Source organism: Phaethon aethereus, assembly GCF_964289735.1.
Source record: "Phaethon aethereus genome assembly, chromosome: 17".
In the NCBI taxonomy this organism is placed as follows: Eukaryota; Metazoa; Chordata; class Aves; order Phaethontiformes; family Phaethontidae; genus Phaethon; species Phaethon aethereus.
This window is the reverse complement of record NC_138593.1, coordinates 11,659,094-11,730,622: the sequence shown is the minus strand read 5'-3', so window position 1 is coordinate 11,730,622 and position 71,529 is coordinate 11,659,094. Positions and strand designations below refer to the sequence as shown.

Genomic DNA, 71,529 nt, shown 5'->3' with positions numbered 1-71,529 from the left:
TTCAGACAGGTGTTAGCTGTACACACACTACAAGCGTTTTATCAGAGTTGCCTTTTAACAGCAGCACTAAGGCAACCATTAAACTAACACTGGTGAGTCTTCCATAAAGAGTGGACTGATGATGTCTGTTATATAGACAGTACCTTTTCTACAGATGTATTTGTTTTCATTAAGTAAGGTTGAGACATGATGAGCTCAAGCATAGGAGAATCTTAAGACACTAATCAGAATGTCCTCTGTGGTAGAGGATTCTGCCTTTTCATCATACAGGATCTTTTTTGGGGCAAGTACTTACAGTCTTCAAGTCCAGATATTAATCAGTTGGATTAGATATTCGCACAGGTCCACTTTCACAGTGGCAATTATTAGACTTCTCACATAGTATTAGAGTTCTGGGGCTTTCACAAACTTAACATGAAATCAACCATGTGATTTCTGAACTGAGAAAATCCCCACTTTTAGTTACTTTGGCTAGGGAAAAATGACCAAAGCACCTCCCTTATTTCCCCATCCAAGCAACCATATTCTAATTGTAAGCCTATATTTAATACCATGCTGCTGTATCCAGTCATTGCTCACACGTTATCAGAAGGGTCGTGTACGGGATTTCAGTTCGTAACTCATGTCTTGCACAGTTGAAAAGCCAGGTGTCTGCTACTTACGTTGACTTTGGGCTGTGAAGGTAGAGTTCCACTTGCCTTCATACTGCTGACTAGTTTGTTAAACGCAGTCATATCTCCATCTTTCTTGATGTGTCTGGAGCCAGTGACATTCAGTGCTTCCTCCATTTGCTCAGCCATAAATGGAGTAGCAATCTTCCCCTCCTGATCCACTTTCAGGCCCTTCAGCCCAGCTTCAACTTCTTCCACTGAAAGTACAACTCCTGAATGTGCTGAGAAACACAGAAGAAATACTGGTAAACCATGGTTCTCTGTTTACAAGTGAGCTAATAATTCTTGTGCAGGTGTTGAATACACATTGCCTGAAAACAAGGAACAGCCAAAAGCTTATCTTCTGATATTCATAGTAGCTGTCAAACCATGTCTGACCTGTGTTTAGACCAATATTCTAATATCCAGATTAGGAGTATTGCCATACGCAGCTACACGCATGCAAGACTCCACAAGAACCCGTTTAGGCTTAACGGGTAAGTTCCCACTAGCTTTCATTTATCCTGCAAGACATGTTGTACTACATTTTATGACTTCACCTGCTTTTAATAGAGAATATTCATCTGACAACCGAGTTTGTCCTTTTTCAATTAGGAAAGTTCCATTTATATTATACTCCAGGAGGCCAGATGGTCTTACACAGCCACAGTGTAATCGATGACAAATTGCCTGAAGCTATCATAAGTAGAGAGAATACATACCTGGAAAATTTAGATACTTCAGAGACTCAGTTACACACTTAGTTTGGTGTGCATAAAGTTTGAAGTATATTTTTTGCTCAGAAATTAAAGCCACTATAAAGATTTCACTGGCATTACCAGACTAAGGTACAAGTGTTATATTAAGCAGTACTTTTTTCCTGTGTATGCATCTATATCTATCGGTGCCTGACCTCAAGGCTAGACGTGCTTTATGGACCACCTAACACACATCACAAGGTATGACACCTGAAGACAAAAGGAAGAAGACAGGAGCATGCCATGGGTTGCTGTAGCAGATGTTGGCCCAAAGAAGTAAGAACTTACTGGAAAGTTGGGCAAGAAGGTAGAGAAAAACAATGATGCAGACAGGCAGTATGGAACATGAGGGAAAATATGATGTTGGTGGAAAGGAATTGACTTGAAAACTCCACAACGCTTGAAGAACTGTACAGTATTTTACGGGAATACAGAAGCCACATCAGGTACTTCTGAGTGAATGGAAGCTTCCCCACAATTTTTTGCTCCTTCATCCTTCGGTTTGTGAGGACCAAAGTTTAAAAAGCTTTTAGCTGAAAAGTCAGACTAAGCAGAAAACAGAAAAGACTAGTAATTCTATTTAAGTCAAATTAAGAAAAAGTTCTCTACACACTAGCTGACACTCCCTACTCCTAGACTGGATGTGTAAGAATTTTTGCAGTGTTTGGATGCTTTCCTTCCTAGCTACTTCAAACAAATCAGAGTAGCATTACTTTTTGTTCAGTCCAGTTTACATGGCAATACATGCTGCTTGCCAAAGCTAAACCAATTCGGAATTAGACCTTGAGATTTCAAAGAACACATGCATTTTGTACCCTCCAGGCATGCTATGGGCCCAAACATGCAAATCCCCAACTTGGAGGTGCCCTTGAACATTAAGTTTAAAGTCAGTCCTGAACTCCGTTTAGAACAGGTGATGCTAGCAAAAGTAAATTCCAACAGGCTAAGTTCCCTGGAATCCTGTGATTCTAGTCAAGTTAGCGTAACTAAGACAAATCTGTTCTTATGTTGTAGCTCTATGCTAATTATTTAATTAATACACTGAACAGCGAGCACAGACCACTGTGCTTCAAGCACTAGCAACAGTCTTGAGAAGTTCAAGTTTACAGTATGCACTTGAAAAAAATGACAACCTCAAGCCACTCTTCATCTTTTTAGATACTGATACTCAATGGATCAATGTGATCCATTATAGACGCTTGCAAGAATGACTTAAAGTGTAAGTTTTTGCTAAAGCCAGAGTTTACATGCCACAGAGTTTCAGAGCTGACATGACCAGTCTCCAGTATGACAAACTTAAGTAAATAAATATAGACAAAGCTGGAAACTCAGATCAAGACTTGCATCATCTTAACTTATGATTATTACTGTCCAGTAGAGCAGTCTGATAGAGTCCTGATGTCATCCTGTGATTAGGATGAAAAGAATCGGTGATGATATTGACCCAGCTAAGATCTGTGGAATATCAGGGCAAGCCTCTTGCCTTGAGATACTGCATCACAAGAACTCGACAATATCTGAAGAGGCACTTACTGCTCTCTCTAAGTTTTTCCTTGTTGGCTGAAAGACTTGAGAGAAGAGGTTTTAAGTCCACTTTGGCTTTCTGTAGCATTTCTAGGATGTCCACTTTGTTTTCAGAGTGGTCTTCCAATGGAATAGGAGCAAAGTAGTTTCCAGAGTTCTGGCCAGGGGAGAGAATGGCTTGCTCTAGACCTGAAACAGCAAAACCAGGAGCACTGCGACATCAGTTTACCAACCCAATGTCTCAAGATGAACATACACTGGTAACCAACTTCAATACGTCACTGAAAAGTTAACGCCTCGCACCCCTTTGCCCAAGATCAGCTGGAATGTCATCAGGAAGCATGACAAGAACATTTATTAAAAAAAGAACTTATAGCAGCTTACTCTAAGAGCTTCTGAAAGAATGTCAGGTGCTTAAACTGTGGGAGAATTCACGATCCTAAATCTTTATCTGCCATGTTCTTATTGAGTAGAACAAAATGGAGAAGGAGGCAATCTGACCCTGCATTATCCTACATTCTTACCTGCTAGCCTCTCCAGTTCCTCATGTGGTGTAGATCTCAAGCTGCTTGACCGACTTCCAGAACGACTAGGATTAGAAAACCACCTGCTGAACCTGCTGGCAGACACTGAACCTTCCCCCAGCACATCCTCTATCATCTAGATTACGAGGGGAAGAAAAAAAGAAGATAATCTTAACAGAAGCAAGATCAGCAACATCTTTGAGAAGCTCTACTATACAACGAAGATTCTCCTGCTACAGACAACTAGATGCTGCTCCCACAGTTTAGAAGCTTTGAACTGCTTTTTTCCTTCCAATATGGCAACATTCGTGTAGTCAGTTCACATAATCCATCATACATCTTTATAATTATACCAAGTATTTGTTCAGAGTAAAACTGTAACTGAAACAATATAACAAGAGCGTCCAAAGACCATTAACTACGCCATTTTGAAGTGGATGTGTCAAAAATTGAGAAGCATTTGCCATAAGAATTAAAACAAATTATAACTAGTAATTCTGACAGTCAGATGGCTCAAGGCTGGTCCCTATCACTGGACAGGAGTACTCTGATCTGTTGGATTTTCTGCAATCATGATTCACTTTAGCCCCAGTTCTGGCCAAGGACAGTGCCTGGTATGAACCACAAAGACCACTCCCTGACTTGCGAGCGTCCCACAACAGCTGGGAGAGAAAGCCAGAAGCTAAGGGCTACTTGCTTGCACCTCCCATGCTGAACCGTTCTGGGAATGAGGGGGTTGCATTCTTCAAGTCAACGGAGTTTGCATCATCAGCAGAGTACTGGCAGCTAGCACCTTCTCCCTCCAGGCAGGACTGAGGTCACTGCGCAGTACTTCATAGAGTTAGTCTGTCAGAAGTCACTACAGTTTATAGTGACTGTTTTTCTTTGCTAATCATTACAAGTATTTAGAAAACAGCGCATTATAAAATTTAACTCAAACTAAAGCTTCTCCTATCTTGCAAGACAGCATCCAGTTAAAAGCCTGCTCAGTAAGCACAGATGCCATTTCGCCATGCAGCATGATTACTTTCAGACAAAAGAATGAACAGCTTCCTTCTGACAGAGGAGCTGTTTTCCCCAAAACAAGGAGCACTCAACACTATTTACAACAGCAAAACCAAGATAGTATTTATCCATTTGGTTTTGATTGTTTGAATCTAGCATGTTACAAGAATTATGACAGTTATGTAAGGAAATGTACAAGTTACTGTAATACTTGTCACAGATGTATCACCAATACAGAGAAAGATTACTACAATATGCTCTGGCTAGTCTGAAACTCACTTTTTTGACAAATTATAACATCTGCCCCCTGAAGTTTCATCAGTGGATATTTTGCGACTTGGGAATTCCAAGGAGTCACCATCTTGCAGATATACTGAAAATCAGGCTGTCAAGTCTAAAGACGTATCATTTACATCTTTTATAGGGAGAACAAACTCTCCACTATGTACTTGTTGAATTACTGCCACTGTATGATGAACCTTTTCAATGCAAGCAGCTTTTCCACATTAAAGACTAGGTCAGGATTCTATTTTTTTCAACCTTAACATTTCTAAGCTGTTTATCAGGTCGTTTTTGGTTTGTTGTTTTTTTTTTTAAATTTGTATTCTGACAGTAAACACAATTTACCTTTCTACAACACTAAGCCTTTTTACTCAAATTCTATCTATAATCAGTTATACTATCTAGAACAGTCAATAGTAGCTTTTCTTCCTAGTAATGGAGGGGTCAGAATAGAAACATCATCAGTTTATGAATTAGGCCCATGCTTAGTCAGTACTTGCTGGACCTGCTTACCCCTTCTTGTGGTAAAGGGGAAAAAGCATGCCGAGATACAGATCGGTTACAGCTTTCAGACTAAAAACAGTGAACACCAACCATCTACTATTACCCTCTAGAGATCAGATGTTCAAGAACTGCACACTACCAACAGGACTACCAGAATCCCCATCAAATCATGGCTGGAGGTAAAAAAAAAAAATCCACTGTTGGAAGAAACTGGTGGTGCAAGTGCCAGTATTCTTCTTCATAGTCTTGTTACTAGCCCCTAGGTATCAGTGGCATCCCACATATGACTTGGGCTACACTGAGTATCTACCAGTCACATCAATAACGTTGTTAAACATGCTTTCTTTGACTGAATTAGTAGGCTATATTTGTTTTTCCAACTCAGTAGTAATAGTTCTAAATAGTGAATTAACCACTACACAGAGGTTTAAGTAATAAAGATTCAAACCCTTTCAGACATACATCCTTTCAGCTGTACTACCGGTATTGATAACAATGCAACTATATGTCAGAGACAGTGTTCATCAGGTGTCTCCAGGCTTACTGCCTTCCAGGAAGCTTGCACAAAACATCCATTTGCTGCAATTCCCAGACTTTGCTGCAAGAGGTTGTTTTCAGCTATGCTAAATTTGTACAGTGAATCTCCTCTAAACGTATCTGTAATAATTCCAAAGATGATCCTTTTAGGATGCTGATTTTGAGTCTTCAAGTAATGATCAAAAGAAAGGAACAATAATCAGCTGCTTTGCCTCATGCGTTTTCTTTGGAGATGGAGCCAGTCCCAGGGATAACACTTCAGAAGTAACATCCTAACACTCCAAAGCTAAATCTCTGCAAATTAATCTCAGACTTACACACTCCATAAAGCAACTTCCACAAAGCAAGAAGTTTTAGCTTTCACTCAATGCGGCAGCAGCAAAAAATGCTTCTCACCAATACAGCCAGTCTTAAAAAAACCAAGACAACAAAACCAACACCTCACCGAAGCCAGGCCAGGAACACTTTTATCCAAGTTAAAAAACTCATTGAAGTCAAACTCTCCTGGAGCTGGTTCTTGTAAAACGGCTTCCCTAGGAACTTCTTGATCTGCCGGAGTTTCATTGGCAAGGACAGTTTGCACTTCATCCTCTTCTGCCACTCCACCATTGCATTCTATCCCTTAAAAAGAAAAATCAAGGGATTGCTGAGTCACTGAACTTGATTCTTTCCTGTGGGAACAGTGCCTAACAGTTTTTCCTATACTTCTAATTCCTAACAGCATTTGCCTAGGAATTAGAAGTATAGGATCAAAGTAACCTACGCATCCATGTCATATTCCATCAGTTATATTGTGCTGGCTGCAGCCTGCCACAACAGGAACTAGCACCCACTAGAACTCATAGCACAGAGCTTCTAGTTTGTAATTAAGACTATCTCCTTCAAGAAAATATGAATTGCTATTGAATCATGCATGAACAACTGCATCCTGATCAAGCCAGGAAACACAAAGAACCTGTCAGACTTTGTCACACCAAACAGATACAGCCAATACAGCAAGTTAACAGCTGCTGCTTTCCCCCCTCGCCATCAAGAATCCTTTGGCAGCTCCTGTCTTCTTCCTAAGTGCCCCAGAGAGCAGACTCCCTGAAAGCTGGTACTTGACATGAGTTCTTAATACTGTCAACATACGACAAATATTGCTCCTACTCCTCCAGCAGGAGCAAAGCACGTGTCATTTTAAAGACTCAACAAGCTTGGATGGGTGCTGCAAAAAAAGCGGTAACATGACTACAAACCTAGTATACTTGGAACTGTCCTACATTTTAGTTAAGTGAATACACAACTAAAGCTGAACTCTTCGGGTTTGTTGCCCACTGCAGAATTTCTAGCATTAAGAAGTCATCTTTTCTCTTGCCTCAGAGAAGTTTATACAACAGTTTTTACAGTGGTAATAACAAACATAGACTTGAAGTCCAATGACTGCAGACAAATTCAGACAGGCTCCAAATTCAGCTTAAAACTATGTAACTGGCAGCTTTATGTCCAGCTCAGTGTTCCTAATGTTAGTATTACTTGAAGGAAAAAATATTTCAAGTACCTCAGAACATTAGCTTAATTTAAACCAAGCCCTTAGCACCAGATATGAATATGGTATGTAGATATGATACAGAAATGGACAAGACCCTTTTAATAGCCTACAGATTCCCAATGTCATTCAACCACCACACAAGGCTTTTCCCCCTAACCTCTCCATCCTGTCTTTCTTTTGACTGAATAGCATTTTATCACTTAAAAGGTATTTACAATCTGAAAGATCAATCACAGGCCTTACATCTTGTGCTTCAGGATAACCAAAAGCTACGCAAGTTTAAGATAAAGGTTGCTAAGCTGCATTACTCCTTACACTTGCCTGGATCTGTAACAATCACCTCTCTATCCAGCAATATGCCATACCAGCAGACAAGCAAAGCTTTTGTCAAATTTGCCATTACCTTCTTTTAGTGAGGCCGTGCGTCGCCTTGTGCGTTTTCTCCCTTTGTGATCTTCCTCCAAAATTTTATCATCAAAGCCTGTGAGCTCAATGGTTTCAGACTGACTTGTAGGACCAGCAGAGAACCACTCAGGTTCCTCTTCAGTGTAAGAGTCATTCCTTCTTCGCTCCCCAAAGACACGCTTGCTGTCACCAAATTCCCTCTGAAGTGGGATATTAGAAACATTAACCACAAAATGCTGTTTCATAAGATTCCTCCCTGACCTCCAAAGCAAATGACAACTTTTTCACACCAGTTCTGGGTGTTTTGTGGTTTTGTTTTTCTTTTTTAAGGTTTATATGCACACTCTGCATGCTCAGTAAGCTTTTAAACATCACAGTTGAATTGCTGCTTCATTACACTGCAGGCTATTGGTCTGCAAGTGCCTGTATAAACTCAGTTTTGTATCCTGAGAGTATGCTAGTGGTTCCTCCTTTTTTAAAAAAAATTTAAAATGCCTGAAAGCATGGAAAGCTTCCATCTGATGAGGTTAAAGACAATGCTCACAGACAACTGCTAGGTCAAGAACTACAAATGAACTATTAGATTTTTGAGTATCTTGCTATTAAGTCTACCACAGGCAAGGTTTGTAACATACACAGTTTTAGATGCATCCCAGTTGAGCTGTCCAAAGGATTGAAAACTAAGTTTTTGAAGCACTGAGTGCGCACCCTTTACACCATAAAGGTGCTTTTAAGAAGAAATGGCCTACTTGTGTGGAACACTTAACTGCTGTATGCAGTTAACCTGCCCCTATTGCTTTCAGCACAAAGCATCCAAAACCTCCAATTTAATACGCGATCAAGACAAGAAAGAACAAACCCTGAAGCGTTTATCTTTGTAGTCCCTCTCACGATCTCGGTCTCTTGCATCTCTAGAATCACGTAGGTCTTTTTCACCACCCCGGTGGTCTTTATCAAAGTTGCGAGAAGAGATAATTCTTCCGCTGCCAATCCTACGGCCACCAATAACACGGACACCATCATTCTCCTTTTCTAATGGGCTCCCTGCTCGACGTGAGCTAATAGCTGCAGTTACATGACAGCCGCCTCCAAAGCTTCGCCTTTGTGGACTTAAGACTACATCCAAGTCATCTTCTTTCACTCGTTCTCTTGGATCTACAAGTCAACGACCACACAAAAAGCATTGAATTTAATGTCTTAATACAAGCAGTTATCTGTATAATAGCCTTCTGTTCCATAGCCTTGCTGCTGTCTCAAGAGTTTGAGGGAAGACACTCATGATTTATTTTTGCGAAGCTAACCTAGATGAGACCGCAGGAAGTGTGAAGGAAAAAAATTAAGTTTTTTTTGGATATTGAGGAATCATTGTGGTCTCCTAGGAAGTACCTGCTTTCCCACGATAGACCTTTTAAGTACTCAGTCTTGAATTGCAGGGAAATTGTCCCCCGCACTTGCATTATTCCATATGTATTTACTCTTACATACCAAGAATAGTAGGATATGATAACTGACTGCTCCCTAAGTCTGTTCTTAGGTAAGTTACCAGAATACCAGAAACTAGACTATAGTCGGAGCAACCAAGAATTCCTTGATGCTTATTCCATGCAGTCAAACAATTTTCAGAGACTTTCTTTGGTCTCCTTTGTGTCATCCCAAAGGACAGGTTTTGCCAACAGCCTATGTTCAGTTTTGAGTCTTGTGCTATAAGAACACACTTACCTACTATCCTACGCATAAGAGAAGTCCTATCTGAATCCAAGTCTTTTTTAAAGCTTTCCACTGGTGAAGTTCTTCCTGAACTCGGATATAAAGATGCATGCCACTTCTCTGGATCCCAGACACCATCACTATGGAAATAAAATTGCAGGATTGTTTACTACTTGTAGTCTAATCAATAATTTATACTACTGCTGCTGAAAACCTAGGACTCACTGACAAGCAATCTGTACAAGTGAAATATCTTTCATACACAACTTCCGAATCTTTGCCTCCCTATACATTATTACCTCATACATGGTATTCTGGATCCCTTCTGCAACAGTGAGGAAGTATAATACCCAGCATCATATTATAAAAGGGACAACACATGGACATGTCCCACTAATTATTGCTGAAGTTTGCCTGATACACTGAAAAATAGCTCCAATAGATCATATGCTGCTATTCTCAAGCATTCAGAGAATTTTACCTCAGTCTCATACTTCTTTTACAATAAATTCATATGAATAGTAAAGGTACTTCTGTTTAGCAAAACTACAAGAATACTCTCGCCTTCATTTTCAAATGAGGTACACTGTCATCATGGGAGAGTAATCCATCAAGCAAGTCAGCTTGTTGCAACATGACCTAGTCAGTCTGTGCTATACAGCCATCTATATTCTTGGTAGTTTTTCCTGCAAGTCTGCTAGACTTCTGTTGTGTGAAGTTACTTTTCTGCTGGATCGCATGTTATAATCTTTGTTCAAAGCACAAAATTTCTAGCCAGAGCATTAAGCCTTTCCCAGCAGATTAGTACTTCTGAAAACACTGTCATACACTGAACTCTTGAGCATATAGATCTTGCATCAACATAAGTGCACTTCTTAGCTAAGAACTTTTGGCAATATAAACTTTTATTTTGAAAGAAATGTATATAGTTTTTGTATAATCAAGAAGATACCTGTCATATTTTTCAGAAAGACAAGAAGGTCTTTGCTTAGAGTAAGGACGCTCTTTAATATCCAGTAGTTCCTCCTAGAAAAAGCAAGAAGTTAGTTCCAACACTCACCCAGATGAGATTCAAGTGACCCAAAATATCTATTCCAGACTGCCTGTTCAATTTAGTGTTTTAATTTGACAACTCAAGTTTCCCAATATGTTGATTCATTTCCTGCGAAATACTGCAGTGAAAAGTTGACATTAGACAGCAAGTTTATTTTTTAGTTCTTCTACCAGCAGCCACTAAGCCAACACTTATTTGAAGCACTAAGCCTTACTAAGTCAGGTTCAGTCCTCATTAACACTTCAAAGGCTGTTCACATCATACATGTTTACCTATTCACTTCCCTGGACAGTTCAGTTTATAAGCAAGACAGGCATCTTTGATACTGCAGCTAGTGAGTGCTCAAGATGGAATCAAAATTGCTATGTTTAACACTATGTAAGATTCAGCAGGTAAAAAAAGCATTACCACAATACCAGTTACTAATGTACATCTGGAGATTCCAGACAAGCTTGCCATTTCTGACCACCACCAATTCCAAGATATCTAAATGTGCATTATACAATTATCCACTCCACCCAAGACCAAATCAACGCTGAATGATTCCTTCAGTTTTCCCACTTTCTACCAGCTTTCAAATAAAGTCCTTCATTTACTGTTATTGCACACCCCTGTGCAGTTAGTCATTTGAGGCAGACTAATAATCAATCTCATTGCAGTTCGCTACATTTAAAAAGCGTTATTAATGGTGTGATCATCAGTGCTTTGAATCATCATTAACTGGGCTGCAGTCAAGACGTACATTTCTAATTAAACTTACTCATTTTCCCTAGATTACCTTTATTCAATCTGCCTCATTCCCAACTGCACAAAAAAACAATCAGTGGGCAGCTGGAAGGATAAAGAAATCCTAACAGCAGACACTACACATCAGCCAAGCTGAAGGAAATCTCTTTACCTTTTTCCCCAGAATACAATCTCCTCTAGAGCTTTTACATCATTATCCCCATGTGATTAAAATCAGTTCATTAGCTATGTGAGCTTGATACTTGAAAGTTTCCAGATGGCAGCTTGATAGCTGGACAAAACCTTAATATGCACACACACATCCAAGCATCACCTTGTACTCATCTTCAGCAAAAAGAGTTCCATTAAAGGGAGGGAGACTGGCCTCTCTGCCCACAGCTTCCCAAAATAAATCTTGATCTATGGGGAACATCAGTGCTGTAACACTATCACAGCCTGATGCAGACCTCACAAGCATTAACAGCACTGCCCATCGCCAGCCTGGAAACTCACTGTTTTGCTGGCCACGAGAGGGAGTCCATAGACTCAGTCAGATGCTACTGCAATTCTTCCACTGAAGTGAGGAAAATTTGAATTGTTTCTTGGCTTTCGCTCATTAGCTGTGCCCCCTTGGACCAACAGCTTCCAGAGAACTAGAAAAGACACAGCTTGGACTATATAACACTCTCATAATAGATGAGATTGACACGGGCACTTCCAGTGTTTTCATTTTTTTAATTCACACACTAGTACTTTTCATTGGGGGGGCAGAAAGTATTTAGCTGTTATTAAACAGTTTTATTCAAACAGTTTAGAAGGATTCACAGTATGAGCCAATTGTTTTCCTACTGGTAGTAAATGAATATAAACTGTTAAAGGAAATCAGTCCCTTCTCCAAATCAGCAGCACATGTCCTGAAACAGTGTTCCTCCCATCCCCAATTAGTAGGATACTGGATCATGTGAAAATGCCTTATGATGTTGATTACACAAAAACCTTAAAACAGCTATACTTAAAGATGCTACTTGTAAAAAAACATACCCACACATTATGCAAGATATTTTAACACAGATTGGTTTCTGGCGTTTCGTGACTTCAGCCTCCTTGGAAACCAACAGATAAACAAGACTGGATGCATTCTGGTACTAGTTCTGCAATTTTGTCCTGATCAGAAACTATAGGTACCAAATTAACAAAACTTAAGCTACAAATGCATCAGTTCCAGCGTACAGCTACTACCAGCACTAGCTGAACACTGCCCCAGAAAAGCAAGCAGAATTTGAAGTTGCATTCAGTTACTACTCTTGAGAGGGAGCTGGGCAAGACTGAACCAATATAGATACCGCTTTTCCATCGGCAAAAGCTTAAAGACAGCTCCTCTCCCTCACTTTATAGTTAATTGAATAACAAGCTCTGAACAATAGTATACATCACATCTCAGAAGGTTAAGTGTACATCTTGCCTAAGAAGTTAGAATTAGAATGCCATACTACTCCCCTGTAAGGTTTGCCCATTCTGACATACTTGGTTTATTGTTGATGTCTAGCCCTACTATCTCAAGAGAACAGAGCCGCAGTGATAATTTTTCTTCTTTTACAAACAGCCTACTGGGAAGCTAACAGTTCAAAATTCCTCAAGTAAGATAACAGTCAGCAACAGTACACTGTCTCACCCTGTTCCACACTTCAGGCCATTTGTTGCAAAGTATCTTAATAGATTCCCACAAAGCAATGACCACCTGTTCCCACAGCTTTCAGCAATGGGAAAATCAGCCACCATTAAAGACTCTTTCTAAAAGCATGTTTCAGCAGTGGTACCAAAACCCTAAACAAGATCTGAACCTTAAAGCCCACAGCATATCACACTCACTTAGTACTAAAAGAATCTTTATTTGCAAAAATTTAGTTATTGCTCTTCCACCCATACATATATTTAGATATCACAGCAAAACAAAAGCACCTGTGTTAAAAGTTTTAACACTAAGCATTGGTTGGAGTCCTAAGTGCTTAGGCTTCCAGCAGCCAAATATGAGCTATTCCAAGATTACAAAAGGCATCTTAGTAAACACATTAAAGCTCCTGAGTAAGATCTGGTGTGCTCTATGTTTCAAGGAGGGGGCATCTGCTATAAGGAAACATTTTGGTCAGCTTCTTAAAGGAACATCGCTGAAAGCGGAACTAGAACTATGAAGTACAAGTGCTTGAGAAAGCTGGTAGAACAACATACTTCAGTCTCTACCATAATCTCTCCAGCACATGCTCCGGGGTGCTCAGATATTAAAATAAGGTGGTGGGAATCAGAAGTATATCATGGACAGGATTGCAATGCTACATCACATTTAGCAAGCTGCTCATTTTACACCATCTTGCAAATCCTAATCCAGGCAAAGGCTTTTCAGCCTCCACCTCCCACTCTCCCCCTGTGACCAAGAGCTCCACACACAACTTCAAGAACGGGGAGAGAGCTAACCTTCGTGTAACGATGCGGGTATTTTGTTGTAACTCTGCTCAGCTCCAGGAAAGCATCACCGTTCTCAGCTTCTGTTACGCCTCCTCTTTTATCCATGGTTACTTCAAAGCCTTTGACCGCGGACCTAATTAAACAAAACCAAGCCGTCAGATTTGGAGACGTGCATCTCTAGCGGGCGCGTTTTCCTTCCGGCCTCTGACTTACCAGTGCCGGGACACGAGAGAGAAGCAGCGCATTCCCTGGCAGCGCCTTTTCTTCTCTACTCGTAGCTGCCCCCACGCCGGCCAAGCCGCGCTCGCCGAAGCGCCCAGCCCGCTCCCGCGGCCCGGCGGGACGCGCCCCACGCCCCGGCACGGCAGCCCAGCGCCTAAGCAGCTTTAGCACAACAAAGATCCCTCCGTGGGCACGACCGGGACAAGAGCTGCCGGGCGTCAGGGCCGGGCCGGCGGCAGCGGGGCCGCCGGGACATCATCCCCCGCCCCGCCACCCTGCCTCACCCCCCACCGCCGCCGCGGCGCCCGGAGGGGACGGGTGCCACTCGCGTGGCGGCGGGGGCAGCGCGGCCCGCGGCGCGGCCGAGGCCCCGTCCCAAAGCACCGGAGCGGCGGCGGGGCAGGTGACTCAGCGGATCCTCACCTGCGCCGCCGCCTCCCTCCCCAGTCCTGCGCCCAGGCGGCCGGACTCACCGCGCCGGCGGCGGGGTCTCCCGACGGCACTCCGCTCCGCTGAAGGCCTTACCGCCGCCCGCGGCGTTTCCTCTCCCGGCCACCGGCTCCGCTTGGCCCCTGCCCGCCCCCCCCGGCGGCGCCCTGCGCCGCGCGCGCCCTTCTTGCGCGCCACACGCGCCCCGGGCCGGCGCCGTCCCCCGCCCGCCTCCGCTCGCGCGGCTCCGGCCCCCTCCGCGCTGGCTCGCGCGCCCGCTCCCTATTCGCCCGACTCTGTCTCTCCTCAGCCGCCGTAACCGGGGCCTTCCGCTGCCCACCCCGCACCCATTTAATGGCCCGCGCGCAGGCGCGGCGGCGGGGGCGCGCACCGGGGCTCCCCCGCGCGGCGCCTGACCGGGAAAGGCGGGCGGCGGCGGCGGGGCCGCGCTCGCCCCCCTCGCTGGCGGCGTGTGCCCGCCGCGGGTTAGCCCGCCGAGCCGTCGTCTCACCTTGCGAGCGCTGCGGTGGGTGAGGAAAGGCTCGGGGCGCCCCGAGGGCCCGCAGGCACTCTCGGCGGGCAGCCCTGCGGGGGAGGCGGCCGCCGGGAGCAGCGGCGGCGGGACGTGGTGCGCGCCATGTGCCGGGCGTGGGGCACCGGGCGGCAGCGGGGCCGGGGCCGACCCCGCGGCGGGCAGGGGCCGTGCCGCCGCAGGCCCGCGGCTGCGGCGAACGCGCGGGGTGAAAGAAGGGCGGGAAGCGGCGGGGCGAGCGCGGCCCCCCCAGCGCTTCGGGCCGAGCCGGACACCGGCGGCGATGGCGGGCGGCGCGGCTGACAGCTTCGTTAGCGCGTCCGTCGGGCTCTCCGCTTCCTCGTACCGCACGTTCGCTCGGAGTCATTTGCGGGCGCGGGGAAGTCTCCCCGTTTCTCCCGCGTTCCCGCCGTCAGCGGCCCGTCCCCCGCCGGCGGCTGAGGGGAGGTCTGACAGGGCCTTCCCCGCTGCCCGAGCCTGCCCTCGGCCCCTTCGCACGGCGGCAGCCGCGCTGCTGTTGCCGACGGGAACGAAAGCGTAAAACGGCGGTGCCCTACGCACACTGCCCTGTTTGAAAACAGCCTTTATTGGGCTCCTGTCAGAAATCAAACTTGGCGTTTCCATGGGACAGCAAGGAGGGAAATTGCTGTAGTGAGCAGAGTAGCTTATTCGGAGGCTCCCAGCAAACCTTTTAGTTGTTGCTAATAAGGAGCAGAAGTTGTTTTCAGCATCATTTTAAGGAATTTACTTAGTGAGCAACACGGCTTGCCCCGTTTGCCTGCAGAGCAAGTTGGGGAGTGGTGTCCCCGGCCCCTGCGTCCCTGCTACCACACAGAAACGTGGCGGAGGCCCTGGTTATCCAAAGTCCTTGGGCAGGGAGGTCTGTGTAGGAGCAAGGAAGTACATGTAGGATTGCATGAATAAAATGTTTTCTCTCTTGATCTCTAGTGAAGTTGAAGACCAGTATTATAAGCTGGTTACCTACGAAATGAAACATAAACATTTCACCGTGTGTTTTGTAAATGACAAAATGCTGTATTCTAAATGAGATGGCATTGTAGCTAGTACAAAGTTTCTCCTAGGGAGTTTGCTTTTCAAACAAATACACTGGGAGTCTCGACAGCAACCCGTGGGCTGCGAGCCTCTCGCCAAGCGGCTGTTGTGAGCTGCTGTAGGCACCGGCCTTGAGAGGGCCTGAACGGCGTTGTGTTTTGCTGTAGCTTTCGTAGACATCGCTATGGTGAGCTGAAATACTATTTTTTTCAGCTCCGAAAGGCATGTCTTTTGTAAGGCACAGGCTACTGGATACTTGCAACAGGAAAGCCCAATGGCACAGAAATGGCAAAATGCTGGTTTTCCTCTACTCACAGTGCAGCGTGAGCAGCAGTTCAGTGCCATGGCACACTTAGCCCCCTTCCCGCTGCTCGGGACTGCGGTTTATGCCCGAACTCGACGAACACTCGTCCTGGCGGTGGCTGCGTCCCCGCGCAGCCCGAGGGTTCGAGGGCAGCGCAGCCGCCGCCAGTGGCCCTTACCGGCGCGGAGGCAGTGCTGCCGCCAGGCCGCACCCCTCCCCGCCGCCAGGGGGCGCTGCGTCGGCGCCGCCGAGGGAGGCGGGCTGCACTTCTGCCCCTCTTCGTGGTGGTGCTGGGCGGAGCTTATCCCGCTCCCGCTGTGAGAGCGCGCGGGGAGCGCGCGAGCGAGGAGCCTGGGCCGTGCTGAGGCGCGGCGGGCCTGTCGTCGTCGTTCCCCCCCACCCCCCGCTCTGAACGCCTGTTGCCTCCCGCCGCCTCTCGCCTCTCCTGGTGGGGCTGCCGCTCGCCCCCCTTGCGGGCGGCTTGCGAAGGCAGACGGGGCTGTGCGGGAGCCTGCGGGAGCGGGGACGTCTCGGTTAGGGAGGGCAGAGCCGCCGGGTTCCCGCGGCTGCCTGCCGGTTTCTGTGAGGCGCTGCGGGGCCGCCCCGAGCATCCCGAGGAGCGGGGTGCCGGCGCCCCGCCCGGCGCTGCCTTCGCCCAGCCGTTACCGCAGCCGGCCGGTCCCCAGGGGGAGGCTGCGCCGCTTCGGCTGGGGGAACGTGGTACCTTCGGCGGCACGGGGTCGGGAGCGGCAGGAGCCGTTCGTGGGGTGGCCCGGGAGGCAGGCGCGGCGGCCATGGCCTCCAGCGCCGCCAGGCAGGCTTTTGGAGCAGCATCGTGTGGTCTCTGAGTGTTTGTCCATAAGCACAAAAAGCGTTCAGCTTGTAATTTTCCTCTGCCGAAAGGAATTTTGTGCAGGCAAACTCAGATTGACTGCAGTAAGTTGTTTGTTTTGTTTTCTGTCACACCTTAAAGCTTGCTTAGAGAGATGTCCGCTTTGGATCTCACAAGGAGATTGCTGGTCATAAGTCCAGGTGCTTTCACCTGGGTCTTATGCTCCCTGAGACCTTTGGCAGGTGGAAGGTTCTGTGCATACAGAAGTTGTCGCTGGAGCTGGGTGGAATTCACTGTTTTCTTCATTTCTATGTGCTTGTGAAGGGAGAGAAGCTTAGGGAAAAGGAGTCTGTTTGCTTTAGGTACTGATTTTGTCACCCTTGAGTATTAATTTATTTCTAAATAGGGGAACGTAACTTAAGGTCATCTTTCTAGCACAACTTTATTTAGGTAGGCACAGTTGCCATCTTAGGATCCAAATGGTTATGACTTGATTACCAACAGATTATGTCAGCACAGTATCATTCAGGTCAGCAAGGCTGTGAGTGTGCAGGCGCATGCTTTTCATGTTAAACATCTAGAATTGCATTATGTTATTTGTACGCAGGTCAAGTGAGTGGAATTCCTGTTACTCTTAAGATACAGACTGTATTTAGCATAGATCCATTTGATGGATTCATCACAAATAACAGGAACTAATCTATGCTTTGTCCAAAGCTGATACACAACTTCACAAGTGCAGAGAGTGTATTTGTTTACTGCAGACTTGGAACTAGAGCAAAATGGAGAAATCCAGAAGCAGGTAAGCAATAATAAGATGCTACCTCGTTAAAGACCGTAGCTGTATTTTTTTTTCATAATTATGGCATCTTATGCATTCCATGGGACAGAAGAAAGCTGAATTATTCTCATATGAGGTCTTACTGGTCTCTATGGAACATTATTAACCAGAAAGTGTTCCTTTTAAAAGCAAAACAAAACCCAACAAAGACACCACCCTCATCCCTAAACCCATCATGAAACACAACTTTATGTGGGTTTACATTATCATAACATTCAAAGATAAGAATTATGTTCTTGAGCTTGAGGTATTGGACTGGAACGTAAGCTATCTGGATATAGTTGTTGGCCCAGCCACAGACTTATTCTGTGGTATTAGTTGGTTCTCTTCCCATGCTTTTATTTTCTAACTTTACAAGGGAGAAATGATCCTTCTTTGACTCTTATTTTTCATGGCTATGTGACATAAATTCTCATGGTCAGGGGCCGTCATCACCACATATGTGTAGGATGCACAGTGTTTCAAATTTAGGAATAACCTGTTAAAAATTACATATATTGGAAAATCATTAAGTATTCATGTGCCTTAGACTTTAATACAAAACTTGTACATGTTCTACCGGAGTTTGATTTTTTTTGGACTACTTTGTGTTACATTGTAATTGCATATGGTCGGACCAGGTTTACCTTTGGAGCAGATTGGAGGGTTTTAAAGGGAGTTGGGCCTAATAGACGTTCACAAGAACTTGTGCTGAAAGCTGTTTTGCATAAATTTCAAAGTGCCTGAAACTCTTTTACTCAAAAGTGCATACAGTTGTCTTAACTGCACATCTTGACATGAACAGAATTATTTTGTCTGCTGGATGGCGCCCACCTCCTTCAGAAAACATTCAAATAATATTTTATAGGAGAACAAGAATTTAGCATGCTCTCACAAAATATAGGGCTTGTTTTCTTTCATTAGCTTTGTTTTAGCTCCTTGCAGCTTGCTAGAACAAGCCAAAAAATAACTGTATTTCTTTCTATGAGATTTGTGTGTGTGTGCTGGTTTTGTTGTTCCCTCCCTCCCATGATTTCTTGTTAGTACTGTGAGCAGTTACTTAGCTCAACTCCTGAAACTTAATAGCAGAGATTGTTCCAATAACTTCGTGGAACCAGCATTTTTTTTTCCCTGGCTGCAGCCATGTTTTTCCTAGCTCAGTTCAGGTGACTGTTAGGGTGAGACTTCAGACTATCCTCTTCTGTTGCCTGTTTCGGAGTTCAAGAATGTGTTTGTGGTTCTAATGTGCAAATTTTCAGGGTGGTGGCAGTATTTGTTTTGGGAAAGAAGCTTCGATACAACTGGTTCAGCAAGTTTTATCTGGTTAGATTTTTTTTATAATTCTTGTTTTCAGAAAATTACTGAGACAAAATACTGAGAATGCATAAAAACATACCTGTTATTTTTCAGATCAGAACTACATGTGAAAGTAAACTGTATCACAGAAAAATATGCCTAATTTTGTTTTTTAATGATAAATATGTAAAAACAGGAAAGGCTATTTAGGTTTTTTTTAAGGAAGAAACACATGTAGTTAAAATATGAGCAAAACTAGGAAAGAGTTCCTTGTAAAAGGCCTGTGTATGTAAGTGCATTTCGTGTTAAAATGGGGAATTCTCGCTTCAGTCCTCAAGAGAACTTTTCAGCAATGGACAGAATACCTTGATATGTTCGAAAATAAAAGGCAGAAAAACACATTCAAATCTTCTCTCTAAAGGCATGCTGTATGCACACAGATGGGAGGGGAAGCACAAATGCATTTAAAGTGCTTTTTCATTTCAACTTTAGAGGAGAAAGAAATTGTGACACGATTGTGCTGAAATGTGTCTCCCTGCTTGTCTTGGGGAAACAACTTTAAAATTTGAGACAGTGTAAAAGGCCTGATGAAGAGACAATAAATGTGTTTTAACATCTTGTAGCTGCCAACTTCTATATGTGATTGTATACCTCTTTTATAGATTAATTTATTGAAATAATGCCACTTCTTTGCAGTTAATGTAGTTTTACACCAAGTATTTCTTCTTTCCTTCTGAGTTCAAAATCTCTGAAGATGCATGAAATCCGACAACTGCCTAGGTGTCAAGTGCATGCAAGTGGGCAATCTCTTGCTCCCCAGTCTGACAGACATCAATTTCAGGACAGAGGTGATGATCTGGATCAAGTCAGGTATACCTGGCATCAAAGAAGAAGGTTAAAAGAATTCCAAATCAGGTGATAAGTACAAAACATAATTTTCACTGAATGGAGCAGGGGGATCAGAGCTAAAGAAGTCTGGTTTTAGTAGTACAAGTGCAGGCTAAGGCAGAGGTTTTATTTACAGGCATGCCAGACAGTTCTGAAGATGTCTTGTGGTAGCTTGAGGACATGCATTGTCACAGTCAGATTTTGTACATTTTTGATTTTCTAATGTAAAATTAAAACCCGGCTATTTAACAGTATGCTTTGTTGGGGACTGCTAGGTGTAATGATTTAGTCTTGCCCTCCTCTTGTATGTCTTTACTTTTGTTTGTTGAAGGAATCTTGACAAAGCTGGGATGGTAATAGTTCAGAGACTAAAAGCCTAATGTTACTTAAACAAGTGGAGCTGATCTAGCAACTTAGACTTGCTGAAAGAGGGAGGTCCTGTTCCTGGCTGTGTGCTTTAATTAATTACCTTGTGATGTCTTTGCTTATCGGGGCCCTCTGTGAGCCAATAACTCTTAAATCTATTAGAAAGAAAAAGGGGGGGAAGGGGTGATAGTATCACAATCACAGATTAGTGAGTTGGAACTGGTACTTGGAGAAGCTTCCTGAGGAGTGCAACTGCTGTTGGGGAGGTAGGGAGAAGGAAGATGTGCTGATTTCAGACAGGGGTAAACATTAGGTTGGCTCAAGTATTCTGGAAACAAGTCTGACCCAGCTGGTTGACTTCAGGGAAATAGTGATGTTACCACTTTTAAATCATAAAAAGGCTCCCCAGTTAATCGGCAGCCTGCTTGTTAGTATCAATGGGTATAAGTGGGCTGCTTGCAGAAATTTCAGCTGCCTAGGGTTCCTAAACAAGTATGTCCCAATTCAAGTCTTGCAGTGATGCTTGGGCCTCTATTTATGCTTGGTGAATAGTCCTGTTAAAGGTACTAATTTCAGGGTGTAGATATTTTGTATATGCATTGATCTCTGTAAAACCAGACCCTTAGATTTATTACTGAAACTATCGTAAAAGTTCCTATTTTTACTGCTGCCTGGGAATTAACAGAGGCAGAGTGCAAAACAACTAACCTTTCCTTGTATTCCAGATATCTAGGAAGGAAATTCTTCTCTCTGTGGGCAAAAAAGACATTTGGACAAGTTCTCCCTTCTAAAGCCAGGTAGCTAAAGTTCCAAAAATGAAGGGTGGGTTTTGTTGGTCATGGTTTATTGTTTGGTTGTTGATTTTTTAAAAATACGGTTTAGTGCTGTACTATTGGACTAAGAGAGTACTGACTGCCAAGAAAACATTTGGATGTCTTTTGAGATCATTTGAAGGTTTATTTGAATACCCTTCTTGTGCCTGCTTTTTGTTTGTTTTTAATAATCATGGTTAAACTTCACTAACTAAATTCATAGGGATTGTGGTTGTCTGGATGAAGTTGAACTGTACAGGCATATAAATGATGGGGTATGATTGTGATACCTGCTTTAAATTTAACATTTTTTCAAAGTTAGAGATAGATCTTTAAATTCAGTTCATTTTACGGTTTGCACTGTTGTTCTTAATGTATATCTATATATGCTTTGTATCTGCCTGACTTTGAAATACCTGTGGCAGATGATTTGTTTCTGTTGTTAGTGTTCTGTCAGGTACTGAAAAACAACGCTTTGATGCTTTTTTTTCTTGCTTTGCTTTAATTTGCATGTTCATTCTTGTTTTACCACGCCCTTGGGAACTGAAGCAGTTCCCAGTGGAAAGACCTGCATTTGTTTCAGTCAAGAGTAAGAACAGACCCAGAGTTAGCCGATTTCCTTGTGTTGTATCACATATGCATTCTGACTGTGTCTGCCTTAGCTGGTAGACGGAAGTTGTCCTGTGAACCTTACCATTCTTGCTATCCCATATACTGAATTCGCACTACTCTGTGTGTGTAAACTCAGGACAATGACTGTTTTACTTTTTTTAGGACGATGAGTGGAAATACATTTTAAAAAGTTCAGCAAGGAACATAAGCAATAAGTAATTGCCTTTTTAGATTTAAGAGTCCCCAGTTCGCCATGGCTTTTATTTGCAATATTCTGTTAATGCACCAAGTAAAAAAAAAAAAACAACAAACATATAGCTCATTTCTTTTTTATTTTTCTTTTTTTTTTCTTTTCTGCTTGAGTGCTTGGAATGACTTAGCAACTTGGCTTGGGGTAGGTAGCTATGAATTGCAACTTGTGAGAGGATTCATACGTGTTTCACTTGGGAACCTCTAGGTATTCTAGGCCTAATCCTGTTGTTATTGCAGACATGCCCAGTTTCATTAAGCTAGTGGGATAGTTGTGATCGAAGGTTGTTAGCCTGTATGTTTTCTTGGGTCCTTCTGTTTTCCTTCTCTCCATTAAAAATACAAAGAGATGAGGATATTTTTTGAAAGTATTCATACTGCAGTTCATGAGACTTTCTGGTTCTCAGGCTGCTGCCCAGATCATCTTGACCACATGGAAAAAAGCTTAAGAGACTATTTTAAAATAAAAAAAAATTAATTGCTTGAAATAGTAGATTATGAATGTTATTTTTAGTTCGGTGATCAAAATCCTAATTCCCTTATGCACATCCTCCTATATTTGAATTTTTAGATGTTCACAATTCAGTTGAAATGTAGCATTGCTTCTTACCTGGTCAGGTGCTTGTTAAATCTGGGTATAAAAGCAGAGGTTGTTCTACTGAGGTTAAAGAAATTGAAGATCATATGTGACTTGTGAATCCATTTTCTTTGGGAAGATACTAAATTTGGGATTACTTAAGAACACAATGGAAATATCAAAGCATTATAAAATCTGAAGTAGCTTTTTGTATTTATTTCTATACTTAAACTCTTTTGTCTTAAAATAATGAAGAACAAAGTTAGCAAGGAAAATACATGTTTCATTATCAGCTCTGCTGGTGGTTCAAGTAAAACACAGAACTGAGGATAAAAGATGCAAGTTGTTCCTAAGTCTAAAGTCAACTGGCATTCTGACATTTGACAAGTCAGTTAAAAACACCTGTCTTTCCTTCCTTGACTTTATGTGAAGTATTTACAGTCAGTAAGCTGATTGCTTCTTGTCATACTTCATAGAGTCTTGGAATAAAATGTCACAGTATGGTAGTGTTTTTTTAAATGCAATTAGATGCTGTTAGGCTAATCAGATGAGACCAGAAAAGAGGTAGCATAATCTTCATGAAAACTGTTTTGCGGTCAACCTGGAAACCTGTAAGTTTCCCATGTCCAAATCTTTCAACTGTTTAGATGCTTTTATGACCAGAAGATTCTTCAAAAAACTTTTGGAGAGTGGAAGGAGTGGTGGACTGTTTGCCGAGAAAGGAAGCTCAGCCTCAGAGCAGACAGCCATTACAGGTTTGTGAAATGACTTCCTATTATTGTGTGTATGTAGCAGTATGAGAAATTTTCCTTAGGTTCTGAAGGAGTTATTAATACCAGTAAGCATGTAACATTAAGAGTACCTTGAGGCCAAGAGCAATGTCTTATTGCTTGTTTGCATATTCTTCTTCCCCTCTTTTTTTTTTTTTGTTGCTGTTGTCTTCGGATGAAGTCAGAATTTCCTATCCAATAAGTCTTTAGAGTGCAGCTGAACTTGAAAGAATCCTACTTCTAGGCATTGGTTGCTATTTCACTGAACGGCATGCTTTTCATTTTTTCAGGCATTTACTCCATAATTTGATATTCAAGGCTTGGAGAGCCTATGTATGCCAGCAGCAAGGAAAGAGGAACAAATATTATGTTGCAGAGTCTCATGGTAAGCGTAGAAGTGATGGTAACTACCTTTATTTAGGGACATATTGAGTTGGGAGTTTCTAAGGGAAATATTTACACAGAATATCTGTCCGTTGTATGTGTTTGCTCACTGACCTCCCCCACCCCTGAAAGTGTAAAGCTTTTAGGTACAGACGGTTGTCTGTCTAAAGCTGGCAGGGGGTTCTGTTTGATGCACTACTGTATAGCTATATAGTTACTTAGGGATGCCAGTGAATAAGCTTTGCACTACTGTATAGCTATATAGTTACTTAGGGATGCCAGTGAATAAGCTTTGCACTACTGTATAGCTATATAGTTACTTAGGGATGCCAGTGAATAAGCTTAAGGGCCTCTCCATCTGCTCTGAATTGCATTGTTTGTTTTTTGGGGGGTGGTTTGGTTGGTTTGGGGGGTTTTTGTTTGGTTTTTGTTGTTGTTTGTTGGTTTTTTCTTTATCACAATATGTGTTCAAATAGATATTTTTTGATAGAACATGTTATTGGCATTCTCTATTGACTGTGGCTATAGACATTTAACGCTAATTCCTTGTGGTATTAACTGCCCATATTTTATCTGTATTCACTATTCCTTCCAGCTTGTATCTTGCAATTGAAAAGAAGCCCAAGCTTTTGAAGTGCGCCTTGTCTTACTGTGTAGACTCTTTGCTCTGCAATGGATTTGTCCTACTGATGAAGTTGCCTGTATTGGTTGCAACTTCCTTTGGTTTCAGGGAAAATGTGTTTTCCTGAAGGGGAGGATGAGCCTGTTTTGAAGATGATACTGTGGTTTTGTTCTGTGCTGATTTGCAAAATAAGGTCTCTTTGCATATGAATGTAGCCTCAGAATATTATATAGACGGGCATCTTTGGAAACAAACTGATAGGCTATCTAGATTCCCATTCTTACTGATTGGGGCCAGAAAACTTACAGAAGCAGCTGCGTGTTACTTAGTAAAAAAGTGACCTGTTTTAAGGCAGGTTAATACTTGATTCACCAGATTGTAAGGAAATCTTAAAAAAACCCCACCCCAAAACACAAAACTGTAGTGTTTTTTAGTGTAAGTGTGGAGGAGCATAAGATAAATAATGTTTTTTCCAACAACTTTCCTTCAGTAGTGCCAGTTCTGACAAGTCAGACTGTTGTGAGGAGAAAGTGCAGTGCGCTGCATATAGTGGTAAACTGGAATTTGTGACGCCACTTCTGTTTTTAGCTGTGTGACCAGCCTGCTAAATAATCTTGACTTGTTTCTGGTTGATTTCTCTGCTTGTAATAGAGAAAAGCTCTTGAAAAGCTACTGATGAACCTGATGAACTTTTTGGTTTTTAAACAAGCCAAAGAGAATCCTGTAATTCTTACCCAATAAGGTTGTTACGCTGATTATTGTTATACAATTATATACCCTGTAAGCACTGAAGACAAAGCAATACCATTGTCTGATAATTCACGCTGCTCTGAACAAGTGGCATGATGCTGTCAGCGTTTTAGAGATTCTTGTTGGTGTGACACCCTCAGCCAGGGTGGATGGTCGTGGCTGCGGCTCTGGTGGCTGTTGTTTCAGGGTTTCCCATGAGCTGTCACTGCAGTTTGAGGGGACTGGAGGTCAGGGACAAGTGGTGTTACAGAGTGGTTAAAAAATGCCAGATTCTTGCATGAACTTTAAGATGCTGTAATTTTTTTGTTGTGCACAGCAAAGAAGCAAATATTGCTCAGGACCTGGCAGCACTGGCTGGTCTATGTTGATGTTCAAAAGACAAAACATGGGATGCAGTCTGTGGCACTGGCATTCAGGGAAAGAAGCTGTTTGCGGTAAGAATGGAGTGGCAACAGGCAGAGGGGCAGTGACCATAAATGTGTTCTGTTATCTTTTCCTGCAGTGACTTTGTTCCATGTTTGATTTTCCAGCCCCCCGCCCTGGTCTGTGTGTGTTTCTGAATTCTTCTGGTATACCCATAGACTCTGAATTTAAAAGATTGTTGTTCGTACCTTTTTCTGGTGAGAGGAAGGCGATTTCTTGCACCAAAGCATGGAACCTGCATTTGATCATGTCTGTAACATTGTTTTGGCAGTATATCGTGGGCAGTGTGGAGAAGACGACACTACCAGAACTGCACTGGACACAAAATGAATGTTTTGGCTCTGCAGCATTGGGCCCAGAGCCTGCAATTTCGAGTAAGTCCCAGGACCTGCAACTACTACCATTTCTAATGTTTAAAATGCAGGCATGTGTGACTAATGTGTTGCAGATTAATAAAAATTGGCCTTTACTCATTTGCTTTACAAATTGTGGTACTTATGATGGAAGAACGTATTAGGACATGAAGCAGCATCAGGGGAAGTTCTGACTGGATGTTAGGAAAAGGCCCTTCACTGAGAGGGTAATAGGTCACCGGAACAGGCTCCGCAGGGGAGTGGTCATGGCACCAAGCCTGTCAGAGTTCAAGGAGCATCTGGACCATGCTCTTAGTCATGTGATTTAGTTTTAGGGAGTCCTGTGAGGAGCAGGGAGTTGGACTTGATGAGCCTTATGGGTCCCTTCTAATTTGAGATACTCTATGATTCTGTGAAGAAGGTCAAAACAATTTTTTACAAGAAAAACTTCTTTACAAGAAATCTAGGCAAAGCAAACTGGATCCATGTCTTATATTTGCCAGGAAGCAGACTGGCCAAAAGGAATTATTACTGTCTTATAAAATGCTTGATGATAGTGAAAGTATCGGAGTGTTTTCCACCAAAGAGAACTAGCCACAGGTAAATAGGAGGTAAACAAACACATGTATGTGAGTTTGCAGCTGTGGCATTTTGAGCAGGGCATGATGCATCTAGCTCTCTAGAATGCTGAACGCCACAGAGGTCCAATGCCCTAGCCCATCGGGAGGCAAGATGGCACTGATCAGCCTCTGTGTAAGACAACATTTCCTATGTTGTTTATGTTCTTATGTTGATTCTTATGTTTTAACTCCATTTTGGGGTAAGAAAACACAATCCAGCATTTAATTTTCCGAGAAGTTGTCAGCTCCTTCAGTAAATTGTTCATCCTAGCTGAAGTGAAAACAGCATGGTTCTCTTTCTTTCACTGGAACTGTGGCTTTTTGTCCATTTAAAACAGGTAATGTTATTCAATTTGGCCTTTGCTGTAAGATGGCAACACTGCCTATTTGAGGCCAGTATTCTACTAAGGAGATAAACTTGTGACTTGTGAAATCTTATCATATCTCAAGATGTGATTCCCTTTCACATGAAAATACTCTGAAAGCAAGCCTATTATCCAAAAAGTGTTATTTTGGCCTTTTAATGGAAAAAGTGTGAAAATATCAAAAAAAGGAAAAAAGTTTGATATTGACATTGTTTGACCTTTTCTATGCTGACATTACTTTGGCTTTTGTTTGGTTTTGTGTTGGGTTTTTTTTTTTCCCCTGTGGGGAGGAGCCTTATTGTAACATGGCTTTCACCTTTAGGTCTTATGTGGAATTTCCTATTACCTGTGTGTTCTTAGTCTTCTCTCCTTTGTTCTACTTCCCTAATCTTGTCCATTTTTCCCCCCTTACTGCCCTCCCTCCTCAATTGTTCTGTCAGGCTTGGCTGCAATGGCGAGAGCTGTATTTATACAGCCAGAATGACAAGCAGAAGGAGGCTAGGGCAGTAACTCACCATCAGCACTGGGAATTGAAGAGATGCGTGGAAGCATGGCTGAGATACTTAAACCTGCACAGAGCAAAGAAACATCATAATGGTGAGTTTCTGATAATTCTGAGTGGACAGAATAGGCTTCAGCTCCTTTGCTTAGGGCACAGTGGTTTTGTTTTTTTTTTTTCCTGTTCTAGGAGACACTGCAATGTTTCTGCTGGCTTAAGAGATGACGAGATGCAGCTTGGACTGTACACAGTCACAGGCCTGGCTAGCTACAGTTATATACAGAACTGTCAGGAAGATCACCTGCTTTCTGTGTGATTTAAAAGAAAATGCTTTAAAGTTCCCTTGACGAAAACTTCTGTTTCAGATTATATTCTGACTGAGATACCAGTGAGAAGGATTTATTCAGGACTACTGTCAGTAAATCTATGTGGGGATTTTCTCAATAATCAGAAAATCACAACTCCTACAGGGATGGTAAAGATTATTATGCCAGTTCTTTTGTTTCTTCCCTTGAAGTCACTGGAGTGAGTTCAGATATTTGTGTGAACACCTGTTGATAGGTGGTCGTGGAAAAGAATCCAGCTTGGATATCTGGGAACCAGTAATAGGAGTATGCTGAAATGTAAGCAAGCTTGTGTATGTTGAACAGTGTCTTAACTTCCCCTTCTTAAGTTAGGCAGTTTTAAAGCAGTAACATAGTGTACTTTGTGATCAATAGGAAGAATGTAGTCCATAGCTGAGTGTTACTGTGAATTCTTACCACCATTTTTCAGTGTTAGAGCTTCTGTCACTTCAGAACCAGTGGCTTAAATGTCATGGCCTCATCTGATATAAATGAGCCCAGGATGGAACAAGTCATAAGTAATTTGTGTGTTTGTTTTCTAGAGTTGGCCCAAGAGCATCACCGAAGCAGGATAGTCCGACAGTGTTTCTCTGATTGGCGGCTGTCATGGGAGTGCCAGAGAAGAATACATACTCAGCGAAAGGACATTGGAAAACTAGCAGCAAGGATTGCCTTATGGAGAGTCTTTGCACACTGGAAGCATTGTATCCGATCTGTACCTCGTCCCTAGCAGGGACAGGTGAAAAGCATTTCTGTGGGGGAAAGGTCTGATTAATAAGTAGGAATGTTGTGCAGTAGCATGTATGACAGTAAACATGTTATCGTTAGAATGATAACAGTTAGTATGTAAGACCATATTAACCATTAATAAAACTGTTGCAATTGCAGTATGTTAGCCTGTTGACAGCTAAGAGCCTGCCAGAGATAATTGAAGGTCAGGGAGGAACTCCTTACTTAACAGTGAATCAGAAATGTATTGTTGTAAGCCAGCAAAATCTAAAAACTTGACTGTAATCAAAACTTGTGCAGGTAACAGTGCTGGAAATTCGAATATTGAAGCAACTTTAGATGGAGATCTAGTGCCCCTCTGTGGAGAAGGTTGTGTATGTATCAGGATGGATGTTTCTGTGTAAAAGATACTTTAACTCAGTGACAGATGTTGTACTGTGTGTGGAAGAGACTCGACAGTGTGAGCTGGCTGAAAAACACTACAAGCATCATCTGTTGGTAAGAGGACTGTTATGCATTAGGTGGAAGGGGCTGTGGAGACAATTCGAATGCTTCTGACTGGCAGTGTGCCTTTAATACTAACGGTGGTGTGGGGGATGCACTATTTTCTGCCATGGTGAGTTTAGATTGGGCATCAGGTTTCTAGATTCCAACTATTCTGGAATCTGCCAGTTGAATCCAAATAGGGAAACTGTGCTGCTCTCCAAAATAGTTATTCTTCCAGTTGGGAAACTGGTGAAGTAGCAGATTAATCTTGATGGTATTGGGGTACCATGCTCCCTGGCCATTTCACTATGAGATTGCATTTTCCCCTTGATTTTCCCTACAAGAATTATTTTTTTTGTCTCTGTAGTACATACATACATGCTTCTTTTCACAAGGGTCCAAACATCAAAGATAGCTTATTGCATATGCAGGTAGTTGGGTTTTTTTTTTTTTTTTAAAAAAAAGATAAATCCTTGAAGGCAGTCTGAAAGGTGAGCAAGCCTCCAGCTTTTTCAGAACTGAATTATTTTTGAGTGTGGATTAGTACTGATCATCAAAAGACTGGCAATAAACCTGTTTGAATCATAGATTGAAAACATTAGTGACTCTGAGAGCACTTTAAGGCAGCATGCTCTTATAATGCTATTTACCATGTTCGTCCCTGAATCAAGATATTGTGGGATTGTAGACCAAACGACCTTGTGCGCAGAGGAGACCTAAAAGGGAAGTGGATCTTTTCTGTTTTTGATAAGGACCAAGTTACAAGTCTTGAACTAAAGCAGAAGATAGACTGTGAAAGGGCATGGAGTAGCGGTCTTGATAGCTGAATAAGGAGTGAGACGTCTCACAGTAAAACCCTGGGAAGGTGGAAGGGAATTTTAGTTTAGCTGGAGAAGTGACAGTTTGTGAGAATAAATTGATGTATGGCTTTGGTAAGTTCATAAATCTTAGCTAATGCAAGGACTACCATCACACATCAATTGTCTGTAAGGAGCAGCCAGTTCTAAACTTACCCAAATCAGCAAGCACTGATTACATGAAAGTTGAGTATGTTTCTTGTTGTTACAGAAACTTGGGTTTAAGGGTCTTTCGCAGAATGTTGTGAACAGTCATCTTCAGCAAATGAGAAAAAATCTGTCATACCGTCAGCATCAAGTTACAGTGAGTTTTACTTTTTTTTTGTTCTTGTGTTAGTTTTTCTTGAGCTGTCCTATTGGCTTTGACTTTCACATATGAAATACTTTTTTATTAAATCAGTGCCTTAGTTCCTAAATACTCATAGCCACAGAAAATCTCCTGTGTAAGTCAGCTGTCAGTCTTAGATAAGTTATTTTAGTTTTCTGTTTTCCTATGTTTATAGTGACTTTTTCTTTTACCAGAAAAATTCATAGCAGGTTATAAAACAACTTTGCTATATGAAGCAGTGCAGGAGGCAACCGTTGCAGCATGAAGTTTCAGTAGAATGTTTAATAATTTCTTTCTTTGCATTCTTCTCCTCCCTCAATATTGATGTGTTTTCATGTCTTTGTTGTTTTGTTTCAGGTGCTGCAGAAGTTCTGGAACCGTTGGAAGTCCCGTTTGGAAGAGAAGGAGGAAGAACAGCAGCAGGCCTTAACATCAGTGGCTCGTGCCCGTTATAGGTATGCAGAGAAATATTAATATAAATTTGTACAAATGTGGGATTTGTGGGCCTTTGGTTCTCTTTTAAAATCTGATAATACGGTTGGGGGCATGACCATCCTGTGCCAGTTGCTCTTATATTTTCTATGAGTAACAGACAATTTACATCTCCTGCTTCTCAGTGAAATGTGAGGGAGGTTGATTAAGCCTAATTCTGAGACTCGTTTAGATTTAAAAACTGGATGTTCTCCTGGTAAGACCAGTAGATTGTGGCATGAGCATGGACAAAGCTTGAAACGCTTGCTTTGGGGAAGAGTGGGGGGAGTTGGTGGCTCATGTATGGCTACCTCTGCTGCTAGAGGTACTCTAAGAGTGAAGGTAAGACTCTTTTTCAGAAGCTAAATTTATGTAGTCCTATGAATAAGTCAACATTAACAAAGCAGTCAGAAGGCTTTTAAATTTGACCTGTGGAGTTTGGTGGTGAGTACATGTTTGTTATGACGAAGTTGAAAGGGCATATATTTGATTCTTACACTTCCTCTGTCTATTGGTTCTTAATGCTGCTTTCACTTGGTTCCAAAATTGCAGGACGTACAAATACTCTGAACTTTGTTGTCTTAGAACTTTCTTGATTTTTTTGGATGAAGCTTAGCAGGAGAGAATGAGACCTCTACAAGACAGGTCTGTGCGACTCAGTACAGCATGCTGTACTCTACAGTGCTTAGGTCCTGGGGCTAGAGTTGAAACTGAAAGCACTTCAACTGCAGTATTATGGTGTTGGTCTCAAACAAATGAAACCTGTTGAGATGTTAGTGTATTAGTGCAACGAGCCACATAGCGTTGCTTAGTTTAAATTGGATGCAGGGTAAAAAGGGAAGGAAGGGAAGTTTCATTCTGCCATGCAAGCTTGTGTGTGATGTTCTTTTTCTGCTTAGCAAAGTCTGCATTCAAAAAGGCATTCAATTTTACCACGGCTCAGAGAACTACCTTGTGGCCTAAACAGTCTTCTCTACTCAAAATAATTTCTCTCTCATTTCTTCTAATCCTCCCAGCAGAGTTTGTTTTAAGTATTAAAATTTTCTTTAAGTAAATTTAAGTATTTTCTTTTTTAAGAGAGGCTGATACTACAAGAGTGACTGATAACTTGGTGCTGAGTTAGACTTGATTCTTGTTTTATTTTTAGGGCATAATTATTGCACAAATCTCTAATTGACTGATATCTTGGCATCAGGATCACTATGGTTTTGCTCAGAGGTTACTGAAGAAATAAGAAATATTAGTGTAGTTACCTATTTTACAGTCAGTTGCAGTATGCACAGTTGGATTCAATATGAAACAAACAAGATGTGCCTGTAAACTTTAATTGTGCCTCCAAGACCAATGTGGAACTCATAGAAGAACCCAGACTCAAAGTGATAATACTGGTTGTTTCACAATTGCAGTCATGCCAAAATAAATCCATTACCACTGCTTTTAAGTTTACAGTGTGAAATTGAGTGAAAGTACTAGGAATCTTTCTTTAGAGGTGCTTGGCATTTCTGTTTTCTGTTAATGTAAATGGATGCTATGGCTTCTCATCACCTCTTAAAAACTAGCTTTTCTCTCTGGGTAATGATATATCTTACTAATTACCTTACTAATTATTACTGGCATATTATGGGGGCACAGACATGCCCAGGCATTACAATAGAGTGTACTTGTTCATTGTGGAAATTGGAGGGGGGAAAATACTGATTGAAAGAAAAAAAAAAGTATTTGCCTTTTTTGAGGCCTTAAATGCCTTACCTGGGCTTTTATTCTTAACTATGGATTCAGTGCTGACCCTTCAGGTAGGGTAATGATTTATGATACTATTAAAACCTATTTGCCACTTTCTGTATTAGAAGACTAATAAAAAAAAGTTTGCTTTCTTTGGAAAAGGGTATGTTTGGAAATATGCTCTTACAATGAGTCCCCTCCTAGGACACTTTTTCCTGTGTAAGTTGAGAGAAAAAAAAGGGTTTTTAATATTGAATCTTTTTTCATAGTAGACTTGGGACCTTACACCTTTCATTGGCAGAGGATGGCCACACTGTGTTCTAGACTCATACCTTTCTGTCATCAGAAGCCTGGCTTCACAGTTGAAACACAGGCTGCAGAAAGTCTGTTTTGCCTTGGCTCTTGGCTTGCTTTTTGGGAGATTGCCAAATAGGTTTGGAGTGCAGGCTGAATAATGAGGGCAGCTGCATTTCTGCAAGCAATTAAGAATTTTTCCAACTGATGTGAGAGTGCAGCTGTGGTGCATTAGCTTACCCTCTGGAGACAAAGAGAGAAAAGGTTCAAAGACTCAGGAGGTTAAGTTTACTGAAGATGAGTTGCAGCATGTAACTGCCGCAGTCTAACTTAGGCCTTTCTCACCAGGGAAGGGATGAACAGATGGTTCAAATTCTCTCATTGGTTCTGTAGCTATAGCTTGACTCTGAGTCAGGGATGTTTTTGTGTGCAGTGTTTTCTCTTTAGAAAGAGTATAAATGAGGTCCTATTTCCTGAACACAAAAGAACAAATTGTAAGAAGTGTGTTCTTTGTTCAGAGGTCCGGGGCTGCTTTCCAACCAGACCTAAGCAAAACCTTCATGGCAGCTTGCCAGAACTCAGCTTGCCGGTTGGTCTCTGATGAACATATGTACTGTCTCACAAGTCAGTGCCCCGACTGCTGTGTCTGGTGGTAAGACCCAGGAGATACCCCAGAAGAGCCGTCATGAGCCAGTTGAGGCTTGTGACTGTCTACAGATCAAAGACTTGCTGGCAACTACCAGTACCCTCCAGGAAGACTTACTTAACTCATGTTGTTTTACCAACCCATAAACTTGTAATGAGCTGTAACAGCTACCTACCAAAAGTTACCTGGTAAGAATCCAAAATATCTTTTAGGCCTCTTTAGACTAGAGAAGAGCTGGGACTTGCTGACAATCTAATTAGTATGCCCACATGACTGAGTTATGGAAATAACTGATGTAGTTTGAACTGAGTACTATTTCCACTAGGCTGTAGCTCAGACTTCTGGACTAGGACGCTTCTACCATATGCTTGTTCTGTGAGAGAGAGGTGTGTGTGACTAAGCACTATACCTATTACTTGCATTTTTGGGATACTATTTGGTAATGACTTTTGTGCATCCCTGGGGAGGAAGGAGACTAGCAAGTAGGTAGGTATTCTCTTCATCTAGAGAGAAAGAAGCTTTGATAACGAGGGCAACTAACCTACCCTTCTTCATAAAAGAAGGCTTTGGTAGAATCCCTTCAGAGATTGGGCCACACTGCTCTTTAAGTTATAACTTTTTTTCAAGTCCTATTACAATGTTTGTATGTTTGTTTTGTGTTCTTTGGTTTTTGTTGTTGTTTTAAAACAAAAAAAATAGAGTAGGATTTTCAAAATATTTCCAAGGGAGGAGGGAATGGACTATATTTACAGTGGAGAAGAAATAAAGGGTGGTTGCTTGCTTGTTTTTTTCTGCATGTGTGTGTGTTTGTGAATAAAATAAATTATTTGGTCACAAGTTGGAACAATCTTTTGAATGATCTGAATTAAAGCAGGGAGTTCTAATAACTTCAGAAAATTCATTAATGTTGTCTCATGTATTCTGGGTAAGATTTCAGGGGACAGACTAATTGTCTGTTTTTTAACCTGGAGAATAATGAAGATATAAAGCTGCCCTGTTTCCAAAGAAGGCTTGCATGATTTAAAACATCAAGTGACTGTTTAAGTTGTTGGTGGACTGGTCTTTTGGCGTTCATAAAAATCTGTCTCTCTTTCTGAAGGAGTTTTTTCCTGTGCTGACATTCTCCCTTTTTGCTTGCAGGAGGATGTTGATGAGACAGGTATTTGACATGTGGCTGTTGAAGGTGTACAAGAAGCAAGAATACCGAATGGAAGAGAAGAGGGTAAAAGTAACTCTTCTACCTGGCCTTGCTTAAGAAATAGAGGGGATGATTTCTTAAGTTACTCTCTGTGAACACCAATTAGCACGAGGTGGACTTGAGTGTTGTAAATCCCCCTTTCCCCAGTGAGGGGGTCAGGTCAGAGGAATCAGATTACAACCAATATTTACTGCAGTGTTTTTAAGTTATGCTGTTTATTAATAATAGAATGAAGCTGTTGTTATTAGAAGGTAACTATTTATACAGTTCATTCACCCAATAAATATGCACATGCTTTCTCTCTCTTGCACACTGTTTCATAGTTACCTGGTTGAAAAAATAATAGTAATAAAGAGCCAACCTATTTAAGAAGTGCAGGTTTGTACTGACAAATTAGTTGTTTCTTGGTAGGTGTTCAGAAAGTCCCTTAGAGGCTCCTTCATTTCCTAATATGCATATATAATCCTGTAGTCTTTATATATAGCAGCCACTGCTGCCTTTCATGTGGTCTGAGTTACACAGCTCATAGCTGATGGCAGCGTGTGTGGATGGCCTTGTGCAGATATGGCTGACTCCTGGCGTTCTGAGATTATCAGTTCTTGTGAATTCAACAGGACTTGTTTCTAGAGCTTATCGATTCTTGGGAGTCTTTCGCATGCTACTTATCAGCTTGTATTTTTCCTCTCTTTGGCCTGCTGTTTTCTGATAACAGTTTCTCCATCCACATGCATATAGGTACCCATAGAACACATTCACGTAAACTCACAGCAAAGGGGCTTTGATGACATGTGTTCATTGTTGTTCAATGTGAAAAGAGGAAAATCAGCATTGGACAGTTCTGTGCATGTCACCTTTAAGGAATTGTCTTCTGTTTGTAACTGGCCTGTTGTGTCATTAATTCATTGCCACCTTCTTTCCATTATAGGCTGTACTTCATTTTGAAAGGCAACTGTTGCATTGTTCCTGGGGCTTCTGGTGTAGAAGAACAGCTGCGCATTTGGAGGAGCAAGAGGGCTTGGTTTGTGCAAGAGATCACTACAGTAACCTGCTGCTGCTAAAGGCTTTCTGTCTGTGGAAACAAAATACTCGGGAGAGAAAAACAGAGTAAGAAAGTTTTTTTTAAAAGGGATTAATTATTTGGATTGGCCCTGTGGTGGCCTGCTTTTGACAAAACAGCATTTAATTCACAATGATTCTGACTCCTTATTTGTGCTTTAGAATCTACTAGATTGTCTTTCAATAAATGACTTGCTGAAAATAGCAGGTGTGCACTCACGTTTTGTGCTAGAGGGGTTCAGTAATGTAGATTGCATTGTAGGAGAAATAATTAAATTATTTTTCTTACAGGAGGCTCAAGGAGATGCAAGCCTTAAGATTTCACTATTCAAAGTGTCTGCAGCAGCCTTGGAACAAGTGGAGGAAGGTGAGAGATTAAGAGATGGGGAAGAGCTTGAATCCTTTTTGTTATGTTCAGATTGCTTGTACCCGTATGGCTAGAAATGGAATTGTTTATTTAAACACTAGTCATTTCTAAGCTCTCCTCCCTTTCCAGGTGGATAAGACCAGGAATTCTGTAAGAGGAGGAGGAGTTCTTTGACTTCGTGTTCACTTGTCTAGGTATAGTGAGAACAGGATTATAATTTAGGAGATTTATCTGGGAACGTGCCTAGAGTTAGTGTGATGAAGTTGTCCCTAGCCAATATCATGTATGTCCTTCTCAAAACTTGTTTGCAGCAAGGCCATGGTGTGTGGTCTGTAGTTGTGCGCACATCATAGCAGGCCCTATCAGATGGTACTTCACTTTTATGCTGGGCCTTTTCCTTACTATGTGAGGTGCCAAATGTGCCTCGCAGCATGTCTTGAGAATCTATGAGAAATTTTGGAGTTGATGCTAGTCTGTTGGTCTGGAACTGTTAACTTGAGTGAATTGCATCAGTCTTCACGAGGATTCCTAAAAAGGGCAGAGGAAAAATACAGCCTCAGCTAGACATTTTGGAGGAACAGCAGAGTGCAGCACCAGTTTGAGTGAGAACCTATTATAGCAAGATAAAGGATTGATGTTTCCACAGAGAATGGGGATGGTGCTTTTCTGTCTGCTCTCTGCGATGGCCAGTTTTCCCTCCATCATGTATACATTCTTCCCCCCCCCCCCGCTTTTTTTATAGTATGTGGGACATAAGCGTGAGAAATGGAGAAAGTTGGTGCAAGCAGACATGCACTATCAGCACACATTACTGGGCAAGACCTTGGCAGCCTGGAAGGTAGGAGAGAATGTCCTTTTCTTTGTGAGACTTGCCTGTGGGTGCTTAAGTGTTTTAGTGAGAACTGAAGAGCTGCCATGCTGTTTCATTCTAGGTGCTTACACACCAAGTGTGCAAGGTAAAATGGAGGCTATTGTAGATGGGGTTGTGTAAGCTCTAGCATTGCTTTTTGGAGCAAAAGAACCAATGTAATCTGTGGCTTTGGTGAAGGGTATATGATAGCTAGCATTAACTAGCGTGTAGTGACTGTTCATCTTGGAAAAACAGCATTTGATTTCAGTGGCTGTAACCTCATTTTTTTCCCCTATACTCTACTGCTGCTACTACTCTACTAAGCTGCTACTTGAGAGTGTCCAGAAGTCTTCTCTCCTCAGAGATGTTGGCAGTTGAGGGAAATTTTACCTCTCACTGCTTTTCTTGCAGAGTTACCAACATAACATACAGCGCGTTCTATACCAAGTAGCTGAAAAGGAGAAACACCACACTAGACTACTGCTGCGGTAAGCCTATGTTTCCTCGTGCAGCATGAGAGAAATAACTGCACTGCAGTCAAATTAGTCTCTTTCACTGCCACTACTGTAAATTTTTGAGAGTTCAGTGCTGGGACCTGACTCTGCCATGCATTGCTATTTCTGTGCAGGTAATCTAGCAAAAAGAAGTTAACCTCTTGCTGGATCACCATCTGTTTAACTTTTTTTAATCTGTGTTTAGTCCCATGAGAAACACCAGGTAGCAAACTGTAGCACAGGGATTCTGACTGCTATGATATTAAAGCAGCCTGGAAAATGTAGAGGCTATCTTACATTACAGTGAGGAGAGCAATTAAAGATAATATTTCTTTATTTTTTAACTATCTCATTTGGTTTTAGTGCTATACAGCTTGAGTTACTTGCAGAGCCTGATTGACTCAGCTTAAGATGCTAGGCTTAAGGGCGTGTTCCATTTTTTCCACTGCTTTCTCTTCAGTAGAGACCTGAAGGGGCAGAAGTTGATTTGCAAGACTGAGTTTATAGAGGCAGCTGGTTTTGGTTCCCCTGTGAGTAGGAAGGTACCAAATGAACAAGTGAGACTCATACTTAATGTTTTTTGCTTTTTTGTTAATTTTTTTATATATTTTGCCTTCAGACAGCTTCTGTGTACATGGAGAGAAAATGCCCTTGCTCTTATACGTGAAGCTAAGGCAACTGCTCAGGCAGATGAGCACTACAGGAGAGCAATCCTGTCAAAGGTAGGGTCTGTGTAACAGATACCAAGGTCTAAGTACAGATGCTAGTTCAGGCAGGGGTCAGGTAATGCAATTAGAAGAACGAAAAACTTCGTCAAAGAGCCATTACCAAGAAAGGGCTAAAAAGTGTGAGTCCCATCATCTTTTTACATGCATCTCTGAAACTTTTGTCTCTCCTCATTTCTTTCTCCCCATTTCCTAGAAGGAAGGGAAAGCCAGTAGTATGACACAGTACAGTAGTACTTCCTGAGGAGGGGGCTGGGCGGGCAGACGGAGGGACGGAAAAGAGCGATGTCTTGGAAAACACCAGGGGCACCCTCTGAGATACCGCTGTATTTAATTTGTAGGAAATTTGCAGTGTCTTGCTGAGCCTTATGTGAAAAATTAGATTGAAATAGTTACAGTGCCAGCAATATGGAATACGTTGCTTCCCCTTCCAAAGAACATTGCAGTGTCAGTCTGTATCCTGTCTCTTGTTTGCATTGTATCTTCAGGTGTTGCTACAGTGGAGATACGCTGCCTCGCTACAAGTGTATTACCATCAGCAGAAGATGACAGCTGTGATGGAGGCCAGAAAACATTTGGATATAGGTGAGCTGATGGAAATAGTAAACTCTCAGAAGACTTAGTTACCTGTGTACAATCCTTAGAAAGACATGGCTTAGTAGGACAGTCTTTTGTGTCATCTGTACAGATGAAATGACTGGGTGGTCTGTTAAGCCTACAAAGGACATCCTCATAGAATGGGGAATGACTTGGGACTCCAGTGATCTGTTGAAGGCTGCTTGTGTGACTTCTGCTTCTCTGTTGGTTCCTTGTCTATATAAGGGATGGTAACACTTCCTTCCTCAAAGGAATTTTCCATTACTAATTTTGGGAAGCTCGGATGTCTCTTTTTTGAGGGCAGTGCAAGTAATCTTATCAATTACTGCTTCAGTCTTTCTCTATAAGGCCCTCAAAGTCTGCAAGCATTTTTGTGGTACCAGCCACATTCTTGACGTGAGGACTCTGAAGTACAACCAGAGCAAAAAATTTCCTAAAGATTATAAAGAATGTCGATGGCAGCAGGGAAGACTTACAAGTCATGGCCCACTGTTTGTTGCCTGAAGTGTTTCACAGTCCTTCCTCCTAGTGCTGAGTATTGTCGGTGTTAAGTATTGCTAAAACAGTCTGGAAGAGTAGGTGATCACTTGATACTCTCAGAGATTAATAGTTTCCTTTTGGTACATTAGTTAATTTATCTTCTCCTAACAGTCCTTTTACAGACCCTGTTTCTTCACTGGAAGGAATTAACTAGGAAGTGTCTGATGCTGAGGGCTCAGCAGCACAGGGCAGTACAGCACCATCAGCAGCACCTACTCCAGAAGTACCTGGTGAAATGGAAGAAATATCATCAGTGGTGCCTTGAGAAGATGGTGAGAAGGATCAGCAACCTCCCCAGCCAGTGACCCAGGGTGGGAAGTTGTGGGTGTGGAGGAGCAGGCCATGTCCCCTGGAATGGTAGTCTTGGCTGAGGAGGAGCGTGGCAGCCTTGTTCATTGAGGAGGAAGGAATGTGCCTGTGTCTTACCTGAAGAAGCTTTGATAGATCTAATAGACTTAACACGAGATGACAAGCTGGGCTTGCCATGTGTGGGGTCATTCAACTGTTAATGAAATCCTTGCTGGGCTTGTAGATATTTGCAAATGGGGTTACAGCATAAGGCACTTAGATATTGAGGCTGACCTCAACAGAACAAAGGTAAGGTGATAAAGGCTTTTGGTACCCGTTCTGCTCCAGTAGCATTTGGCTCCGATAAGTAGGATGTGTTTGCAAGTGACTCACTGTTCTGGTTGCCTTGCAGCTACTACAGAGACAGGGAGATCAGCTAATGACTCGTAGACTTCGCTCTGCTTCCTTCTCTTGCTGGAAGACACGGGTAAGGAATTGTGTCCTGGCTAGGTATCTAGCTCCTTGCTGATCCTTATCCTGTCTCCTCCTTCATATTCCATTGACACATGAGGACCAAGAAATTTATTTAAATATTTTCTGGATTTTTGGTTCCACTAGTGCAAGAGAGACCTTGCCATATACTGGATGAGCCAAGTGGGTTATTCTGCTATGGCTCCACCAGCACTTCCTGTTTGGATGGTGCTCTGTTTGGCCCGCGTTTCTGGTGTGGGACATGTTAACTCCTAACCTGGTTGCTGTGCAATTTTTTTCCCTGATAGCTGTTGCAGCAGCGATGGGAAAAGCAGAAGACAGTGCAAGCATTGTGGCACTGGTCCCTTTCATTGCAAAGGAAGGTAAGAGTGTGTTGGTGTCGGGGCAGACAAGTGAATTTGCAGATGTACAGATTTGACTGCAGTTGTCAGAGTACACATTTAATATCTGTTTCCTTTCATCTTTGGGGTGCTATATGCTATTTTAGGATGCTGGAAAACTGTCACTAAATCCTTTTATCTGACTAAAAAAATGTGCACATGTTTTTCCCTATAGCCTCAGCTGACTTAAATCCCTGTCCCCTTGTCCTTGTGGTAGTGTCCTGCTGTAGCTCGGCCTATTACTACCCAGTGGAAGGGAAAGTGTTCCTGTCTGCAGGGGCAGTCCCTGACCCAGAAGCTGTCTTTGTAACACTCACAGCTATCTGCTGTTCATGTTATAGGTATTTGATGCTTGGCTCAGATTTCCTAAGGGGCAACAGCAGAAGAAAGATCACATTGAAAAAGCTGCAGGAGTTCATCACACTACTTTTCTGAGAGAAGGTGTAACCCGGACCTTGAGATACACTGCTGGCATGAAACAGTTACAGGGACAGCTCCAGCTGAAGGTGAGAGAGACAAGTGATCGCTCAGATACACCCAGGACCACCCTGGTCTGCTCTGATCTACTCTGTGTGTGTGTGTGTATGTATCTTGGAGGGGTTCTCAATTCTTGTTTTGGTCTGTTGTACACTTTTGCCTGTGGTTAAAAGCAAAACACCCTGTCCTTTCATTCAGCTGAGACTAGAGCACTTCAGACTCGTGTCACTAATTGGGAATGTTTCCTAATGAAGATGTTTCAAAACTGACCAATTCCTGCCATAGACATATAGCTAGATGAAACCTTTGCATGTGGGTAAGGTCGGTCTCTAAATTCTGTACTGTAATGAAGCATTAGAGCCTGCATCTAATCCTGTCTTAGCTTTAGCACCACTTACACCTTCAAATGTGGGCTAGTGTCACTTCTGCTTTTGAGTATCAGCCCAGCCCTCTGTGTGGAAAGGAAGATACTGATTGCTCTCTTCCTGCTCCTGGGCAGCTTTCCCAGCTCTTTTTCCAGGTTTTCAAGACACTAGCTGTTCCGTTTGCTAATATGCAGCCTGCCTCATTGCAGAAGTACCCAGTTAATTCTCTTTGCCCAAATGTTACCACAGTTGACAAGCTGATTTAGCTTAGAGAGCTGGTATGGCTGTGAGGTCATCAGAAATCTCAGTTCCTTTCTGAAGTATTCTTCTCCCTGGGTGGCATGGTGTTGCTTCCTACTCTCAGCCATCAAATGCTCTACTATTCTTTGTGTTGGCAGGCAGCCTACAACCTTCACCAGTCTGTGTATCGTTGTGCCATGCTGTGGAAACAGAAGGCTCTCACCAAGAAATCAAACAAGCCTTGTTCTTTTCTGCCACCTCTGAAGAAGCAAGTGACGTTTAAAATGCCTGATGTTAGCCCTGAGATAAGAGGACATTTAGCAGCAGAAGAACCATGGCCTTCAAAATGCAGTCATCTACCTTTTCACCTTGCTGAGGGCTCAGTTCTCTGTGATCTGTGAGTGTAAAGTTCTAGTCCCTTCTGTATTTCTCTGGCAGATACTTAGTTTTGCATATAGGTAGTCTGTGTCCCTCATTTTTGTATTTCCAAGTTTTCACACTGATCACTGTTAGTTCGATGCAGTTTCCCTAAGTCTTTCTCTGACCCTGCATCATACAGCTGGCATTGCAGAGTTATACAAGAGCTGCTCCGTAATGCATGCATAATCCCACAAATAATGGAAGAATTTGTGACTTTATATTGATGTATCAGTGATGAGTAGAATCAGCGCAGCTATATACTTTTCCGCTATGCGTTTCTCAGTATACAACTATGAATTCATGGAGCGTTGGTCATTTGTCATGGGAACAGTTACACAGAGAAACATTTGGAAGATGTCTGTGACGGGGCTCTTACCATCGCAAGAGCTTATCTTGCTCAAGTGACCTAGAGCTGTCACTGAAGGTCTTTTTTTCACTAAAGTGTATAGGGTCTGATGAAATTATAAACATCAAGATCCTGGCTGGGTAGAAACTGAACTTTCTTCTTGCCCCTTTGTTTCCCCTGGGGAAGCTATTCCTTCAAAAATTCTTACTGATTATGGGGCAATTGCAAAGAAGAATCTTCCATGAAGCTTCTCAGTCCAGGACAGGAACCGTACAGGGAAGTAAGGCCATATCTTCACATTCCTTTAAGGTAGCATATGCTGCCAAAAGTAGTTCTGCCTTGTTCAATTCTGTCCCTTCCACCACTCCTCATGTTGGCACAATCATTCATACGGTGAACCAGATTGTAACACTTATACAGGCTGAAATTTAATCTTTAAATTTATTATTGCATGTAAGGGGAATGTTGAAGAGCAGGGATGAGTGGTGGCATAGGACTGGTTCTTAAGCTGCAGTGCCAGCTTATGCCAACTGAAAATAATGATGAATCTGGGGTATTATTAGTTCTGTTTGTTCTTTTCAGAAATGCTCTTCGACAAGCAAGGTTACCACAACAGAGGCCTGACTTCTTTCTGGAATCCCTAGAGAGCAAGGAGCTGACGGGATCTCCTTTTACTAGGTAGAAAATCTGTTTTTAAAAGTAAAGAAAAAGAGAGTGACTTACAGTGGGCCTTATGCTATGCTTATCATCCCCTCAAATCCCCTTAACTTTGTAATACAGAACATTCAGTAATTATGGGACTGTGCATTGCTCTATCCTATCAAAAGGCCATGGTGACCTTAAAAACTTGATGTTTCTTATATTAGGCAGACAAGAATAATGGAACTTTCAAGTTAATTAAATAACAACCAAGGCCTTTGTTTCATTAGTGAGAGATTTTGAGGGAAAGCTATGGCACATCACTTATTAACTAAACCCATTCATTTTGGAAATAAGTAAAGTTTTCTGTCAGTCTTGCCACATAAACTCAGAAGTTTGAGTTGTGCGGGATGCTTTTTGGCACATAAACCATATTTGCTTCACAACAGGTTTGGGTCTGGATTTAGCTAATCTACTGGGGAATCATTAATGATTCTGGTCATGCAGAGCCAGAACTGAATATTTCTCTCTGTCTTGGCTGAATCAACTTTACTGCTTTAAAGGGAGATACTTTTTTATTTTTGCCTTTCCGCAAAAGGTCTATGCTGCTGAAATTGTGGCTTCGTTGTCTTGACTGTGCTTCTTTTAGTTATGGTATCATTTCTTGGCCCTGAACGTGACGGAGCTGAAACTGCTCTTGCTATAGAAGCTGCACTTGCTTTTAAGACGATGTTTAGACTGAACTTTTTTTTGTGAAACTGTTCTGTAATTAGCTTTGGAGAAGAGAATTACTATCAATTTCCTGTCAAAACCTATCTGAGATTGCTGCTTCTGCTCCCCTCTTTCTCTTGTCCCCAAGCCAAAATAAGGCAGGATTTTGTTAACGGGCTGAATTCACAGCTCTAAAGAAGCTGTTTCAGCCTGGAGTAATATGGAGGTTTTGGAGCAGAGCAGGTAGGAGTAATGGAAACCTTAACTGCTTTGCTGCTTTTTTTTGTTTGTTTTTGAAACCACTGCGGTGTTTTTCTATTTTTTTTTTTTTTTTAAAATTGGGGTTTCCCCTGTGTAGTAAAGCAGCTAACTGGAGATCTGTACGCAAGGGAATGACAAGATTCTCCCTTTTTTTGCACTGACTGCAAAGGACAAGACCAGCAGGTTGCAATATACAGGGACCTCATCCTTCTTCCTTTACAGATCAGAGGCACCCTTTCAGCAAACATCCGCAAACAAATGTTCTGCGCAGACTGGGAACTTAATGCTACCACCTCAAATGGAAGAAAGTACCTGTAAATGTCTATCGCAAATGGGCAATACCACTCATTCCTATGCACCTCTCATACATGCTGCTTTCCCGTCTGTACCACTGCGGACACATGATGTGCACCATGCTGTTCAGAGGCCAGACCTATGGTCTCCTTCATCTTTCATGCCCCAAATGAAAGCTGGAGCAGAAATGGTGAGTGTCTGGCTGAAGGAAAGGTCAGTGTGCTTACTGGGCTACTGTCAACATGCATGCTGCTTATTGCTGTTTTTTCCAGTGGCTCCTCTAGACTGCTCACCTGGTTGTTGAGGTATTCTTTTCCTTGTTCCAGCTGTCATCTTAAAAGCTGACCAAATTAACTGTCTCTGGTGGTAAACAGTTCTTGGGCATTCAGTCTGAAGCAATATTTCACTAGTGGACCAATCCACGTGTGTGTTGTACTACAGTACAACCTTTTTTCCTGGTCTTGTGTCCTTCCTAGCAGGATGCTTCTCCTAGCAATTGACATGAGAGTGCTGCTCCTTCAAAGAGTTCAGAGCACTTGCAGTTTGCCAACCAGATTACAGGGGTTTAAGAGTAACTTAGTTTAGTAGCAGTGGCTATGGCTGAGATCTCAAAAACTGCATTTTAAACTCCTCTGTTCCACACAGAATGGGAAGTGTTAATCCTGGTGAAGTATCTCCATGCTAGAAATGAGCGCGCCCATTTCTTAAGCTCTGCTGCTTCTGTGATATTTCATGAGAGGGGCTCAGCGACTACAGGGGGTGTCTGAGAGCGAGTAGGACTTAGTAGAACAGGTGCATCCTACTTGTAGGGCTTACTCAAGAAAACAGCGGAAAAAAACAGTATCATTCTGACCTTGTAGAGAGGATGTCAGCCTGTGAGTGGTCACAGAGGAGCCCATTCCCAAGACTCTCAACAGGACTCTGTGGAGAGGAAGTTGCAGCGAAACTTGCAGACATGTTTGCTGTCACCTGAAGACTTGGTGGGAAAATGGAGTCACCAAACTGCAGGTGGGTCCTCAGGTCTAAACTGTAGCAGTTTTGTGTCCTCCTCCAGTACATGGAAGACTGCAAGTCAACTCCACAAAATGCAAGGGGGACAAGGCAGTCTTGTATGCCTACATCAGGAGGTGAATAATACGTCATTCCCTTTTGGGATGGTAATACGGCTTTGTGGACTCTGCTGAATCAGGGGCCTAAAGCCCTGTTCTAGGGATTGAAGGATGGGAAATAGTACTAAAATAGCATACTAAACCATTCACTAGAGCATTTCTTATCTTTTTTTTTTGTATGCTTAAACTGAGTCTTCAGAGCTTGTAATGCCGTCAGGACTCCTGCCCTCTCACTGTACCTGATCTTTTGAGCGAACAGGTACATGTTACAGGGTGACAAAAGATGTGAGAAGGACCCTGGAGGGTTCCATGTTTCCTGTCTACTAACCTGACTTTCCTTGATAAAAAACAGCATAAGTCTGCTCTACTCCCATTGCTTGTGCCTTCCCTCCATTCAGCTGAAGGGGAAGAAAGGGAGCACGGTTCCAGGGAAGAAACCATGTTACAGAGAAAGCTGGAAGTTGAACTCCGACACATCCAACAGCAGATGCAGTACTACTTGAGCAGGAAGCAAGAACTCAAGTATGTTGCAAAGCCCCTTTAGCCAGCCTTTCTTCATGCTGTCAACTCAATATTCCATCTTTTTGTATGCATCTACTTTGAAAATAACCAGTCTGTTTACAGAACTGTGAATGAAACAGAGGAAAGTTCTAGAGATTATTTGTTCCTTTTAAGAGGTGGGATAGAGTAGCTGCACAACTTTTGTAGTCAGCAAGTGGTTTAATTATATCTTTGGCAGCTATTAGAGAAAGCATGACAAAGGTATCATTGGATGTAATCTGAAGGCAGTACAAATGAACTTGGCAGAGCAGCTGAAATTTAGCTTTTAGTTCTTTTATCACGAGGAATTAACTTAGTTTTTCCAACTGTCAATTAAAAAACAAAATATGGCTGTGGTTTGACAATTTATCTACTAGAAGATGATGACATTTATACAAATGCTTTAAAAGAAAACAGCACTTGGAGGGGATTAAACTGTCAGGAAAGGAAGAAGTCAGGAACTTAGGAGTAGGAAATGGAGACAACAGCTTTCAGACCAACTACTCTGCTTTGCAGCATTCTTTTTCTTTTTTAAAGGCTTTTATCATCTACTGGTTTGAGACAAAAAATGGGGTCTTACTACAAGTATCAATTGCTTAATTAATTAAGTTGGCTTAGACTGTTGAGCTCCTCATTGGGATAAGAATCCTTTTAATCCATTTTATCAGGTCCTGTCAGCAGCAGGCACAGATTCTACAAAAGTGGCTAGAAATGAGCATGCAACCAGAAGACCAAGATGGTGTACAAGGAGTGCACGAAGAATTGGATCAGGTGTGTAACTAGCAAACAAATTGAAGTTACCGAAGTGATTATCACTATGCTATGCACTTAGCCTAAAGGCTGATGGTAGTTGTGATGAGTTGTATAGTAAGCCGTTATTAAAATGGCAAGAGAAGGGAAACTTGTAATCAGACATGGGCTGTAAAGCAGAACAGACTTTTGTGTACATGCAGCTTCCTCAATTATTCAGAGATGTAATTCCAGCTCCAATAAACCTTTCTGAGGCTATTTCCAAGCCACAGAGCAGGCTTTAATAGATTAAGAGTCAAAATTTTTTCAGTAATTTCTCAGAAATGACATACAATGACTGCACCTGCATTGCTCTCAGTCCCCCAGGTTCATACAGCCATGTGGGTGGATACTGTGCTGTTACCTAGCCAGCACCTGGCTGTTCAGTGATGCAGTCCTGCCACTTAATGGTTCTTAACTGGGATAATACAAAGGCTGCTGGACCTCATTCTTTCTTCCTCTGTCAAAGAGACTAAATGCTGTGTTGCTGTACAAACAGCTTATGCAGTTGTCTTTCAGTTGCAGGTGAGGATCAACACTCTCACCAAAGCACAACTGAGAGAGAGACATCATGTACAGAACCTGGTTGCCCGCCTGCGTGATATCCAGATTGCTCTGGATCTATGATGCATCTGAACTAATTTTCCAGCTCATGGGTAGGACTTTTTGGACCTTTCATAGCAGGGGAGGATGGAAGAGATGTATTCGTTCCCTTAGTCTATGTATGGCATTTTTATTTTATAAATTAACTTAAATATTTTTGCTTCTTTTATTTTGTTACTGTAGCTGGTTAAAAGCCAAACCAAACAGGAGCTAAACCTACCTTATGCTGCACTCACAATACCTTGTTTAGGTTACCCTGACATTTCAGAAAGATAAGCAACACTGGTAAGATTTTATTTCAAAATGCTTGCAATTAAATGAGTTAATGTCAGTAAGTCATACACTTTGACATACAAAAATACCGTGCTACTGATACAGTTGAAGATTTAAATGGATTCTCCATGCAGGAGAAATTCACAGCATTATCAGTACCCTCTAGGAACTCTGCTTTCACTTCCAGGGTGCATTGCTGACCACTGCGTAACAAGTAATGTTTGGTAATCAGCTAGCTCTGCACAGTATTAAGACCATCATAGCAACAGCCACTCGCATGCTGAATCCTCTCCTCCTTCTCAGTTTTCTAATAAAGCAAACATCAGGTGACCTGTCCTCCAGCACTAGGCTAACAGTAACCTTCAGATACTCTGGATGATGATGCTGAGTAGGAAGAAATTAAAGCTTAAGGGTGCTTTGGCTGTGTCTGCATGCCATAGGCCCCAGTAGAAAAGGGGGAAGATTCAGTTGTCTCTTCTCTCATCCACTGGAACAGATTTGCTTTCTACTGTTAACATGACATTAAGTTTAGTCAAAAGGCTAGTCATAGCTTTATCCCCGGGGGGTTGATGTTTGCTTTAGTCTTTTCTCACTTTCAATGGTTTAAAAAAGTGCACATTTCTATAACCTGTATATAGTAATATACTGCTGCAGGAGTAAACTTACTAATGCCAAGAAGTTTAACAAGATAGGTGGCTGAGAGCCACTTCAAGCTTTCAGACTCCTCCCTGTGTAAAGTGAGGAAACATTGACTCTCAGAGCCAAATGAAGTTTCTCCTGCTTGTCACCCAAACCACCACCACCATCTGAATCATGGCTGGGCTACATCACTTAGAGGCAGTTTACCATCCCTTCTTTCCTGATGACAAGCTAAGCATACAGGACTTGGCAAACTGGACATCTGTACAACAAAATTATATTTTCTGCAGTGCAAACAAAGAAGTTTTTCTTTAGGAAATAAAAGCAGGTCAACAAAGCCTACCATCTCCTTGAAGTAACATAGCAGAAAAAACACCCAAGGCTCAAGCAAGGAATTAATAGGAGAAATCTTTCAGAGAGCAGAAAGGCAGGTTTCATAAGCATGTCCACTCCAACAAGCTCTGGCCAGCACAGTCAGCTCTAAATGTTTGAGTGCCTGGACCTGAAACAGTTTATTCTCTAAAAACAATTGATACATTGCTTTAAAACTCAATTCCTCTTTACTTTGGCACCAGTTTCTGTCAGTGCCACATTCAACAGATCCACGGTGTCAGATCTAACTCTTCTTGACATGGATTTTTAAAAAGGCTCCAAACTTTTGCTGTAGGATGAAGCTTCAGCATAGAGCTTTCAGCCCCCAGCACCTTCCTAGTGTTAAGTATGAAGGCAGAAGTCAGAGCAGGTGGCCTTGGGCTTTTTTTAATATTTTGGATAAGATTAAATTGTTGCCAGTCCATTACAGGATGGCCAGGTTGGCACCTGGGAGGCAATCTGGCATTGCTTCAAAGATCCATAGTATTTTTTATACACAGTCAGTGCATAGGGCATTTCACTCTGTACAATAAAAATTGGTCCTGAAGTAGTTGAAACTATTCTGGAAGTAGAGGAATTAATTCTTCACAAATCAACAATAAAAGAAAACCCCAAGATGACCATTTTTTTCATACGGAATGTAGACATAGTGTTTTCAGGTTTAAAATACAGTGCAAAGTCAGTTTTTAAAGGGACAATGTCAGGTAAAAGAATTAAAGTTGTCTAACAGTAGAAAACCTGGGTGAGTGTAGTTTATTGTACTGATGCTCTCTGTACATTTTTCTTAGTTTAGACTGTGAAGTCATACTAGCCCATTTAACTGTTTGGTGCTCTATGCATTCACAGTCTGCCTTTATATAAGAACTTCAGCAGAGCATCTTAGAATAAAACAAATATGAGAACACATTCTTTACTCAAGGTCTGAAAAACAAATATTGTAGGTACAAGGTCTGACCCAACCTGTCAGTGTCCCTTTAAATACAGCTAATCTCTACTTCCACCCTTCCCCATTGCACCTGCACAGCCTAGGAAGGCTTAAAAGGGACTTACAAGCTCTAAGAACATAATTATCCTGTGGCATGTTGAGGGGAGAACATGAAAGACTACAGGCACAGGGTGGGACAGAAACCTCCACAGTCAACATCTTTTAAAGGCAGCTATACCTGATTACATACATGGACATTCAACTCTTTCTGCATTCAGCAGCATGTAAATACAGATCAAATGAAAATTCTCAAGTTTAACATAGCAATGACATCTTCTGTTTTCGTCACCCAGGTCCTGCTGAGTGGTACATACTTGTTACATGAAACACTCAGTGATGTGATAAGAGTCCCTTTGTATAGAAAACCTTCTTGCTGAGCGAGTTTCTATAGAGAGCCCAGTGCTTCTCCAAAGTGGATTTTCTGTCCAGCTTTGAGGTGGAATTTGAAGTCCTTGGGTGCCTCAAAGATTAGCACGATCGTAGAGCCTAAGTTAAATTCCCCTAAATGTTCTCCTTTCCTCATGGGGATTCCCTCCTTGTTGTTATTGGATATGAAGCTGAAGTCATTGTAGGAACCTTTAGAATAACACGGACTGTTGGTATGCAAGTCCTGTTACAGAGAAAGAAGGAACTGTTACTTGAGGATTTCAGTGCTCTGTATTCATTAACACAGTGGTAGACTGTGGATATCTAGGCATTTTCAATGCAGGATCTTTCTTACAATTCAAAAGTACAATAGGAATATTTTAAAAAATAGTCTATACCAGACATGACTTAACATCAATATTGTTAAACACCTTAATTTCAGGGTAAGACACTAATTTTTTTTTTTAATTCTCTTTTATTATATTTTACCAACCTCAACCATCTAAACCAGAAAGCCACCTACTACTATCTTGCTCACCTGGTCAAAGTAGATACGGATAGAGCCCACATTTGTTGCTCCTACAGCTGTTAAAGAAAAAAAGCCATGTTTCCAGTCACCTGTAAGGACAACCCGTTCATTGTGGCAGAACAGTTCCTTGATCCAGCGAGCAACTCCAGGATTCACAGACATCAGAGAGCCTGCAAGAGTGAGAAAATATTCAAGCTAGGGTGTTAAGTTTTGAGGCAGTATTGTAATGCCATCTAAATGATTGTCATCTGATAGGCCCGTAAGAGAGATCAGGGTTAAAGACAAAGGCAGAGCTAGTCCCTAGTCTCAGCACCAATAGATACAATTGAAAGAAGCCTTCTAAAAAGCATACAGATCCAGAAAAAAAAAAAAGGCTACAGGCTACTAAAAGGAAGCTAAAGAAACTTTTTACAGCTTAGGAACAGGTTTCGCTGGTTAACTGTCCAGTGCATGAGAGCAACCCCTTCCAGTTCTCTTTGGTAGATGCATAAGTGGTTACTGTGGCTGAAAACCCAAGTAGGTATCTAGCTAGAGCTGACCAGGAAATACTAATAGTGTGAATCAGTTAAAAAATAAAGCTTATTACAGAAAAACCTCAAAGATTTCAATCTCTACACAGTCCTTGAAGTAATTTAGTACAGTATATTCACTACATGCAGTTTTAGCACTGAAATACATCTGCTTTGCCACACTGAATCTGATAGTAGTATTTCACTAAAACTCCTTTCCTTCAATCTGGAACTTGACAGATTTCTCAAACCTGCAGCAGGTCATTGTCTCTCCCTTGTGGTGTTTGAAACCAAATCCAAGTACTTAGGTTTTTGCTAGATACCAAAAAGTAAAACATTTCTGTTATCTGCTGAACTACAATATTATGATCTGCAAAAAGGAGGACAAAAACATCTGATCCCAGCTCCAGTGGCATAAATGTTTAGTTGCATCTTCTTTGCCAAGCACAGGAAAAGAGGTCGTATTTTAGGCTACTGTTAGCTCTGCAGATGAGAGCAATCTGTATTTTGGGTGCAAACTGAACAAATCCTGTTTGGGAACAAGTTAGGTCAGTATGCATCAACAGCTGTTTCAAAGAATTAAAACAACTCAAATACAGTATTACAGTTTTCACTACTTATGTGATTTGTTCTGGTAAACTATGCTATCATAAAATTCATTACTATTTGTGACAAATCACTTTTCTCCTGTTATCTATGAAGCAACTGTACAACTGTCCACTGACATGTCTTGTTCAGCAACAGCCCACACCAGTGCTTCCCTCCATAGCTGCTCTGCATTCGTTTTCTAGGAACAGAAACCTACCTGGGAAATGACGTCGGTGTGACACTCTCCAGTCAGTGGGTGAGTGGAAGCAGTGATAATCCCCTGGTGCAAGGTAGATTACACAATGATAGAGCTCATTCCCCTCCTTTGTGACTAGTTGTTGCTGAAAAGAGTTACCAGGTGGGGCTGCAAAGAAACCATGGAAAGGGGTTAAAGTCTTCAGAGTCACCTACCATAGCTGAGCAGTCTACATGAGGATCGGTGGTAATAGCAGCGGACTAAATGCAGTCCATGTGTATTATTGGGACTACAGAAAGATACACTGTGTCCAGGAATCTGATATTTCAAAGTGCTCCTTTCCCATTATAACAACATTAGATCCTGTATTGTTTTAGTAATTCCTTAATTTTGGAGTTTGCCCTTCCCTAAACAGAACAGCAGAAACTGAAATGCAGTGAAATAGAATTTTTCTTAAAGTTATCCTTTCAAGAACAGATTTTGTGAGAAGTCACTAGTTTTATAAGATGCATCAGTTGTGTTTGTGCTCCTGTTGAAAATAACCGAACTGTTTGCAGGACTCGAGTCTCTTCAGTCCCATTGCCAGTTTAGCAAAATGTGTTGCTTTCATCTAAACTCAAGGGGCCTTTGAGACAGCACTTGGGGTGCAGCAGAGCAGTAATAGCACAAGTCACTGGAAGTATAGAGCTTGAGCATAAACCTTGTTATGGAATAGCTTATACAATTTTTGCTAACCTCGTGTTTGGGCACATTTCAGCCTGACAGCAGGAGTGCTACAGCCTCATTATAGTGGCAGATCTTAGAGTCTATTGTAATTGTCAATATAACCATATAAAAAGGAACCAAGCAATTAAATTCAGATAAAAAGAATGAGGCTGGCAAGGAAGAGAACTACAACAGTGACATGTTTATCCCCAAATAAAACAAAAATCAGACCTGCTTTTGTTCCTGACAATGTGAGAAAGAGGAGAGAGAGGGAGGAGAGAGAGAAAGAAGGAAAAAGTAATTTCTTTTCTCTTGATCTCTGAGAACACTGCAAGGGCAGAGCAGAATAAATGCAGAACTCACCCTGGCTAAAATGCAGTTCCTCTGTGCAGACACGAGGTCCCAAGAAAGATTCCAGAGAATAAGTAACACCTTTTACTTGCTCCACTTCACAGTTTTTCACTTGTCCAAAATTAAGGATCTTTCCGTCAGAGGGACTAATCTACAGCAAAGAGAAAAAAAAATGAAACACACGTTAGGAATTCGTTCATCCCTCATAAAGCAGACATGTTCCTTTGGGGGGTGAGGGGAAGCTGGTAGCATGGAAAGCTATAATAAAGCATGGCTTTATTTCCTTTTACTCACCACACTGTGCAAACAGCAGACTGGCCGCACTTGTGGTTTCAGCTTCCTGCGGAAGAATTCGCTGAGGTTTCTATAGTGGTGCAGATCTTCAACAGCTGCCTCCTTCATGTTCACTCCAAATGTCCAGATGTACAGGCTGTAGACAGGCTTCCGGAGCCATGTAGGCAGCTCCACCTGGTTCAGGCGACCCCAGGCTCGTGACAGCAGTCGAGTTGGTACCGATTTGTACAGAGCAACCTAAAGAAAAAGGAATTGCACCATGTCACTCAGTTCTTCGCACTAATGGCTTTCTCTTCCTTCTCCCCATAAAACAGAAAGGATCAACCTGTTCCTGCTAACCACTCCCTTGAATTCAGTGGGTTATGCCACACAAAGCAGCCTTTAAGTCAGCAAAAAATTAACACTGCACGTCATCCTCATTCCCTCCATTCTGATGGGAGCACAGGAGGGACAGGATGAAACTTACTATAACCTTATACTAAAGCCAGAATCTCCACTCCCCTGCAGGCTGAAGCTCCATATCCAGGTTACTGGAAACTGCCCAATGTGAGGCTTACAGGAAAAAAAAGACATTTCACATATTCTAGAAGGGTTAAACATTACCAATATATTAATTTTTGTGAATAACCAAATGAACTTTGACTGAAAAATAATTTCTCAGCATTTGATGATGTGCTTCTCAGATGCATCTACTAATAGGGGGATTTTCCCCATCCCCGTATTGTACTGCTCTAATGGTACTTGTACAATTGAAGAAATTTACCCATGTGGATGCAGCTACACGGGTATAAACTTACACCAGCCTTACTCCTTCTCTTACAACAATGGGAGGTGCTAATTGCAAGAGTATAAAGTGCCTTTATTCCTGCAAAAATACACCTTTGGACTTACACCAAAGCACAAGTTTTAGTAGCAAGAAAAACAAATGAAACAACATTGGTAAAAGGTACATGTTGTTGATGTAGCTAGACAGATGACAGTGTCTGCCTGTTGGTAGTTCCAGCAGGTAACTCTTCTGGGGTTTGTGGTACTTGGTGTCACCCAAAAAGCTCACATGGCCATGATGTAATCAGGGGTTGGGGGTGTGTGGACCAAGGGAACTGAACCCTCTGAAACCAATTTTGCAAAGAGAGAGGTATATGCTGAATCTGGTACAGTTTTTTTGAACAGTACAGCTCAGCTACATTTAACTCCTGACTAAAAGTTGGGGGGTTTTTGTCTTAGTGAGAGTAATCATTTATTCTCAGCATTAATCATATCCTTCATGATTAAGTCTTGCAAAATACAGCCATAAACGCAAACACAGGCACATGCTGGCTGACAGCCTGTCCATCCTATCAAATACAGCAAATTAATATTTCACTGACAAATCACCGTCCTGCATCAGATTAGAATACAGTGATATTTCAGAAATAACACACCAACCTAATCTTACTTCAGATAAAAACTAAATCAACAGTACCTTAGGTTATGTAAGCTGAAGTACTGAAGGAAAGTGTCTTCCCATTTTATTTGACATGCCTTATACATTGTTAATTTCAAAAATCAATTTTACTGTTTTCCACAAACACTGAGACTATGCAGATACAACTAAAACTCACAAAAATCCCTTCTCTTCAAAAGAGCCTGGTTTTTCAAGTTGACAGGATCAAAGGGCACAGCTGTTCCATGAAATAGTGTTAAGAACTGCAATTTTATTGCAGTTTTCAATCAAAATATTTGTGTGGTTGTTGCATTCTAAAACTGCATCCCTGCAGAGAATGTCCATGTGCAAGGCTTCCTACACCCTGCTCTCAACAGTGTCAGAGCAGAGATTTGCCTATCGTTTGGACAGGCTGGATTACAAATGCTTAAAGAACTTGAAGAACAAACCTTCTCGGTTCAAAAATGACAGAAAGCAAGAGGCCATTTCAGTGTGGCCGGGAAAGGGAACTGGAAGAAGCAGTTTGGTCTGCCATACCCTAGCCCAAATATTTTAAGGTGACTGAGTTAATTCAAAAGTTTCTGTTGATTTTCCTGGCTAGATGCTTGACCGTTAAAGGACAAAGAAATTCTCTGCTAATGAAAAAAATCACTGGTCTGTGAAGCAATTAGGCAACACAACTACAAACAGTAAAAACTAAAGGGAAACATGAACTGCATCTCTCCGCTTTCATACTAGTGATCATCAGCCTGTTCTATACTAAAGATCTCTCCACGCAGCTGCCGCCAGCTCCCTTCAGTGTAAAACGGCTAACATACCCGACGCGCAAGAGACCTGCTCACACTTACCCTGCTCATAGGCCTCCATCCCACTCTGGTCAAGGGTTTAAGAGCACCGAAAGGCAGAAGATAATACAGAATAGTCAAAGGCCAAGAACGGAGTTTCAGAGCAGGCCTAGACATACAGCTTAGCTGGCCCAACCTTCGCCTCAGGGCCAGCTGGGGAAATTGCAACCTGAAAGATTACATACAGAACGTAAGAGGGTCAGCCATCTCAGCTTCAGAACCACCAGCTTCTGATAGCTGGGGATGATTTATTCTGCTGATCTTTACTTAAACATTGATTCTGCAAGTCTTTACTCCTTTATTTTGGTAAGTTCTTCCCCTTCCCAAAATAGAAGACCAGTTAATCTCAAAAAAGTCACATGACACCTTCAAAATCAAAGGCAAGATCACTTGCAGGTGACATTTAAAAAAAAAGTTGCATCTGGTTCATCCAATTAACAATGTAACAGTTTACAGTGAAAATAATGAAGAACAAATCTTCTTCTTCCAAATATCAGAAGATTACACCCCCAGAAAACGTTTCATGTGATTACTCCAGCCATTGGATAGCCAAAGCAGACAGCAAACAATATTCTGAAAGCTAGGAATCTGTGATGCTGGGACTTAAATAAGAACTCTATGGATGGACAATTGTAAGGAAAGAACAGCTACTCTGATGAAAAAAATCCTTGAAACCTAATAAATTGAGGTCCCTCAGAGGGCTCACATGTTGAAGGCATCATGACTAGATTGTGCCTCGAGTTGTATTTTATATCATGGAAGATGTGTGAGTCAAATTTACACAGACCTGTTGGTCATTCACTAACTTTGGGAGACAAGCACTTACTCGAGAAACAACAGGAATGGCACTCCTGAGCTAATTACTGCAATTTAGAAGTAACTGATTCCAAAAGACATCTTTCCAGGTCTTAAAACCTTCACTGAGTACACCCTGGTTCTGAACAAAGAACACGTGGACAAAACCAATAGTGCTAGTGCTGCAGGATAATCTAGTCTCCATAGCCCAATAACCAACTCCTTTATAACCCACTGCATCTATAATTTTTTGTCACGTGGATGTCCTGACTGAGAGGAAACTCATTTTGCACAAATGGCCATGGGGAGCAGTAACTTGTGGCTCTCAGAGGGAAAAGCTGTTCCTCTTCTTAGCAGAGGACATCACTGGCCTCACTTCAGGAGAGTCTGGATGAGGGGTCCTTCAGGTCCCCAGTTATTCTTTGTCCTCTACTCATGAAGAAACCATTTCCGGCATTTCCAAGGTCATATTATCAAATGAACGTCTGCCTACCTGAGGGCAAAATATTCAAGTCTTCTGGGCACTGACTTAAATCCTGGTTAGGAGATTGTTCTCCCCACACTGCTGAAGGCAGTATGCCTGCAACCAGGACACAGCTACGTGCGCACACAAACTGAAAGTGGTACGCTCTGGCTGCTCTGAACAGCCCTCTCTCTCACTGGATTACATGCTATGAAGGATGAACTATAAAATACTGTGTATGTCTTTCCAAGACGGAAAGAAGCTGGGCAATTAAAAGGAAATTTTCTTGCCAACATGTTCTTTTCAAAATTTGGATCAGAATTAAAATATCACACAGGCAGGTACAACTGTCACCACTTTGGGATGCAAGATGGTGCTTTTGATCAGAGATTTTTTCTGCAGTGAACACAACTTCCTTTCCCCCCCAAGCATTAATAAGTAAAAAAACAGAAAATGATCCGTGCGTCACAATGCAAGGCGAGGGAAAAAAAAAAAAAAAACAAAAAGCCCCTGAGGAGATAAAGTGCTGTCTCAGCAGAGGTAAAGCTGGCTTTCTTCTCAGCAGGCAATGGGACTGACTCGACAAGGGAATAGGAAGGGACTCTTCATGTTCTTCTTCCCATCCTTGCCACCCACCAGCCTTCGGTCTCCTCGACGGCCGGAGGGGCCGGGCTGCCAGCATGGAGCACGGAGGTCCCGCTCCCCCTCCGCGCTCTCCCCCCCTTCACTGCAGTCGCTCATGGACCAATCCCCGCAGAGCCGCATCCTGGCAGCTCGCTCCAGAGCCCTCCGGCTTCTCGCTGCCTTGGCCTGGTTTCAGAGCAGTCCCTCACTAATTTTCCTCTATTCTCCTAGTGATGGAGAGTAGAAAGAAATGAAAGACTCCTCATTCCCCTTGTCACATAACAGCGTGCCCTTCTCTGCCAATTCAACGCATAAGGAGCTTTATAGTAATTAGGCCAAACCAAAGCTTTGCAGATGGCTGTGGCTCCTTCTGCCCAGAAACCCTCCCAATCCTCCCTCCCTCCTTTCTCCCTTCAGTCACCATTCCTGCAAAGCAGAAAACACTGAACAGTACCTGAAACGAGTTCTCTTATTTGGTGTACCACCGGCAGAGCCAGCCGGGCCTGGACTCTCCAGTTGTGGGTGCTGGTCCCCGGCACAGCTGCTGCTGCCGCCGTTCCCTGAACGCAGCCTCCGGACATGAATTTTAACTTTGTGGAGGTTGTAGCAAGAGGGTGGAGGGTTAGATAAAGCTTTATAGCATCTCACCATTTCCCTGTGTGCAGATCTGGTCCCTGCAGCGTGTTTGACTGACACATCATCAGGATGATGGCTGGTTGCAAGGCTCAGTCTTTTTTCCTCTACCTCTCTTTGCTTTGCTTGCTCCGGCACAGCAGAGAGGACACTGCGTCACAGTTCCTAATTCCCCCGCCGGTTTGTCTCTGGATTCCCTCTCTGTTTCCCACTTGAATCTCTGCTACGAGGGTTGCAGCTATTGCAAACAAACAGGCATTTTGTCACATTTCAACATCCCACTACAAAGCCGACTCTGCACGAGATAAAAACGAGCTCTCCGTATAAGCAGTCCTTTCTTCTTGCTAGTCAGGGTGGCCATTGAAACTCAACTCTCCAAAAAATACCCTGCAGTCCCGTGCTGCTAGGCAGCGATGCACTACAGTCAGAGATGAGCAGCCCCTTGCGCAGCTAACCCCAGAGCCGGTCTGAAGCCGAGGCTGGGAGGAGGAGTGGGGCGGAGAAGAGGAGGAGGTAACTCCCAGCTTCAATTCTGCAGTGCAGCTGCTGCCACTACAAGAGTTCAGGACTGAACAGAAAGAAAACAGAAACCAAAAGGAAGGCCGTTCTATTTTACAGCCCTTGCCAGACACAAACATCCATCTCCTGAAGCCTCTTCCCATCTCAAAAGACTCACATAGGGAGCAGGTAAAGGACATTCTTCTACAAATACCCAGACACATAATGAAATGAACCAGTTTTAGGGCCAGCTTGAGAATCGAGTACAAAAGCAGCATTAACGTGTGTATTTTGCGACTCTCGGTAGTGTCACAGTTTTTATGTCCAGTAGAACTGAAAATACAAAACATGAGTAAAGGAAGCTGGTTTGGTTTTGGCTTTTGTTTGGTTGGTTTTTTTGGGGTTTTTTTTTTTAAGACAAAAAGCTGCAGTGTTTCTCTCTGAGCCTTCTGAATATACATAGAGGGAAATTTCCCTCTTTGATCCTGCAGACCACATCTCCAACATAGATTTCCTGCATCTCCTGTTAACTAGATTTGGATTGAAAGTGGACCCCTGCTACAGAAAGTGGAAGTGAGCTACCTACATCTCACCTCAAAATTAAACCAGATACCCAGAACAGTTTAGAGGCTCTCTATGGCTATCCATTTCACTTACGTTTTCTGTTAAAGTCTGGGTTTAAAAAAGAAAATTTACCCCCTTGTTTCCAAAACTCTCTAAACTCCATGAAAGCTGTATGCCTAACAGAGTAGATCAAAAAGAGCACTCAGTGCTCTTATGAGGGAAAGGGTTGCATAGTATTGGGGATGAGGCAGGAGAAGTGGCAGAGCCAGGAGGAAAAGCTAGAATTAATTAGCTAATGGCATCCCACTCAGGCCTCAAAAGGAAAATACTCTAGCAACAATTGTGTATTTTGATTGGCCTTCAACTCCAAATATTACAGATATTCTCTAGGAACACCTCTGGAGCTCCTGCATTAGACTATGTTTTTCAGGAAGAAACCTGTTATATGGTATTCTATATCTCACGAAGTTCCAAGACCTGCATGCACGTTGTTGTTGAAGCCGAATTTTAACAATTGCATACTAAAAAAAAAAATCCAGTTAATTGAAAGAAGACTGAAAATTGAATTGAAAATTTGAGATCAGCTGAAAGCACTCAAAACATACTCCTTCCTCCCTAAGCCCTGTGCCAACTTTTTGTTTTCCTGTTTAAAATACGTTCAGTCTTTCTCTGGCTGGCACAAGAAACTCCTACACAACAAAAATTAAGCCATCTGTATAGTAAAACGATGAAAGCAGTTACTCAAAATCCCATCAAAATTCAAAGAAAAGCAATGAGGAGCACAGGGCAGCTATTTCTCTTGATTTTCCAGGAACATTGGCAATTACCACCATTAAATACTAAATTTTAAATAGAAACAAGCTAAATTGACAACATCGTTCCAAAAGGCACTTCATCAGATCAAGATGAAGATCATTTTCACGCTGAGCAAGTGCCTTCCCGGAACTCTGGAGAGTTCGTTCACTCATTCGGCACTGGTGAAGTCAGGCAGGAGCAGGCAGAGCACTCCAGCCCGCAGCCCGCCCTCGGCACGGGCGGCTTGCAGCACCCGGCGGTGCCCAGCTCCTGCAGGCCAGGCTGGCACCCCGTTCCCGATCGAATCGCCTCCTTCGGGGACCTTCAGCTATGCACGACTTTGCAGAAAGACAGCAGAGCAAACAGAAGCCATATCTACATTTTCTTCAGTACTCTTCCCTTAAGGATAAGGGAGGTAAACCCACATGCTCTTTTAGTAGAAATTCAGTCTTATTCCACAAAACATTTTCAAGGAATTTTTATATTCTAGACTGAACAAGCCTGGTTCTAGGAAAGCATGGAACAAGTTAAATGGCTCACCTGCTCCCTAAAAACAAATGGATATTGAAATGCTCTACCCCCAATGCAGAGGGAACTACCACCCTTTACTTCGAAACAGAAAATGTGGTGCAAGAGATTCCTCTCCAGGAAGGGAGAAACTGTGTTTAAAAAAAAAATTTGCGTGAAAAATTGTTAAAAGCTTTTCTTCCCTCCACTTCTTCAAAAAACAGAGTTCCGATGAGTAAGACCACCTATGTTGCTCTTAAGTTCTGTTCTAATGACCTCATTACGTTCACCAAGATGCAAATACCTGAGTCCTGCTTAAACACTGACATATACAGCAACCTGCAGTCCCTGTTGTAGCTGCCCCAGAAGCAATGTACAGTTCCTACAGTGTAAGAAGGCTGAAATGAAAAATCCACCCTGAGTTTACCTACTTTCCACGGGGAAAGGAGCAAGAACTGGTCATCAACCAGCTCATGACAGAGGAACTCATATAACGGCATCTCAATAGCTGGAGTTCTTGGGATGCACAAAGCCTGTGTTATTAGCTTAGATGAGAACCTTATGATTGTGGGGTTGTAGGAGGTTGAACACCAGTACTGGGCTCCCCCACCTGTCTGAACTCAACCAGAATCCATGTTAGGTAAATAAAAGCAGCAGTTACCAGCAGGTATAAATCCCTAGAGAATTATTATCTAATAGAGAACTGCTAATCTGCCAGCTATGCAACACCATTCTGCTCCGTCTGCTCAAATAAGCGTCAAATCCAGTGACCCCATGTAATTACTTGTCATTACTACCTCAAGCCCTTCCCTCAAGTTTTAAAAAACAATACAGCAAGGCATTTGCAAAGAAGACTAATATGCAGCTGAACTTCCAACCTGCAGTCTCAGTTTTAAATCATAAGCATGAATCATTAGGCTTGGAATGCACTAGTCAAGTGCTCAAAGCCCTCTGGTCACACTTTCTACATTTGGTAACAGAACTACTGTTTAAAAAACGCACCGTATGCATCCAAATGCTGTATTCTATTCAAGTGCCAGCAACAATCAGGTCTTGCAATCAGGGGAGAGGTACTCAGTGACCGTTTACTAAAGGTTCCATTCCTTTCCCAGCAGCATCTGTTTAATTTCAGACACGTAATCCCTGCTCCCACCCAACCTTTGCTGGAGCCAGCCCAGCAAGAGAAACAGTGGACACTCCACATCCAGTCCGGAGCTCCTGAACTCCGAAAGCACAGCAGAACTGCTCTCATGCTGCTGGGGAAGCCCAGGAGCGCAGGTTAGCGCCTGCCAAGGCCCTGTGATTTCTGAGCAGCCCGTTCATTTCCAGCTCGGCCAGGGCAGAGTTGGCAAACTCTGCCGCTTTCCCCAGATGTATTGGTGCTGGCTCATGAAACCTACCGTGCTCTGCTTCATCCACCCTGAACTCCTAGAATTCTTTGCTTTTCATATGAAGGTGGCTTTCTATATTTTTTCTTAATTTATTAAGAAAAAACACTTTTGATCATTTTCCTCTAGTTTTATATTGCCGTTTTAGTTGCATTCTATAAATGGAGAGAGGGGAAAAAAAAGTGGTATTTTAAACTAGCCAGAAAAGGTTGGTTGTTTTTTTTTAAAACTTAAACACGAATTTTGTGCAAAAAGCAGTTATGTAGTGTCAAAGATCTCTTCTGTAAAGCAAGCAAAAATAGTTTTATTTACTTGTGCAAATACACCTAAAATACACTGTACTATTTTAATATTCTGTCGTAACATTTTCCATTTCATGTTAAAAAAACCCCACCGTATTTTAGCTGAAAATACTTGTAAAGCACATTCTCTGTTCTGTAGGGGATCTCCAGCAGAGGCATAAACCGCGCTGCATCTTCCCGGCAAGGCAGAACAAAGCCCCCGGCAGGTCCCCGGCCCCCCCGCCCACCCCGGGGCCGCGGGGGAAACCAACACCGGGACTCTGAACTCCGATAACGCAGGTCCAGGAGGCTGATTCCGTTTAAGCCCGCGAAGGGATTACTCATGAGAGAGGTGAGACTTTGGAACATCTCTCCTGAAACTTCCAGCAAGCCAGAGACCAACGATTAATTACCCCCCGGCCATCAGAGCTCGCTCGCCGGCCCCAGCAGGTCCCGAAGCCCTTACCTGCTCCCGGGCGAGGCCTCCTCCCTCCCGGCCTTTTGCCGTCCCTCGCTCAGCCGCGATGCTGACGCGCCCTTTTAAAGCACTTTTCAGACACGTGAACAAAGCAGCAGACTGCAAGCCCCACCAACGCGCCGGCTGGGCCCGGCTCTCCCACCCCCGCGGGGCTCCGCGCCGCCGTGCCCGGGCCAGCGGCGAAGGGGGGCGGGTCCGGCCAGGCACACCAAGCCCCCCGGGCCCCTTCCCGGGCAGGGCAGGGTCCGGGATGGCGGGCCCCAGCCGCACCCCCTCGCCGGCAGGCCCTTACCTACCTCCCGGCCCGCCCGGGCAGGGGACAGCGCCAGCCCTGGAACTGCCCCGCACTCCCGCTCGCTCCCCGCCGGTGCCGCTGCCGGTCCTCGCCTTAAGGAAGCGGCGCGGGGCAGGCGGCCCTCCCCCGCCGCGCCCGCCAGCCACTGGCGCGCCACAGCGGCTGCCTGCCCGCAGGGCCCCGGCCCCGTCGGAGGAGGAGCCAGGGCAGGAGAAACGCAAAGGAAGAGAAACCGGAGGGGACCGGAACGCGGCGGCAACGCCGCCTGCCCCGGCTGCACCCCGGGGCGGGGGGCCCGCAGCCCGGCGGGCCGGGCCTCCGGAGGAAGGGCCTGCCCGGTGAGTAACCCCGCCGGCTGTCCGGGGGAACACAGAGGTCCCGGCGCCACCGCCGCGTTTCCCCGAGGAGCCGCTGCCCAAGAGAGCAGCAACCGTGTCGGGGGACGCGGCTCCCGCCCGGGGCGCGCACGGCTGCCCGCGCCTCTCGCCGCCTTGACGCCATCGGACACACCGCGCTCGCAGCCAAAGCAAGGAAGCGCAGCCTCACACAGCGCTCCTGAAACGCTCGGATAAATTGCTCCATAATCCCAGCAAGGTGCTCAGAAATTTGTACGAGATAGAACAGATCTGTACAGCCAAAAAAGCCACCTCACTGGTCAGATTAGGAAAAAAATACTGACTTTACTGAGTTCTTCATTTTTCCAGGACAGCTGAGGAAAACGTTTACACTGTCACACCCTTCACACATTTGGATGTTGTTGGAATTTCACCCCTTTTTAACATTTTTGGACCATCTTTGTCATGTGCATTGGGCCATTCTACAAGAATTTTTTTTTGTAATTGCCTGTTTGCTGAAATAAAACTCCAAACATGATGAACACGGGAGCAAGAATGAAGAGTAAGAGACCAACCAATTGGAGATCATGTTTCCTTCTCCCAAAGCTGGATTAAAAAAAAAAAAGGAGATTTTTCCATTATTAGCTCTTTCCTGAACTTGATGTACACCTCTTACCATAATACTAAATGTCTATCTCCTCTGGGCCAAGAAAAGCACCTTCTGCATTGTACTGCCAAAACATCACCCAGTGTCCTCTGTTACACAAATACGAGCAGTTCTTAATATCAATAGGAAAGACTGTTGTTCTTACCTCTGAGAATCAAGATCCTAAACCTATACTCAAGCACCTCCCCACTGTACTAAACTGTTTTGAAAACCTATAGCCCATGACAACAAGCTGAGGTTCGAACAAGACAGAACTGTGTATTACCTGTAATCTGTATTATCAGCTGCCACTGCAGCTCACTTCCCCGAAAGGTTCACTGTGTTTTTCTGGTGCATGTCACTCCAACAAACACTGCTTTTCGCTTACACAAAACAGAACTACGGAAGCAAAGGAGAGCTACAAGAAGCTCCTCTCTCTAGAGGAAACCTCCTGTTCATCTGGTCACTCTGCTCATCCAAAATCACTCTTTGTCCAAGGTTTCCCCGAGGACTCCTTCCATCCTGTATCAATGCTGCCCCAGTGCCCAGGTGAGAAGAGGCAAAATGCCTCTAGTTAGCATATGAACGGCATGCTCTGCATGCAGATCCCAGCCAGGAAGTGTTCTGTGACAGCAACGATTTGAAACAATAAGCTTCCATCCCTCTGATAAATATCTACCTGTCTCCCTCCAAGCCCTCTGCTTTACCTCATCTCATTAAATGAAAGCTGATCCTCACTGGTATTCACAGTAGGAGACGCACTAAGGCGTTAATCAGCTCAAGCTATTAGCTACATAATGTGTCTAAGAAAATTACAGGAAGAAAAGGTCTATGCTAAAGAAACAATAGTTTTGTCTTTCCCTGTGGAAGAATTTAAGGGACACTTGACTTAAACCAGATTAATTTTCCCTCCCTTTTCTTTTATGAAGCTTGAGCAAAGCAAAAACCTACAGGAAAACCAATCAAAAACTATGCACACTTCTATGATACAGATACGCAACAGGGAGAGATTCCCTGCTTATTATTCCCTGCAAGATGATTATTACCTATTTCATATCTCTGTCTTCTGCAAAAAAGCAGGGGAATCTGCCCTACACACAGAGCTGTCAGATGGAAGATGGTGCACGTTCTCACATGAAGATGAGGTTGGTACTGTGGAACCAGAACTTCACAACAGAGGGCTCAGCAGTGAGGGCATGTGCAGCAGCTTCTTGTTCTATCTTACCCTTTCAAAGCCCAGTCAATCATGCTTGGTCTCTTTCTGCCTATGCAAAGGCTTATTCTGCTCTACAAGCAAGACGACACCCCTCTTCCACGCTGTAAGTGTGCTTCCAGGGATGCAAAAAACAGAATAATGGAAAATGACAGGTCAGGGGGAAAAAAAAAAATAAATCACTCTACTTTCCAATAAAAAGGAACAAGGCAGCTCTTATTTTTCTTGAATACTTCATTGTTTGGAATATTTCTTGCAATGTCTGAACACAGTTTCTTTATTTCCTCCTAATTGTCAAGCCTCCCTTCCTGCCACAGACGCATTCAACAGAACTTAAGCATTTATCAGGAAGGACTAGGAAACCTTGTTAGTGTCTCCTACTAGTATCTGCTGCATTTGGAGCCCTGCTTATCAGTTTGAAATTCTTTGTGTGATTCCACACTGCAAAAAATAAATCATTTAGAGCTGTGTCATCAAAAGCAGTATTTGTAGCTTCACCAAATAATAACCATCAAGTAATAACAAACCAGCATATCAGTATAATGAAAGCAAATTTAATACGGGAATTACCTAATTTCATACATAAAAGTATGAACAATAATTAAAAAAAAATTGTTTTCAAGGATCAAAACTCAATTTACCTTGCCTTTTAAATTAAATACTCCATGGGCACTTACTCATCTCTTTTTTTTTTTTTTTTTTAAATCAGAACATAAAACCTGCTTGAAACACACTTCAGCAGGAGAAGAATATACAGGAGACAGAATTACAGACAAATTCTTCAGAAGCTATCATAGCCTAAGCTGTCAGCATCTGGACTGTCTGGATCATATCTGATTTGGGTCACTTGTAAAAATGAATTTAGGGATTCCAGCCTAGTCCCCCACAGGCATGCGGCCAAACCACTCACAAACTGGCAGTTCGCTCAGGAATGCAAAGAAACGGGAATGCTAAAGGTCACACTGAAGCATCTCCTACACAATCCTACAATCCCAGAATTTTTAACTCCTTGCCTTCGGAAATGGCACTGAAGCAGGCACTCACCTGGCTGTTTGGAAGAATACCACATAAAGTTTAAACTCTCTAACATGGAGTAGTACAATATACTTAATATTTCAAAGGAGATACAGCAGTTATAGGGAGTTATAAAATACTCCTTACTTCAATGCCGCAATGGATATTTGACCGATGAATCTGATACACCTACCACAATTCCATAATAATTTTTAAACTCCTTGGAATGCAGAAGGAAAAGGCAAAAATCCCTCAGCACCAGCAAGAGCCATTACAGATCTAGGTGTTACCCAAGAAAAAAAATTTTACAATACATAATTTTAGTCTTGCCTATTTTGATTTCTGTATTTAATTCTGTAAATTGCAAAACATGCTTAATTTGCTACCTTGCAATGCAAGGTGGGGAAAATGAGAAAATGCATTGCACTAAGCAGAGCCACAGCTCTGTCGGTTACTGCAGATGTGTGCCTTATGCTCTCTCAGGATTGCAGGTGGACAGTGGATTGAAGATGAGTCTGCATTGTGCCTTGGCAGTGAAGACGACCAACAGCATAGAGGAGCAGAAGCCAAGGGAAGGTCATTCCCTTTTACTTTGTGCATGTTAGACCACATCTGGAATGCTGTGTCCAGGTTTTTTAGGATCAAGAAAGATGCTGATAGACTAGAGTACGTCCAGTGAAGGGCCAGCAGCATGGTGAAAGGGTTGCAAGCACACAGCCTGTGAGGATGGGCTAAGGGTATTAGGCTTGTTTAGCCCGTAGATGACTTAGGAGGGACCTAACAACAGCCTTCCAACACCCAAGAAGAGGTTACTAAGAAGATGGAACCAGGCTCTTTACTGAGGAAGATGGAGAAACAACAACCATAAATTGAAACAGGGAAGGTTCTAACTGGATACAAGGAAAATATTTTTCACTATGAGGATAATTAAGCATTGGAACAGGCTGCCCAGAGACACTGTGGAATCTCTGTCCTTGCAAACTTTTAAGACCCTAGTGGATAAAGCCCTCAGTAACCTGGTCTGAATTCAGCGTTGGCCCTGCTTTAAGCACAAGGTTGGACTACATGACTTCCATCTGAATGGAATCAATGCCTACCAAACATCTTTTTATTCAAAATACATAACACAATCACTTGATTAACTACCCCTTTACCTTCGATTTGACAATTATTTAAAAAAATAAAGTGTCAGCCATACTAAAAGATGGAGGAGATGCCAGCAGTTCCTAATGTATCATTATATTGACTTTAGCCAAAAGTGACAGAAACTTTAGTTCCACAGTTTGTCAAAAATGCATTGGCAGTGTAGAAGAAATTAAACACTCCCCTGCTGGAATGAAAGCAAAGGAGCTTTGCATCAAATGTGGCAGAAGCAAAATTGCCCCAAGTTTCCTACCTCCCACTCGCTTGCAAGCTTCACAGGCACCTCTATGCCCCTCTTCTCGAGCTGTTCCAACTTGTAATCCTCGTATTTTCTGTATCCTGCATATCCCCCACCTGTAGCTACCAGAACGTGGAAAGGGCGCAGGCGGAAGACTTGCCCTACCGGGGCAGTATGAAGCTTCTTCCTGTCTGTAACAGAAAAAAAACAGACTTCACAAAAGAGAACAACTACACAGTAAAGAAAAAGCTATGATGTGCAGTGAGGGATGTCAGCTTAGGCGATGAAAATGTGATCAGAAATCTGTGACAGAAGGTATGTATAGATGGTCCTAGGTACTCCAGTTGTTGCATCTTACTAAGTTACTGAAACTCAGCTGACAAACACTAACTGGTCATCTGTGGTTTTAGCCTCATTCCCCCTCTCCCCACATCCCTCCAACATTCTTCCCCCCCCAAAATACAAAATGAGCTGCCTGAAAGCACCATGGGATTAGGGTTCTCATGACTCTGCCTCTGGATTTCTATCATACTTTCCAACTATGAGATCTTCTATGTTGTTACTATATAGAATAATCAGTTGTTAGGAACAATCTGTAGTACTGAGGAGCTTCATGCTTCTCAGACATTTCATAAAGCTTCTCAGACATAAAGCTTTCATTACAGTCAGGGAATCCCCAAATTGTACAGCTAACTGGAAGAGGGAAGGAAATGACAACCTGCTTTAGTGTACGTTTGGTAAACAGGATAACAGGCACATTTCTGCGGTAATACAGGTCACCACATAAAAAAAAAAAAAAAAGACATCTAGTATTACATCTATTTCTTACTGAGAACTATCCAGCTCCTCCTGCATAACACAGGCCTTTCATGTCATCTGAGAGATACACGTAAACTACACAACAGGACAGCTGCACAGGGCAGTCACAGTAGTGGGAAGTATTTCCCTTGCAAAATCTTCAGAGAAAACAAGTATGTTCAGGCTTAATGGGTTAAGTAAGTATTAGAATGTGCTGCTTCTATCTGTATTACAGTCTGAAGGTTCTCAGCAATGAGCATAAGTCACTACCGGAGAGAGAAAATGCCCAAAGGAATTAATTCTCGGATACTGATCGGTGTCATTTCCACAACAATCGTTAACATGGATGAGCCAGAATCAAAAACAATGGACTATGTCCTTTTCCATCAATGTCAGGCTTAGGGTTTGCCTATGAAAGGATGCGTTAACAACCAAAAGAATTCAGTAAACACCAAATCTATTTCTAGTTGCGCATAGAGACAAAGCATAATTGCTTAGCAATCTGGGAAGTTTTAGTTCTAAGTGGTAGGGTTGATTAGAAGCATTCGGCTATTCTTCATCCGTGATGCTGCAAAAAGATGCCAAATAGAAGTAATTCTTGCTCACATTTTGTTTTATACAAAATAGTCCTTTTGCTCATTTCTTTCCTACATATGTGATTTAAAACATTGGTTGAATTATATGTCCTAAAATATATCATAACATGAAAACAGCTTTATTCTTACTGAAAAAAAACCCCCACCTTATTTTCTGGGCAAAAAACCCAACCAAACAACAAACAAGGCAGCAACTACAGTTAAGATTCTAGAAAATATTGTGCCCTAGAGAACAATGCTCAATAAAGGACAGGAATTTAGAATAGCTAGAGAAAGATTTATAAAGAAAGACTTCTATTTATCTTGAATTCACAAAGACTCTACAACCTTTCAACTTTGCATCACTATTTCAACAGAAATGTCTGTACAGAGACCAATGATACTCTTTAGCCCTAAAGCCTTTAACTCCCTTCCCACCACATCTTTGGTTCTAAGTTAGCAAAGCTGCTCAGCTGTTTCACCAGGGCTTAGCAAATTCCCAAACCAAAACCCCTCAGTGGGAACAGCTCTTTCCGGCTGGTATCCAGGGAGAGGCCGTTTCTGCTTCAAAAGCCTTTATTGATTACACTGATATGAACGTTTCTCTTCCTGTGCTAGAGACTAAACCATCTGATGTTCCACAAGCCACAGAAAACACAATTTAATTTGTTGAGAAATGATTTAAGAGTTGACTCTTCCTCATCTCCAGCATTAATGCAACAGACATCCAACACGCCGTTGTTAAACTTTTTTTGCCCTGACAAAATAAAACTCCACACCTTTCAGACATGAAAAAAATTCACACAAATAGTTTACAAATTCCAAGACAAAGAGATTAGTTACTGATTCTGGCAACAATACCATGTTCAGCCAGTTGGCGCTGTTTAGAGATTTCAGCTGAACATGATGTTCTCCAATGATACTAACACTACTGCAGCTCTCTGGCAAGCAGCATGAGAATGTGAGGAAAGCTCATGTCTTGGCATGTGAACCAGGAGAAACAAGTCCAGGACCCAAGGAAAAAGGTGTAGGACTTTTAACATACTAATAACATACTTTTAGATGCTTTAAAACCTAAATCTGAACTCCTTACAAATCAGGCTAACCTGTTTTAGATTTCTCTTAAATATTGAGTATATTCAGCAAACAAGACAAAAAAGAAAGTAACAAATTTCCTTCTCTCAGAACAGATGAAACAGACTCATTCCTTCAGAAACATTAAAAAACACAACATGAGAAAGCAAACTGCATAGTCGAAGGCATGCTCTGGTCTATGCAATCAGATGCAATGATACAAATACTGCTCTGACCAAACTAAGAATTTCTGCTAGGAAAGGAGACAAACGCTTAGAGGTGGCTGTTACAAGGGGTAGAGATGAAAATAAAGAAGAGTTACCTTCTCTTCCTTATGACATCATTTGCAAGTCATCTAGACTTAAATTCAAATCAGAACCTGAAATATTCTGATTATTATTATTCAGATTAGAAAATGGCTGGCTAAAAAGTTAATTTGTTCAAAACTCAGAGCTAACTTCAAATGACCTTTTCTTCCATGTGATCAACCATTTTGCATTATGTGTCTCAGCTTCCTAGATTTCTTTTCTCTTCTTTTTTCCAAAGATTATCTTTGACTTCCAGATGACAAAGAGCTACAGTTTCTATTAATCTGTGTAAGCATATTTTTCAATAGTGAAATATCCATATATGACATGCCAGGCAAAGGATTTGGACAGGCAAGTACCCCAAAGATAGTGTTACAGAAAACAGGATCAATACCTCAGCTGGCAAATAAACAAAAATTGAAGACCGTATGCAGTTGTCATATCTGACAACACATATGCTACAAGCTTTCAAACAAATATTTATTAAAAACAAACAATAATATTTGATCTTCACAGCATTACCTAGCTAGAATAACTCCAAGTACAAGCATCATTTTAATCAGGTGTTAAACATCTCATGTAAACCTACTTTGATTTCCTGATTTATTAAAATTACAAATACAGATTGAAATATAAAAAGGACACTTAGACCTTTTCTTTCTTTCAGGCCTGTTAAACTGCTGAAGTCTGAATTCCTCAGACTTCTCAACGGTGAATAGCTGACAAGAGGTGCCACTACAAAGCAGGAATACAGCTGAACCGTTTTCAACAAATTCCCACCTGGTATGCGCTGTTTCTTTCTTATTATCCATGATCTATTAAGCTTGATGTTGCCTTTCTCAGTCACTTCACATCTAACATTATTTCACTGGCTTTCATGCTGACAACAGGTATCATTTTAGCTGTCAGGCTCATTATTCATGACTATGCTATTACAAAGTTCTCTTGCCAACACCCATGCAGACTCTTTCACATCACCTTCATGAGACTGTCCAGCAGAAGAGATACAAACATGCCAGGCCCGCTACTTGGCTGTGCTGTCCTGCTAGAAACACTCTAGAGCAACAGAACATTTAAAAAAATCTCATAGGATATGCAAAAACATTAAACTGATGTAAAAAAGTTTCAAATTCCGAAATGAAGAAGAATGATACAATGTAGATGTAGGAAGTACACAAACTACTGGATCAGCAAGTTCATTAAAGCGTTTTTTTTTTAATGTAAAAACACTGTCCTATATGAATCTCTCTGCTAAATTATATTGTGTCTTCAAAAAAGTAATTTTCAACTGTAGACTCCTCAGAAAACTAAGTAATATGGAGAAGTTAATTGAGAAAAATACACCTATGGTTAATGGATTTTAATTTACTATACAGAGATCTTCTTCAGTAGAAAAATTTAAGATGTTTGGAAAAGTTTAAAAGCTACAGGTAAAGAGATTCCATTATATATGCTCTTCCCCAGAGTTCTCCTTCTTCCAGCACCTGTTATTAGTATCACAGTCTATCTGATTAAATTTGGTTTACAAAATATTTTACTTTCTTCAGCTGTTGAGAGCAGGGAGTACAGGGAAACATGAAATCCCTCATTTTGCATACAGCTGAGCTGATGAAGCCAAGAAAGTGACACTGTTGTTAAATGACTCGCTCCTAGTTTACAAGTATGTTGTTAAGTGGTACAAAAATG

General features: G+C 42.4%; 3 protein-coding genes across 3 annotated transcripts in view; 1 reads left to right on the top strand and 2 right to left on the bottom strand.

Moving 5' to 3' along the window:
- Positions 1-13,772, bottom strand: part of EIF4ENIF1 (eukaryotic translation initiation factor 4E nuclear import factor 1) — a gene marked incomplete at both ends in the record, with an annotated part of 20,454 nt that extends 6,682 nt beyond the window's left edge. The window contains 9 exons of the mRNA XM_082007489.1: positions 663-892; positions 2,942-3,121; positions 3,457-3,592; positions 6,230-6,405; positions 7,719-7,920; positions 8,580-8,875; positions 9,440-9,567; positions 10,380-10,453; positions 13,677-13,772. Coding sequence (XP_081863615.1) covers positions 663-892; positions 2,942-3,121; positions 3,457-3,592; positions 6,230-6,405; positions 7,719-7,920; positions 8,580-8,875; positions 9,440-9,567; positions 10,380-10,453; positions 13,677-13,772 — 1,518 coding nt within the window. The remainder of the gene's footprint in view (positions 1-662; positions 893-2,941; positions 3,122-3,456; positions 3,593-6,229; positions 6,406-7,718; positions 7,921-8,579; positions 8,876-9,439; positions 9,568-10,379; positions 10,454-13,676) is intronic.
- Positions 13,773-17,821: 4,049 nt separating this feature from the next.
- On the top strand, positions 17,822-47,327 carry SFI1 (SFI1 centrin binding protein; the record flags this gene model as incomplete). Its single annotated transcript, XM_082007747.1, has 30 exons — positions 17,822-17,841; positions 19,894-20,070; positions 21,135-21,206; positions 23,307-23,414; positions 23,720-23,814; positions 25,502-25,619; positions 25,880-25,982; positions 27,387-27,543; positions 28,332-28,493; positions 28,946-29,016; positions 30,073-30,165; positions 30,547-30,644; positions 34,463-34,544; positions 35,446-35,624; positions 35,868-35,943; positions 36,686-36,781; positions 37,205-37,281; positions 37,907-38,009; positions 38,501-38,597; positions 39,261-39,421; positions 39,850-39,924; positions 40,217-40,291; positions 40,651-40,815; positions 41,550-41,788; positions 42,740-42,835; positions 43,937-44,252; positions 44,923-45,070; positions 45,570-45,693; positions 46,380-46,482; positions 47,020-47,327. 30 exons carry the CDS (start codon positions 17,822-17,824, stop codon positions 47,125-47,127), a joined length of 3,594 nt encoding a protein of 1,197 aa, XP_081863873.1. The 3' UTR covers positions 47,128-47,327.
- A 2,430-nt stretch (positions 47,328-49,757) lies between these two features.
- On the bottom strand, positions 49,758-57,753 carry PISD (phosphatidylserine decarboxylase; the record flags this gene model as incomplete). The annotated part of the gene is made up of 7 exons (XM_082007823.1): positions 57,515-57,753; positions 55,182-55,347; positions 52,911-53,147; positions 52,629-52,767; positions 51,582-51,728; positions 50,277-50,437; positions 49,758-49,982 (listed from the first exon to the last, which is right to left on the bottom strand). The coding sequence occupies exons 1-7, from the start codon at positions 57,709-57,711 to the stop codon at positions 49,758-49,760; spliced, it is 1,272 nt and encodes a 423-aa protein (XP_081863949.1). The 5' UTR covers positions 57,712-57,753.
- Positions 57,754-71,529: the final 13,776 nt, after the last annotated feature.